The sequence below is a fragment of the Engystomops pustulosus genome, chromosome 6, assembly GCF_040894005.1.
Source record: "Engystomops pustulosus chromosome 6, aEngPut4.maternal, whole genome shotgun sequence".
NCBI classification, from domain to species: Eukaryota; Metazoa; Chordata; class Amphibia; order Anura; family Leptodactylidae; genus Engystomops; species Engystomops pustulosus.
In genome coordinates this window covers 152784607-152850783 of record NC_092416.1, presented here as the reverse complement: position 1 = coordinate 152850783, position 66177 = coordinate 152784607, and the positions used below count along the sequence as shown (strand labels likewise).

At 44.4% G+C, this 66177-nt stretch overlaps 4 protein-coding genes across 4 annotated transcripts; all 4 read left to right on the top strand.

Annotated features, from left to right (window-relative positions):
• The first annotated feature begins 3607 nt into the window (after positions 1–3607).
• On the top strand, positions 3608–4540 carry LOC140065987 (olfactory receptor 11L1-like). Its single transcript, XM_072113550.1, has one exon. It carries the CDS (start codon positions 3608–3610, stop codon positions 4538–4540), a length of 933 nt encoding a protein of 310 aa, XP_071969651.1.
• A 9430-nt stretch (positions 4541–13970) lies between these two features.
• Positions 13971–14894, top strand: LOC140065986 (olfactory receptor 11L1-like). Its single transcript, XM_072113549.1, has one exon. The coding sequence runs from the start codon at positions 13971–13973 to the stop codon at positions 14892–14894; it is 924 nt and encodes a 307-aa protein (XP_071969650.1).
• Positions 14895–36521: 21627 nt separating this feature from the next.
• LOC140065985 (olfactory receptor 1J4-like) lies at positions 36522–37460 on the top strand. Its single transcript, XM_072113548.1, has one exon. It carries the CDS (start codon positions 36522–36524, stop codon positions 37458–37460), a length of 939 nt encoding a protein of 312 aa, XP_071969649.1.
• A 513-nt stretch (positions 37461–37973) lies between these two features.
• Positions 37974–64460, top strand: LOC140065984 (olfactory receptor 5G9-like). The gene is made up of 4 exons (XM_072113547.1): positions 37974–37982; positions 38066–38175; positions 59416–59600; positions 63532–64460. Exons 1-4 carry the CDS (start codon positions 37974–37976, stop codon positions 64458–64460), a joined length of 1233 nt encoding a protein of 410 aa, XP_071969648.1.
• Positions 64461–66177: the final 1717 nt, after the last annotated feature.

Here is a 66177-nt window from a genome sequence, read left to right as displayed (position 1 = left end):
CCGAGTATAAGCCGAGGCCCCTAATTTTACCACAAAATACTGGGAAAACCTATTGACTCGAGTATAAGCCGATGGTGGGAAATGCATTGGTCACAGCCTCCCCAGTATATAGCCAGCCAGCCCCTGCTCCAATGTATATAGCCAGCCAGACCCTGCCCCAGTGTATATAGCCTGCCAGACCCTACCCCAGTGTATATAGCCTACCAGACCCTGCCCCAGTGTATATAGCCTGCCAGCCCCTGCCCCAGTGTATATAGCCTGCCAGCCCCTGCCCCAGTGCATATAGCCTGCCAGACCCTGCCCCAGTGCATATAGCCTGCCAGCCCCTGCCCCAGTGCATATAGCCTGCCAGCCCCTGCCGGACAGATCGCACAGAAGATATACAGGGGTCGCCGGAAAGGTGAGTTTAGATATATTTATTTTTTTGACTCGAGTATAAGCCGAGTTTGGGTTTTTCAGCACATTTTTTGTGCTGAAAAACTAGGCTTATACTCGAGTATATAAGGTATATCAAAGTTTACCTCTCTTTATGTAGAACTGTGTCCCTAGTCCCATTGGAGTGGCCATTGAGGAATGTCCCCCTTTTCCCCCCACCCTTGGAAAACCGCTTCATTATGCATGAATTTCAAATAATAAAGAAACCTCCCATAATTAAGAAACCTCCTCACTGGCCTCTCCTCTGGGACTAGGGACACAGCTCTGCATAAAGAAAAGTAAACTTTTATCTAAATTATCTTTTTATTTTCTAAAAAGTTAGTTTTACTATAAAAACCCTTTAGCAATGTGTACAATATTCTCAATGGGGACATGGGGAGCCAGAAAAAGGGCTCCTGATGACAGGAGCATAACAGAAAAGGGTATCGGCTAAGGCCACATTCAAGAAGATGGTATAAAACTTCAGCTCTTGATTTATTGGCTTTCCTTACCCTTTTGTTTCACTGTTTATTACGAGGCTGTAATAGCCTATTATCCCCAACAAGACTGACTTATAATGTTCCCCCTGTGAGGGGTCTCTGTTTAGCCTGTTTGACTGTAAGGCACTTTCTTGTTTTTCATTGAATAAAGCTTTGTTGAAACTAAAATTTCTAAGCAGGCAAAGGGACAAATTTGTTATTAAAGAGGATCTTACTACAGTTTTTCGGAATGTCCTCAAAAATGTATTTTTGTGGCTTGATAAATGTGGTTTCATTTTAGGGCAGGAGGAGTTAATATTTGGAGTGCATTGCAACCAATAGATAATGTTTCCTGCACCACCGGGCAGGGGTGTAACTATGAGAGGCAGAACCCCTAAGCAGACTTCTGAATGGGAACCCACTAACACCTCTGAAAATGTACATATTTGTCACACATTTATACACTTATGCACATTTATTTATGCACTGGTATATACATTTATACACTTACACAGATCTGTCACAGTAGCTGCTGACTATATGGGGGAAGTACATGGCAGGAATTAGAGATGAGAGATCCCTAATCCTGTAACTCTTCTGTACTCTCCCTCTCCCCAAAATTTCTTATATGAGCTGCCGATTCATGCTGTGTACTGTTATACACATATGTACAATGTGCAGCCCTCCATTCATAAGTGTGTCAGGTTGGATGCCTGGGCCCCCGAACACTGTGGGCCCTATTGCAGCTGCTATGACTGCTACCGATGCAGTCAGGTCCCTGCCACTTGTCAATTGTAGTAGGTTTTTTATCAGTTTTGTATTTTTTGAAAGATAACTCTACCACACATGAATTTACATGATAAATCTGTTGAAAGTTATGAGTGAAAAGTCCAGTGTGTTGGATCAGTCCAAAAGAAACGTACAAATTAGGTGCAAACAATTGTGAGACATCTTAAAGATAGAAAACTGATATAAGCCCCGTGATGCAACCCTCAATGTCTACAACATTATTTAATAAACAAAAATAGTATAGATTACATTTTAGATTGGTAAAACATTGTAACATTGGTAATAAGCGCTCTACTGCACAGTTGTTCCGTGACTTGTACAGATTCACAATGTTAGATTACAATGTGATACATTAAGATTTCATATGGTTTCAAGCAAAATAGATGAAGCAGAAATTGATTTGTTTTTGTCCTCCCCAGTCAACACAATAGGAAACAAACCTGATAAACACCGTGACCCCTGGTGAATGGTGACCCCATAAGGAAGTATGTGATTGTGTGAGTGTTTATTTTTTGTGAAAACCCCTGTATATTTTATTTGTATACATTTGGTGTCCATAAAGTTCTTTGATCGCGAATAATATAATTTTTTGTGCGATGGGTGATTAAAAAAATGTAAATTTTGGCATATATTTTACTTTATTTTCTTTAATTTTGTTGTCATACGGCCTAAAAACGAGGACAGTAATGTAGTCTAAATTTGTACATTTATGGAGGTGCAAAATTTGTGTGCTTTTACTTTTTTGAGTAAGGGTGTAGTGTATGCCCGAAACGCGCAGTGTCAAGGAAATATTAATCTGGAATGTGTAAGATTTGTTTAACTGCGGCAATTAATAACTTTGTTGAACTATATGACAATTGCCATTTATTGAAGTGTCCAGGCATCTTTTACAAAATCCTAGAGATCTTTACAGCTTGATAAACTATGACCTGAAGAATGTTCTGTGATGACTTCAAAAGACATATGGTCATCTCTTCTTCACAACCCCCCTTCCTGCAGCAGGACTTGGAAACAAAGAACTGTTAGCACTTTGTCCAATCCTGAATGACCCTGTGGACTAATTAACCAATGGGAGATTTTAAACCTGAACTAAACAGAGATCTTATAAAACAATATGAGATACAGGAAATAGTGTTCACTCTTTGGGGGCTGCTAAGACAAGCTGAGTGTGTTCCATATTTCTCCCATCTCCAGGGAGTCAGGCATTTATTTAATTTGTAAGTTTCTGTTATTTTTCTCGCACTATTATTTTTTACGCACTGATCACCTTTTTTAACTAAAGCGTTAATTTTAATTTTGGTCCCTGAATGCTCTGCGACCTCATAGCCTTGTAAAGTGTGATTAGCTGTGTGACTGCTGGAGTGCTGAGTGTGCATGTCTAGTGGTGTACCAAGGTGACTGCTTGAGTAGCAAAAGTGGATGTAGAGTGGAATACTTATTGGTCCCAGTATAAATGCAATAAGTGGTGGCAGCAGATTAATAATTGGGGTGCTGGAGCTGTAGAAGTGTGATTTATTTATCTTCAATTTGTGTCCTGAGTGAAAGGTTAGCGCAAGTTTGAGTAGGCTAAATTAACCTATACAGTTGTACCCCAAGTCACGTGACGAGGCAGCGGTGTCATCGCCATGACACGTAATCCACTTTTTCACCTGTAGTGGTCATCATGTGTTGCTGTAATTTTATGAAGTTGGATGAATATTAAAGCTAAAGGATTTTAAGCTACATCTTGTGCGGAACGCCAAATTCTTTTTCCATATTGTGTTGCACTTCTCCAGTCCGAATAAGGCGACCTGCACATTTGTTATCAGTATGATCAGTGAGCTGAAAAATTATTTTTTCTTTTTATAAATAATATAATCTGTTGTTCTTTAGAATGAACTCCACTTCTATATTCCAGATTAAAAATCGGTTTCAGTTTATGTACAATGAACCACACAAGGTTTACAGAATTGGTTCTTTTGGGTTTCGGAAACCTCCAAAACTTCAGAATTCTACTCTTTATTCTTTTCTTGCTGATCTTTCTTTTCACAGTTATAGGAAACCTTCTGATCATCATAATAGTTTCCACCAATGTCCGGCTCCAGACCCCCATGTATTACTTCCTCTGTCATCTTTCTATTTCTGATCTTATGATTTCCGCAACCATTGTTCCTAACATGCTCGCTGCCATCATACTAGGAGGACAAATAATAACCTTGGTTGGCTGCTTAACCCAATTATACTTCTATAGTGGCACAACTATTACTGAATGTTTTCTTCTGTCGGTGATGTCCTATGATCGATACTTGGCCATCTGCAACCCCCTAAGATACTCTAGTATAATGAACCTTAAGTGCCAAATCTGTCTTTCAGTATGGCCATGGGTTCTGGGTCTTACTCTTAATATTACAGGAGTCTTACCTATATCAAACTTTGACTTTTGTCTTGACAATAAAATTGATAGCTTTTACTGTGACCTCTTTCCTCTACAGAAGCTTTCATGCTCAGATACTTCTCTTGTAGAACTAGAAGTGTTTTTATTTTCTATGCCTATATTTATTTTACCCTGTGTTTTTATCATTGTAACCTATGTGTATATCTTCCACACTGTAGCAAGGATTCCATCTACAACCAGCAAACACAAAGCCTTTTCTACCTGCAGTTCTCATCTTATTGTTGTATGTACATTTTATGGGACACTATTAGCTAAATACATGATCCCATCTAAAGGAAATTCATTGCTCCTAAATAAGATTATTTCTTTACTACACACTGTATTTACTCCTCTTTTTAACCCTATAATATATAGTCTTAGAAACCAGGACATAAAGACAGCATTGCAATTTTCTTCAGTTCATAGTAATTCTAATATGTTTTAGATACTCTCAATAAAATTATGAATCCGTGTGGTTTTATTCTTGATATGTAAAGTTCTGAAACAGTACTTGTAATTGAAAGCAATGTATGTTGTACTGTAAAAGGGCTCATGCACTAATGTATTGGCACACATCATGCTCACTGTACCAAGCTCAGGCGCCATAGACAACCATGAGTGATGTATACTCTATGTGGTAGTATATGTGGCTGTAAATTTGTGGCCATATATACGTCCCCCATATGTTAGTGTGCATGAACCCTAAGGCTTATTAGTAGCTGTTAGCACTATTTTGAGAAATACTCATAATAAATTATTCTCTTGTTGAAATTACTCTGTTAGGCTACATTCACACTACTGTATAAAAACAGCCGTATCCGTAACGTTTTTTTACGTGTTACATACGGCCACATTCATTTCTAGTATACGTCCGTTCATTTATATTGCACGTATATTGCCCGTACCGTGCCATGACGTATTCTGCCTGTAAAAAAATATAGAACATGTCCTATTTTCACCTGTATATCGGTCCCGTACGCTCCATAGAAATGAATGGGAACGCATAAATACGGGCTAAATACGTGCTGCACTGTATGGCTGCCGTATATACGGGCCGTATCCATTGTGACCTGAACCAGGGGGCAGGGTGACAGAAGAACATTTGCAGGCCTGCAAATCTTGATCTTGATTCTGCAAACTTGATTCTGCAAGAATGTCCTTCCTTTCCATGGAGAAGTTGATTTCATTGGTGCATGCGAATCCGGTGTTATGGGATAAGCGCCATGAGGAGTACTCAAATCATACTGTTAAACATCGTGCATGGGAAGAGGTCACGGCTGAACTAAAACACTCTTGGTGAGTGTGATTTGCTTGTGTTATTATCATGTTCCATAATACATGTGTCCCCCTGCAGCATTGTGCTTTATATACGTCACCCCCTGCAGCACTTTGCATCATACATGTCACCCCCTGCAGCATTGTGCTTTATATACGTCACCCCCTGCAGCACTTTGCATCATACATGTCACCCCCTGCAGCATTGTCCTTTATACATGTCACCCCCTGCAGCATTATGCATTATACACGTCACCCCCTGCAGCATTGTGCATTATACATGTCACCCCCTGCAGCATTGTGCATTATACATGTCACCCCCTGCAGCATTGTGCTTTATATACATCACCCCCTGCAGCACTTTGCATCATACATGTCACCCCCTGCATCATTGGGCTTTATACATGTCACCCCCTGCAGCATTGTGCATTATACACGTCACCCCCTGCAGCATTGTGCATTATACACGTCACCCCCTGCAGCATTGTGCATTATACACGTCACCCCCTGCAGCATTGTGCATTATACACGTCACCCCCTGCAGCATTGTGCATTATACATGTCACCCCCTGCAGCATTGTGCATTATACATGTCACCCCCTGCAGCATTGTGCATTATACACATCACCCCCTGCAGCATTGTGCATTATACACGTCACCCCCTGCAGCATTGTGCATTATACATGTCACCCCCTGCAGCATTGTGCTTTATATACGTCACCCCCTGCAGCACTTTGCATCATACATGTCACCCCCTGCATCATTGGGCTTTATACATGTCACCCCCTGCAGCATTGTGCATTATACAAGTCATCCCCTGCAGCATTGTGCATTATACACGTCACCCCCTGCAGCATTGTGCATTATACATGTCACCCCCTGCAGCATTGTGCATTATACATGTCACCCCCTGCAGCATTGTGCATTATACAAGTCACCCCCTGCAGCATTGTGCATTATACATGTCACCCCCTGCAGCATTGTGCATTATGCATGTCACCCCCTGCAGCATTGTGCATTATGCCTCTGAACCCCTTTTTTTTTCTTTTTTCCATGCAGTTCATAAGATATCCACACGTTGGGTCTCAGCAAGAGACCAATATAAACGTGAAAAAAACCTAAAACAAAAAAGTGCAGTGGGAGGCTGCAGAAGAGGCCGTACATTTATACAAAATGCCTCCGTTTTTTGGATAGCTCAATGGATGTGGGAGAGTAAGTATTTATTAATGTTGCCACATGTTAAACATGTACTTTATGTCTAGAGGTGTAATCTCTCCAACATGCAGAATGGTATCCCTCTTCCAGTAACATTCATTCTGCATGGTGGATGGGAATCCTTTGAATATGAACGTCAATTTATAATTTAAAATTGTCTCCCCACAGAACTTCAGATAACTTCACATCAAGAGTGCAGGTGTCCTCCCAAGAAGAGGGAGAGCATAGTGTGGAGCACAGTGAATTGGATTCAGAGCCTGCTCCACCTGCAACGCCTGCTCCACCTGCAACACCTGCAACACCTGCTCCACCTGCAACACCAGCACCAAATTCTCCAATACGGAGACGCCGCAGGCCAGAGGAAGCCACTGTTGTTGCCACACGTGTTGCAACAGAGGCTCTAGTGGAGGTGTTGCATCAACTCAGACAACGCAGGGAGGACACCCCTGAAGATGTGTACATGCGGGCATTGGTGCCCGAATTGCAAAGTCTCCCCTTAGAAGAAAGGGGCAGCTGTAAAGCAGCACTTTTTGCTGTTTTGCAAATATGGAAACATGGCACCATCAGCCAAAAAAATTGGCTTGGCGTGCTTCTAGATCAAAATCGGGAGCAGGCTGTAGGCCAAATTCCCCCTACTCCTCCTCCTCCACCTGCACCTGCACCTGGCAGATTTCAGCCCTATGAGGGACCTAGCCAGTCCTTTGTGAGGGAATTTTATGACCTGTAACATTTATTTTTTTTGGTTCTATTGTTACATTAAAAAAGTTTTTGTTACCAAAAAAATTTGCTTACTGTGTTCATTGCATTGCATTACATTACATGACAAATACATACATACATTAAAATATAATCCCGCATTTTATACCCCCATAATCAACAAAGTACACAAGATACAAGCGTTAATGTAAAAAAAATGATTTTATATTACAACATCAAATGATGAGGTCTTGGTTAACTCCTTTGACTTCTTTTTATTTTGTTGAGCAGAATCAACAAATTAAAAAGGGTTCAAAGAAGTATTAAGCTCACAACCCGCGTCAAGGGGCCCCATCTCTTGCGAGTCCCTACACTAAACTACCAAAACAATAAATTTTAAAGATAATAAAAAACTAATCTAATAGTACAGAGCCTTAACATCTACTTATAGCATCCATCTGCCAGGGAACTGCACCCTCTGAAGAAACGAAGTAGGAGGCAAACTGCTCACGAACAAACAGTCCAGCCGCTCCGGGTATTCCTTGGAGAGTGTTTTCCAGGGGGATAGACGCTGTTGGATGTTGTCCCTCCAGTTCACCATCTGAAGCACCATCGTGGATCCGAACAAAATTGTGAAGAATAACGCAGGCTTGCACTACCTTCTTAACATTGTCCGGGTCCATCTGAATTGAGCTGTGTAGAACCCGCCACTTGCTGCTTAGAATCCCAAAAGCACACTCCACATACCGTCTTGCTCGGGTGAGCCGATAATTGAAAATGCGCTTTCGTTCATCCAAATCACGCCGAGGGAATGGTCGCAACACATGACGGGAAAGTCCAAAGCCTTCATCAGCGACGATCACAAATGGTGCAGGAGGTCCAGTAGATCCAGGTAGACATCTTGGCTCTGGAAGGGCGAGCTGGTTGGAGCGAAGCCGGTCACCCATTCTGGAAGCCCTGAAGACCGCTGCATCCGCAGAACTTCCATAGGCCCCAATGTCCACAATTATAAACTTGTAGTCACTGTCAGCCAAAGCCAACAAGACCACAGAAAAATATTGCTCATAATTGAAGAATTGGGACCCTGAGTGAGCCGGCTTCTTCACACGTATGTGTTTCCCATCCAGCGCCCCAATACAATTTGGAAACTGTGCTGATTCCTGGAAACCATCAGATATACGGATCCAGTCTTCAACAGTCGGCTCAGGCATCACCGCAGCTCTCAGTCGCTCCCATATCACTTCGCAGGTCGTTCTCACGATCATCGAAATGGTGGAAACACCCAGCAGGAACTCATAATGCAGCGAAGCAAACGAGTTCCCAGTGGCAAGAAACCTAAAAAAAAGAAAAATAATTAAATATTTAAACAGACAGCCCAACTTGAAATAATGACATGTATATACTTGCAAAAACTTACCGCAGTGTCACGATGAGCCGTTCCTCTGGTGTCACAGACCGCCTCATATTGGTATCCTGAAACTGGAGCCCCGATCGCAGGTCCGCCAAAAGACGATCAAAGGAAGTCACAGTTATCCGAACGTAGTTGTGAAACTTGTCCGGATGCTGCCGCAGGTCAGCGTACAAGTTCCTGAAGTGACCCCTCCTAGGCCGCTGAGCGACAATGGGATGAACCCAAAACCGCCTAGTCCTCCTCGGCTCCTCCGCCAGCATTGCAGAACACGTTTGGAGAAGCGTCACAAGGGCCCAGTCTAGGAGAAGATCATCAGTATGATTGTACGACATCACAAGAGCTAAAAACGCCAAAAACCACAGCCAGAAGCAGCAATGGAGTCTAACCTCGCTCTCAGAAAACACAAAATGGAGTCTGGGCCGGCCAGGTGACCAAATTTGGGGTTGGGCAAGCTATTGTCATCATTTTGTCATCATTTTCATAATTTGGCAGCCCACCGTATTTTATACGGACACAGTACGGATACGGGTGACATACGTGCACATACGGATGAAAAACGGCCGTATTTATACGGGCATACAGCCTGTAGATACGGGACTGGAGAAATCATACGGTCGTGTGAATGTAGCCTTAGGCTGCATTCACACTACAGTATGGGGGACGTATATACGGCCGACGTATATACGGCCGATATACGTCCCCCATACACTCCTATGGGCTCACGGCCCTGTACGGGAGCGGTACGGTGCAGCACACGTGCGGCACCGTACCGCTCCGTAGCCCGGGGAAAGATAGGACATGTCCTATCTTTCCCCGTACTACGGCGCCGTGCGCCATTAGTTTCTATGGAGAGGGGCGGGGGTGAGCTGCGCTCACCTCCTCCTCCTCTCCCCGCGCTGCCGTGTGCCCGCCGTACTACGGTGCGGCGGGCTCACGGCAGTGTGAATTTAGCCTTACTTTGTATTGATATTATTCTATTATTATCTTCTTTGAACTTAAAGGGGTATTCCCAATGAAGACAAGTTTCTTTAATGTACTCAGGATAACAAAATAACACATTCTCTAATTCACTGTTATAATTTCACAGATATAATTCCACCCTGTCTCTATCAGTCCTGCCGTACACAATTTCAGTTGCCCCTAGACACAACCCTGTAACTTCTGACTTAGGGTCAGGGAAGCCATCTTGGATTTCTGTGTGAGGCCGTGCAGGTGAGATTTCGGTCTCTCTGCTCCCTGCACTCTAGCACCCCTCCCCCCTGCAGTCCAGGATGGTGCTCACAGACACTCACTTACTTCCTGCCAGGAAACAGCACTGTCAAGACAACTGTGACGTTTCGGACCCCTGAAGGATATGCACGGGTTCTGAGAGGTGCAGGAAGTGATTTAAAGTTGTCCACACAATAACAATAAATCACAGCCCTGAAAGGCTATAAGACCTCTTTCACTAGCCTCAGTGAAACAGAATGTTATCAACCCTGAGCTGCCATCAGTTCTTTTTTAATATAAGCCCGATCCGTAACAGGATTATATAGGGTGAGGAACCCACCCGTTAGACGTTTGTGTTTGGTATTGAGATAAAAGAGCAACGCAGGTAAAATGTTATATTTAATTCCCTTAAGGGCACACTAGACAGTACAGTACATACAATAGATATATACAGTAAACAGCGGTACAGTGAGTTAGTTACCTTGTGCCCTCCCTCTGCCCACCCAACATGAGGGGTCATGGGTCCCTCCTACCTGGTATTACACCCCGAATCCTGGAGAAGCCATAGCTTCTCAAGGGGAAGTCGTAGGGTCACGGTTCTGGTATCATTGCATTCATGTGAATCCGTGGATCGCATACATACCAAACCTGACCCATTTGCTATGGTCCTAGCCAGAGATATTTATATCTCTGTACCCAAGGGTGCTAGAGCCTAAATCAACATATCAAAATGATACTAGCACCAGTTCCAAAAATGTATTTGCCCTTGGGTTGAGATGGACCATAACCTCATAACTGTCCCTATTCAACCTATTGGTTTAAGAGTTTTTATGGCTCTTTGTCTACTGTTTGAAAACTGGGGGGGGGAATCAGCTGAAGCCTGTAGAGACAGTGTGACTGGGGAAATTCTTTGAAGCTCGGCACCCTCCCGTGCCAGCTAACACTCTGCTAGCTCGATTGGGCCAATTAAGTGGAGGCTGGGGGAAAGTGGGAAATTTGAGTAGGATAAGGCCCCTTCCACACTAGCGAGTGTGATGCGATGAACTCGCATCACACTCGCAACGCAAGCTGCCGGGAACGCACGGCCCGAACGCTGCACCGCGGGAGTGAACTCAGCATGTCAGTTCACTCCCGCGGTGCAGCGTTCGGGCCGTGCGTTCCCGGCAGCTTGCGTTGCGAGTGTGATGCGAGTTCATCGCATCACACTCGCTAGTGTGGAAGGGGCCTAAGGCCCCTCTTTCTCATGCATATTGTGAGGAGAGAGAAGCAGCACGCTGCAGGCAGATAAATTATCCGGGAGAAAGGGGAGGCAGGCACATATCTGTGAGAACAGATATGTAGCAGGGCTGACAGTGTATAATAGGCATCTCATGGATCTCATCATCTCTGATCTGTCTCATCTCTCTCTTTCTATGTGTCAGATAATAGTACAATGTTCATAAGGTAAATAAAAGTGTATATAAACCTTGTACCCTGATAATCTAAGCACAGTGTCAGCTCACAAACCTAGAGGAATTATTTATGGTCTTCTCAGAGAGTTCCTACCCACACTCTGGAATATTACACTCACCATCACTGATTGATAGGAGCTTTTTTAGTGTAATATTCCAGTGCATTAAAACTGAGTAAAATTGTAAAGTAAAGGGTTAAAAATTATCTGTATTGTGTAAGCATCACTAGGGGGTTGAAATCGGAAAATTTTCTTTTGTTGGAAAACTCCTTTAATTGTATACAATGAAGTTGGAATACTACAAGGACAATACCAATAACGTGGACTTGAATAAAGCTCTAAAAAGTGACATATTTTATGAAAACAATAAAGAAGGGCTCTATCCCACTGGCAGTGTTTTTTACGCCCGTGGTTCAGTGATTTCCACTGTTCAGTGATTTTCAGTTTATTTATATACTTGTGTCGAGGTGGGGGTTTTCAGCACATTTTTTTGTCTTGAAAAACTCGGCTTATACACAAGTATATAGAGTATTACAGAGTGCTGTTCACTGACAACAGCACCTTTATGATCTACATATTACTGGACGCTATTTATTGACAACAGAGTGCCTTTACAATTAAGGTATTACCGTATGTTATTCACTGACATCAACATCTTTATAATCTATGTATTACAGGGAGCCATTGATTTATATGGCTGCTCTCAGATTGCCTTGTATTTTCACTGATCCATTTTCCATGGAAAACTTTATGAAAAATGTCCTATTTTATTTTACTGATGCGGAGCATGAAAGGCAATAGAAGTCTATGGGTCTGCAAAACACAGATGTAACATCTGTTTTTTTCAATGATGAGGCTGAAAAACCAGGTGTGATGTTTTCAAAGCATTGTTAAACCTTCAGTTTTTTGAGGACACTAAGACAAAACGGAAGAAAAATGGAGACGCCTTCCGGCGCTCATTATGATGCCAGCAGCGCCAAAACTGCAGCACCATAGTGGGCACTGGCTTGCAGAGCGCTTGGTTGCATCTCTGCCCACTTAGTTACAGATGAAAAGCTGAAGGAAGAGTTTATTTTTGTATACACTTGTATATGAGCCGAGGTGGGGTTTTCAAAACATTTTTTGTGCTGAAAAACTTTGCTAATACACAAGTATATAGAGTATTACAGAGCGCTGTTCACTGACCACAGCACCTTTATGCTCTACATATTACTGGACGCTATTTATTGACAACAGAGTGCCTTTACAATTAAGGTATTACCGTACGCTATTCACTGACAACAGCATCTTTATAATCTATGTATTACATGGCGCTATTCACTGACAACGGCATCTTTAGATAGATGATCAAGCAGCTTACTGCTTTTTCCCAAACATGAACCCTGATCCCAAACAGCAGTGCTTGTTCAGTCGCCAAATTCAGTACAGATCCAAACTTTGCAGAACAGATCTGCTCATCCCTATTTACTAGGGACTTTTCTAATTTCCATAATACTTTATAATTCTATGTAGTGAAATCAAAGGCTTCAGTCAGCTGTATAACAATTATGTCTCAAAAGTTAAGTTTAAACTTCCTCTGTGTAATGCGAATAATCACTCCCTAGGTAATAAACCACACGCAAGGCAACGAAGAAAGAAGATAAAAGCTGTTACAGTCCGAGTATCGTTAATAATCCTTTATAGAACAGCGATTTCTTAGCAGGATTTGTGTATGTAATGTTTTATTAGGAAATGGGACACTTTTTAACTTTTTCAAAGAGTAGCTTTCAATCATAGTTTTACTATTTTATATAGCGATGAACTATTCATTTATATACTGTAACACTTTAATTGAGCATTGCTAAGTAGAGCCTGTACTCAGTGTGAATAGTGTAACACTTACTTATTACAAATCTCTTGGAAAGGAAGATTAGTTACCCAGCTTCTGTTTTCATTGTCAGTCTTCTATACTGGTCATATTATCTATAATCTAACTTTTCTAGAACTTTATCTGCCTAACACTGTCACTGATCAGGACCATTCCACTATGTAGCCAGTGGGCACTGAGAAAAGATGGAGCCATGGAAACTTTTAAGCCTAGTTTTTTATTTTATCTCCTGTGTTATAAGAAATATATTTACACTTTGTTTTTCTTTGTATTTTTAGGTTGGATGGTTTCCTATAGATAGTTCGGTCAATAATATAAAATTAGTCAGTATCATCTATCTCTACAACATTGCAGCTTGGGCTACAGTTGAAGAAGGTCATCATTGGGTTCCACCTCTGTCTTGTAAGTACATAGGGATCTGTCTCCATAACTTTTGTCAGTTATTACTTAAAGAAAATTTACCTTCAAAATCCATCATGATAAACCAGGGGCACTGACTCACAGACCAGGCCCTGTGACTGTGGGAATCTTATATTTGTTATCCATGGCCTCCTTCCTAAATTCAGAATTCTAAAATCAACTTTTAGAATTATGCTTATGAGCCAGAAGTGCTGCCCAAGCCTCTCGGTGGTGCAGATTCACAGTCTGTTACAATGAGCAAAGCCTCTTAGGTGCCTATAATAACTGTTTTCACTGTATCTAGAGTTATTATGACTTTTTTGTTTCCTAGTCCAAAGATCTACTATTTCGATATGTTTACAATGAATCATACAAGATTTAGAGAATTCATTCTATTGGGTTTCGGAAACCTCCACAGCTTCAGTATTCTATTCTTCATTCTTTTCTTGCTCATATTTCTAATTACAGTTATTGGAAACCTTCTGATCATTATCCTGGTTTCCACCAATGTCCGTCTCCAGACCCCCATGTATTACTTCCTCTGTCATCTTTCTGTTTCCGATCTTGTGATTTCTATGAACATTGTACCTAACATGCTCGGTGCCTTTCTTCCAGGAGATAAAATAATGACTTATCTGGGCTGCATGACTCAATTTTACTTCTTTAGTGGTACAACTATTACAGAATGTTTTCTTCTGTCAGTGATGTCCTATGATCGATACCTGGCCATCTGTAACCCATTGAGATACTCTAGTATCATGAACTTTAGGCACCAGATCTGTCTATCCACATGTCCATGGTTATTTGGTCTAACTCTTAATCTTATAGCAGTTTTACCTGTATCACATTTTAATTTTTGTCATTATAATATCATTGACCACTTTTACTGTGACCTTTATCCTCTTCAGAAGATTTCCTGTTCAGACACTTTTCTTGTAGAACTGGAAGTCTTTATGTTTTCCATGCCAATATTTGTTCTTCCCTGTGTTTTTATCATTACAACCTATGTGTATATCTTCCATACTATAGTTAAGATACCGTCTTCTGCCATTAAACACAAAACCTTTTCTACCTGCAGTTCTCATCTCACTGTTGTGGGAATATTCTACGGGACACTGATAACTAAATATATGATCCCATCTAAAGGAGCTTCATTGCTCTTGAATAAGATTGTTTCCTTACTACACACTGTATTTACTCCTCTACTTAACCCCATTATATATAGTCTCAGGAACCAGGACATAAAGAGGGCACTTACAAAAGTGCTTGGCTTATAATGGTTACATTCTGCTAAAATTATAACCCTATTCCTTTTTGCTATGGAAAGAAAATGTATTATAGGGTGTAATGTATAATGTACAGTATAATGCTTCTGAATAGATTTAGAAATAGGTTAGAAGACAACCTATAAATTATTTTTTAGAATATGTGATACACATTTAATAAATGTCAACTTCACAACAGCATGCTCAGCCACAATCCCAAGCCTGAAAATGAAACAAAAATGTACAGCATAGCTATAAAAATAGTCTTATAAAGTCAACATAAGAAAATTTCATAAAAATCGGATACTTAATGGTCATTGCTTTATTTAGTGTTGATGCTGCCTAAGCACTCTCGCTGCTTATGCCCTCTACTGGTGCCGTCAAGTTAATGTCTCTGCCCATAACCCCCAGCCCATAAGTAGAAGAGAGGAGCTGCATTCACATGAAGCGTTTGCATTGTGTTTTGAAATGCATTGGGCCAAATACTTCATCACATGTAAAATACATTTTCTTAGGTCAGCATGCGTATGGTGTGTGCAGGGGCGTGACTACAGCGGTAACAGCCATAGCAACCACTATGGGGCCCACAGTGTCAGGGGGCCCCGGCATCCGACATAACACACTGGATGTGCAGAAAATTTATCACTGCATAAATGTGTTTATATGTGTAGGAGTGTATAAATTTATAAATGTGTGTATGGCTGCATTCACACGAACGTATGAAACCAGCCATCTCATGTTCCTGTGAATTCAGCCTAACTGTGTATACATGTGCAGTATACACATGTGTATAAAATTATAGAAAAATATGTACATTTTTTGAGAGTGTAGGGGGGCCCCATAGGGAAGCCTGCTATGGGGCCCGGTCTCTCCAAGTTCCACCCCTGGATGTGTGACATTGTTAGTCATCACTACTAGCCCCTTATCTTCGCACCTGTTTTCCATATTTATGCCATTTAGGCCATTTTTCTTTTTTTTTTTCCGTCAATTTCTTCTCAAAGCTTTAACTTTTCTATTTTTCTGTCACTATTTCTGTATTGCGTCTTGTATTTTGGGGGCTAAATGTAGTTTTGAATAGAAATATTTTAGGTTTCATATGCCCTACTGGTAAACATTTACTAACTCTTCTGTGCAATATATTTTAAAAAGAACACCAATCTGATTTGTTTCTTCCAATAAAAAATTTCTGCTAATATCGTCGATCCTAAATAACATAATAACCTTTTTCTCTGGGCCAATATGCTTACAGCAACTCTAAGTTTATAAATATTTTTAAATCAACTTCCTTTTCATAATGAAATAATTTTTGGGAAAAAAAAAGCACCACTCGGCTTGTGCTCGAGAATATGCAAAAAAATAATTGTAGTCCTCACCCCCCTGAGCTGACTCCCAGCGTCCTCTTTTCGTCGCTGGTTCTTGCCGCCTGCTAACATCATAGTTTGTGTGCTGGCACATCTCATAGATGTGCGTCTGTCTGGGCCTGACTGGGAACTCAAATACTTGCTGTGGTGAAAGTCCTAAGGGGGCACCCTGATGGACACTCTAACAACGGGGCATTCTGCTGGAAATTCTATTAACAAGGACATTTTGCTGGACACTTTATTAACGGGACATTCTGCTTGACACTTTATTAACGTGGACACTCTGCTGAACACTTTATTATTGGCGACACTCCGCTGGACACTTTATTAATGGGGACACTCTGCTGGACACTTTATTATTGGTTGCACTCTACTGGACACTTTATTAACGTGCACACTCTGCTGGACATTCTGTTAATGGGGGCACTCTGCTGGACACTTTATTAACGGGGGGTACTCTGCTGGATACTTTATTAATGGGGTTACTCAGCTGGACATTTTATTTATTGGAGGGGCAGCTGTAGACATTTCATTCATGAGGGGGGACTGCTGGACATTTTATTGATGGGGGAGACTACTAGACATTTTATTGGAGAGTAGCAGCTGCATTTCTACCCTGGGCCTATACATCAATACGTTTTCACAGTTTTTTGTGGTAAAATTAGGTACCTCTGCTTATACTCGGGTCGGCTTATATTTGAGTACATACGGTAGGTTAGAAGGCAGCCTATACATTATTTCTAGAATGGAAGAAACATATTTAATAAATGTCAACTTCACAAAAGCATGCTCAGCCACCAATCCCAAGCCTGCAAATGAAACAAAAATGTACAGCAGAGCTATAAAAATAGTTAAAATTACCACCTCTTATAAAGGCAAAAGAAGATCTCATAAAAATCATATGGCAGGCCGTATTTAGTGTTTATGCTACCCTAGGCACTCTCATTGCTTATGCCCCCTAATGGTGCTGTCAAGCTACGGCCTCTGCCCAGCACAGCTATAAAAATAGTTTAAACCCCCCCCACTTCTTATTATTATTTGTGTTTTTGGTTTTGTATATATCCTGCCACCATTTTCATACTGGGTCTTGAGACAATTGCTCAGATTTATGGAAGGTGTTGATGCATGTCTAACTCTCTGCCTGTCTCTCACTCTCCCTGCCTGTCTTTCTGTCTCTCACTTACTCAATCTCCCTGCTTGTCATTGTCACTCATTCACTCTCCCTACCTGTCTGTCACTCACTCTCACTGCCTCTCTCTCTGTCGGGCTCCATCAGGAGCAGCACCATGGCCATGCCCATGTCCATAAATTCCTCCTTTCCTCATTTTAAAAGACATTCAGTACCAAACTGTACTGTGAGAGAACCTTTATGATTTATTTATTCCTGGAAGCTATTCATTGACAACAGCACATTTATTAGCTACATGTTACTGGCACTATTCACTGAGAGCACCTTTATAAACAAGGTATCACTGGACATGATTAACAGACAAAAGCCTCTTTATGAATCAGGTATTAGTGCATGCTTTTCACTGGCAATAGCACTTTTATGATCTATATATTGTGCACTATTCACAGGAGCAACTTTACAATAAAGGTATCATTGATGATAATTTGTGATTTTTCTGGAGCTACAACAGAACAGACAGGACATTCAAGATATTGCTGTATAATTCTCAATAAGCAGTAAGAATATCCCAGCTCCCAAGCACCCTATGAGTGGCCTAACACCATTCTTCAGAGTGCACTAAAAAGGGAAATTAGTTCAGATTTACACCTATACCTAATAACAACAGTCTCCTCTATACATGTAAGTGCCCTGAAAAGGGCAATTGCTTGTTTTTGAGAAACTTCTGTATGAAGAATGACTCTATGGTGAGCAGTAACCTCTGGCTCTCATGTGTAATGGTGTCTGTACCCTCCCCTTATACTGAAGATTTACATGTCCAGCCCGGCCAATTACAGAAATGCCTACAGAAGCCAGGCCTGTGGTTGTTAAGAAGCTTTAATCTACTTGATTGGCTGCTTCAGTAGTCAATCAAGCATTTTGGTGCTTTTTCCCGAACAAGGACCTGGATCCTGAACACAACGTTGTTCAGTTTCCAGGTCTGTGGGTGCTGCACCATTTGGTACAGATTGAACTTTTCTGTTCGAGTCCTCTCATCCCTATTTACTAAAGATTTTTCTATTTCCATAATACTTTATACTTCAGTCAGCTGCATAACAATTATGTTTCAAAAGTTAACTTTAAACTTTCTCTGTGTAATAAGAATAAATACTCCCTAGGTAATAAGCCCCATGCAAGGCAATGAAGAAAGAAGATAAAAGGTGATCACACTGATGTGTTATGGCACACACAGTCTGAGTACCGTTGATAATCCTTTATAGAACAGCGATTTCTCAGCAGGATTTGTGTATGTAATGTTTTATTGGGAAATGGGACACTTTTTCCCTTTTTCAAAGAGTAGCTGTCAATCATTTTTTACTATTTTGTATAGTGATGACCTATACATTTATATCGTTTAATGCTTTAATTGAGCATTGCTAAGAAGAGCCTGTATTCAGTGTGAATAGTGTAACACTTATTACAAATTTCGTGGAAAGGAAGACTAGTTACCCAGCTTCTGTTTTCACTGTCAGTCTTCTATGGTGGTAATATTATCTATAATCTAACTTTTCTAGAACTTTACCTGCCTCACACTGGCTGTTAGCACTTTCTTTCTTATAAATGTTTCCTTCTTTTTTTTGGTTTGATGGTTTCCTATAGATAGTTCGCTCTATAGCAGTGATGGCGAACCTTTTAGAGGCCGAGTGCCCAAACTGCAACCCAAAACCCCCCTTATTTATCGCGAGGTGCCAACCAAAAATTAAAGCAGTAACTTATTGCTCCCTGTTCATCAACTTTCAAGCTTATTGGACAGCAGCACAGTAGAAAGATGGACAATTTTGCATCATTTTAGCTTCTTTTCAGTTTTCCTCCGTACACAGAGAATCGTGGGGCCAGCAGGAGGTCCTCCAAAGATAATTTGGCCCTTTCTATACATTCTCCCTCTTCCTACAGTCCCAAGCAGCCAAGTATGTATTAAAATATGACTGAAAGCAGCATCTTTTAAGTTGCTTGGAACTGCAGGAAGATTCTTTGAGTCCTGTCTGGTGTGCTTGGGTGATGGCCCGGGTGCCCACAGAAAGGGCTCTGAGTGCCGCCTCTGGCACCCGTGCCATAGGTTCGCCACCACTGCTCTATAGTATAAAATTAGTCAGTATCATCTATTTTTGCACTTTTGCACTTTCTTTCTTATAAATGTTTCCTTGTTTTTTTTGGTTTGATGGTCTCCTATAGATAGTTCGCTCTATAGTATAAAATTAGTCAGTATCATCTATCTCAACAACATTGCAGTACATTGGGATCTATGCAAAACTATGAGGCAAAGAATGGGAAAATTATTGCTTCATCAGGATTTGTTATAAATAGAGATGAGCGAACATTAGGGTACTCGAAACTGCTCGTTGCTCGGACGAATACTTCGCCCGCTCGAGAAAATGGCAGCTCCCGCCGTTTTGCTTTTTGGCGGCCAGAAACAGAGCCAATCACAAGCCAGGAGACTCTGCACTCCACCCAGCATGACGTGGTACCCTTACACGTCGATAGCAGTGGTTGGCTGGCCAGATCAGGTGACCCTGGGATAGACTAGCCGCTGCCCGCGCTGCTCGGATCATTCTGTGTCTGGATGCCGCTAGGGAGAGAGCTGCTGCTGGTCAGGGAAAGCGTTAGGGTGTTCTATTAGCTTACTGTTAGGCAGAAGTGATTCTCCAAGAACCCAACAGCCCTTCTTAGGGCTACAATAACGTTATACTTTTTTTTTTTTATTTGCAGCTAGTACCATATTGTGAGGAATTTGCAGGGGGACTTGCTACCGTTGTGTTTAGCTCTTAGTGACACACATATCCACCTTTTTTAATAACTCAGTGTCATCTCATCTTGCATAGTAGTGTGCTTTCATACTTGGCTAGAAAATAGCCATAGGAGAATCCAAACGGCTTACTTACGCCTACAGTAGCGTTATATATATTTGATTTCTGGTTGATCTGCTGGTGGCTGTACTTGCTGCAGTGCATCTACTAGCAAATTGTGAGCAATTTGTAGTGAGACTTGCGACCGCTGTGTTTTGCGCTTAGTGACGCACATATCCATTGCAAAGACCGAAGTGGGAAAATTTATTAGGGGTTGGATTTCAATTAGGCACAGTCTGCCATTTCCTTTTTATTTTACGTTTATTTTGTTTAATAACTCAGCGTCATCTCATCTGGCATAGTAGTGTGCTTTCATACTTGGCTAGAAAATAGCCATAGGAGAATCCAAACGGCTTACTTACGCCTACAGTAGCGTTATATATATTTGATTTCTGGTTGATCTGCTGGTGGCTGTACTTGCTGCAGCGCATCTACTAGCAAATTGTGAGCAATTTGTAGTGAGACTTGCGACCGCTGTGTTTTGCGCTTAGTGACGCACATATCCATTGCAAAGACCGAAGTGGGAAAATTTATTAGGGGTTGGATTTCAATTAGGCACAGTCTGCCATTTCCTTTTTTATTTTACGTTTATTTTGTTTAATAACTCAGCGTCATCTCATCTGGCATAGTAGTGTGCTTTCATACTTGGCTAGAAAATAGCCATAGCAATAGGATAGCATCGTTTGGTTTTAAAAACTAAAAAACACAAAAAAAAAACAAAAAAACACAAAAAAAAGTAAAAAAAAAATTAAAGTTATAACTCTCATTTTCAAAATGTTTAACCCGAGGGCTAGGGGTAGAGGACGAGGGCGGGGACGTGGGCGTCCAACTACTGCAGGGGTCAGAGGCCGTGGTCCTGGGCGGGGTGAGACACCACCTGCTTATGAGGGAGCAGGGGAACGCCGCAGAGCTACACTCCCTAGGTTCATGTCTGAAGTTACTGGGACTCGTGGTAGAGCACTGTTGAGGCCAGAACAGTGCGAACAGGTGATGTCGTGGATTGCCGACAATGCTTCGAGCAATTTGTCCACCAGTCAGTCTTCCACGCAGTCCACCCATGTCACCGAAATCGGCACTCCTCCAGCTCCTGCACCTCAGCCTCCTCCCCCCCAGTCTGCCCCCTCCGAGGAAAATTTGCCATTTGAACCGGCATACTCTGAGGAACTGTTTTCTGGACCATTCCCACACTCACAAACCACTTGTCCGGTTGCTGCTGAGCAATTTTCCGATGCCCAGGTTTTCCACCAGTCGCAGTCTGTGGGTGATGATGACCTTCTTGACGTAGTGGAAGAAGTGTCTAAAGAGGTGTCCGACGATGAGGAGACACGGTTGTCAGACAGTGGGGAAGTTGTTGTCAGGGCAGGAAGTCTGAGGGGGGAGCAGACTGAGGGATCGGAGGATGATGAGGTGACAGACCCAAGCTGGGTTGATAGGCCGGGTGAACACAGTGCTTCTGAGACAGAGGAGAGTCCTCGACCAGAACAGGTTGGAAGAGGCAGTGGTGGGGCCAGACGGAGAGGCAGGGCCAGAGCTGGTGCATCAGCGCCAAATGTGTCAACTAGTGAAGCTCCCGTGGCGAGGGCTCTTGCGGCGAGGGCTAGATTTTCAGAAGTCTGGAGGTTCTTTAAGGAAACACCGGATGACCGACGGACTGTGGTGTGCAACATTTGCCAAACCAGGCTCAGCAGGGGTTCCACCACTACTAGCTTAACTACCACCAGTATGCGCAGGCATATGAATGCTAAACACCCCACTCAGTGGCAACAAGCCCGTTCACCTCCGGCCGTGCACACCACTGCTCCTTCCCCTGTGTCAGCTGATAGTCAGCCCCCTGCCCAGGACCCTGCCACAAAAACCCCATCGTCGCCTCCACGATCCTCCACAGCATCCACCAGCGTTCAGCTCTCCATACCCCAGACGCTGGAGCGGAAACGCAAATATAGTGCAACCCACCCGCACGCCCAAGCCCTTAATGTCCACATCTCCAGATTGCTTAGCCTGGAGATGCTGCCCTATAGGCTAGTAGAGACCGAGGCCTTTCGCAACCTCATGGCGGCGGCCGCCCCTCGGTATTCGGTCCCCAGCCGCCACTACTTTTCCCGATGTGCCGTCCCAGCCCTGCACCAGCACGTGTCAGAGAACATCATCCGTGCCCTGACCAACGCCGTTTCTGACAAGGTCCACCTGACCACGGACACGTGGACGAGTGCTGCCGGGCAGGGCCACTATATATTGCTGACGGCACATTGGATTAACTTGGTGGAGACTGGGACCGAGTCTGACCCTGCGGCTGGTCATATACTGCCGACGCCGAGGATTGCGGGGCCTACCTCGCTCCAGGTGTTTCAGGCCTACTATGCCTCCTCCTCCTCCCACCCCTCCTCCACCTCCTCCTCCTCCGAATTACCATCCGTGGGCATGGCGCCATCAGTCGGTAGCTCTAGGCACAGCAGCAGTGCCGTCGCTAAGCGACAGCAGGCGGTGCTCAAACTGCTGAGCCTAGGCGATAAAAGGCACACCGCCCAAGAGCTATTACAGGGCATTCCACATCAAACTTCTTAACTTTGTTGCCACCCTGCTGTGTAATCCACAAAATATACTTGCAAACTTTTATCATTTACCGATATTATTTCAGCGCTTCTTGCGCATCTGTTTACATTCCCCTCACCCGCCATATCCTAAACTTATAAGAACGCTACTACACTTGATCTTATACAAAAGGTTCTTAGAAGTGCTGTTTGGGGAGTAGCCTAGAGACAGGGGCTTGGATTGGCAAAAGCTCACCTGGCAGCGGAGCGCCAGCTCCATGCGCATCATGCGCTTCTTGCGCATCTGTTTACATTCCCCTCACCCGCCATATCCCAAACTTATAAGAACGCTACTACACTTGATCTTATACAAAAGGTTCTTAGAAGTGCTGTTTGGGGAGTAGCCTAGAGACAGGGGCTTGGATTGGCGAAAGCTCGCCTGGCAGCGGAGCGCCAGCTCCATGCCAAGATCCAACTAACATAGTTTTAACTGCAGCACCTTTAAGCTACTACTAGTTCACTGCCTCCATACATGGTCCCCTTATCAAACGAGCTGTGTCAGGCAGAATTTTGGGTTGTTTTCATGGCTTCCATGTTAACTTTGTCGCCACCCTGCTGTGTAATCCACAAAATATACTGGCAAACTTTTATCATGTACCGATATTATTTGAGCGCTTCTTGCTCACCTCCTTTGGTTCCTCTCTGCCACCCATTGGTTTGAAGCCTGAGTCCATTTAGAGTATGTCGCCATGCCACTCTCTAGCCTGCCGCTGCTGCCGCTGCCTCTGCATGCCGTCCCCTATAGTGTCAGGGTCAATTATTGGATGTTTTACATGCTATCTAGCTTCATTCTGTCACTCCGTCATGGCCATGCTGTTGCCCATAGTTTTGGCATAATGGTGCGATTAAGCAGCCTCAGAGGCATCCATGCATGCTGCCCCTGCTTTTTCCTGTCCATTTCCGTGGTGTTTCCATCCTTTTCTGAGGTTCCCAAGTGTTTGGCCAAGCTTCCCTGTGCAGAGCCTTGGTCCCCTTGAAAAATGCTCGAGTCTCCCATTGACTTCAATGGGGCTCGTTATTCGAGACGAGCACTCGAGCATCGGGAAAAGTTCCTCTCGAATAACGAGTACCCGAGCATTTTAGTGCTCGCTCATCTCTAGTTATAAACCATCTGAATCTTTGAATCCATCTGCCTTGTGCCAAAAAATAAGCTTGTTGTCAGTGTTGTAGTAGTTAAGTAGAGAATATTTTTTTTTGCTCACTTATTGCATGATGGTAGATGCAAGAAAATCAACCATCTACATTGACCCACAGATTAAGGCACTGTGACTGTGGTAATCGTCTTATATTTGTTATCCATGGTCTCCTTCCTTCTAAAAGCAACTTTTAGAATTATGAGAAAAAATATAAATATGAAAATAGCTCACCTAATGTGGTATATTTTTGTCAGCGTCTCCCCACTGCACGGGCATAAGGTGAGTCGGGATCAGTCCATATAATAGAAAAAGAAAAAGATACCAGAAGTAGTGTTAAATAAAAAAACTTCTTAATTTACTCATTTTTACAACATCAACGTGCCATGGCGGTAAAAAGGGCGACTTTCTAATGCATTTTGAATCTCAAATAATTCTAAATCGTAAACACAGAATTGTTTGACACATGATTAGAAAAAGGAAACTTACTGGATGTTTCGGAATACAGGAGTCCGAAGTCATCATCACATGATCGTGTACAAGTATACTGTACAGAGAAAAAATAGTAAAGATGCACCAGATAATAATGTCAATGTACTGTATGTACATTAAATCATTGCAATAGTTCATACCTTTTGGATTTGGGGTTTCTAGAGTCAGAATCCAGAAGGCTTCTCTGGCTCTGACTTTCTGGAACAAATTTCCACCTCTTTTGGGTTTTAGTTCTTTTTCAATTGGGATTAAGTGCATGGTACTGAGATCCCCGAAGTGATGTACCTGGAAATGTTTAGATGCTCCAGAAATGCTTTGTGTGCTGAAGGTGGTTATTTGATTCCAAGATGAACGTGTTGTTCCAGATATGTGTTCAGCTATACGCTTTTTTAGTTTCATGATGGTGCAGCGCACACTGTAGCCCATCTAAATATACAGTATAATAAGGCTTCAGAACATACAATACAGCATTAACAATCAAGAGGTTATAACTAGAGATGAGCGAGCACTAAAATGCTCGGGTACTCGTTATTCGAGATGAACTTTTCCCGATGCTCGAGTGCTCGTTTCGAGTAACGAGCCCCATTGAAGTCAATGGGAGACTCGAGCATTTTTCAAGGGGACCAAGGCTCTGCACAGGGAAGCTTGGCCAAACACCTGGGAACCTCAGAAAAGGATGGAAACACCACAGAAATGGACAGGAAACAGCAGGGGCAGCATGCATGGATGCCTCTGAGGCTGCTTAATCGCACCATTATGCCAAAATTATGGGCAACAGCATGGCCATGACAGAGTGACCGAATGAGGCTAGATAGCATCTAAAACATCCAATAATTGACCCTGACACTATAGGGGACGGCATGCAGAGGCAGCGGCAGCAGCGGCAGGCTAGAGAGTGGCATGGCAACATACCCTAAATGGACTCAGGCTTAAAACCAATGGGTGGCAGAGAGGAACCAAAGGAGGTGAGCAAGAAGCGCTCAAATAATATCGGTACATGATAAAAGTTTGCCAGTATATTTTGTGGATTACACAGCAGGGTGGCGACAAAGTTAACATGGAAGCCATGAAAACAATCCAAAATTCTGCCTGACTTAGCTCGTTTGATAAGGGGACCATGTATGGAGGCAGTGAACTAGTAGTAGATTAAAGGTGCTGCAGTTAAAACTATGTTAGTTGGATCTTGGCATGGAGCTGGTGCTCCGCTGCCAGGCGAGCTTTTGCCAATCCAAGCCCCTGTCTCTAGGCTACTCCCCAAACAGCACTTCTAAGAACCTTTTGTATAAGATCAAGTGTAGTAGCGTTCTTATAAGTTTGGGATATGGCGGGTGAGGGGAATGTAAACATCTGCGCAAGAAGCGCTGAAATAATATCCGTAAATGAAAAAAGTTTTCCAGTATATTTTGTGGCTTACACAGCACGGTGGCGACAAAGTTAACAAGTTTGATGCGGAATGCCCTGTAATAGCTCTTGGGCGGTGTGCCTTTTATCACCTAGGCTCAGCAGTTTGAGCACCGCCTGCTGTCGCTTAGCGACGGCACTGCTGCTGTGCCTAGAGCTACCGACTGATGGCGCCATGCCCACGGATGGTAATTCGGAGGAGGAGGAGGAGGTGGAGGAGGGGTGGGAGGAGGAGGAGGCATAGTAGGCCTGAAACACCTGGACCGAGGTAGGCCCCGCAATCCTCTGCGTCGGCAGTATATGACCAGCCCCAGGGTCAGACTCAGTCCCAGCCTGCACCAAGTTAAGTGTAGTAGCGTTCTTATAAGTTTTGAATAAGGCCGGTGAGGGGTATGTAAACAGATGCGCAAGAAGCGCTGAAATAATATCCGTAAATGGTAAAAGTTTGCCAGTATATTTTGAGGATTACACAGCAGGGTGGCGACAAAGTTAACAAGTTTGTTGTGGAAGCCATGAAAACAACCCAAAATTCTGCCTGACACAGCACGTTTGATAAGGCGGCCATGTATGGAGGCAGTGAACTAGTAGTAGATTAAAGGTGCTGCAGTTAAAACTATGTTAGTTGGTTCTTGGCATGGAGCTGGCGCTCCGATGCCAGGCGAGCTTTCGCCAATCCAAGCCCCTGTCTCTAGGCTACTCCCCAAACAGCACTTCTAAGAACCTTTTGTATAAGATCAAGTGTAGTAGCGTTCTTATAAGTTTAGGATATGGCGGGTGAGGGGAATGTAAACAGATGCGCAAGAAGCGCTGAAATAATATCCGTAAATGGTAAAAGTTTGCCAGTGTATTTTGTGGATAACACAGCAGGGTGGCGACAAAGTTAACAACTTTGATGTGGAATCCATGAAAACAACCCAAATTTCGGCCTGACACACCTCGTTTGATAAAGGGACGATGTATGGAGGCAGCTATATGGACGACTTTTGGAGGTAGCAATGGAGACAACGTGTGGAGGCTGCTATGGAGACAATTCAATTTGGATAGTGCCTGTATGTGGCAGTCCAAAAAAGTTTTCAAACCAGAGGAGCAGGTAGGTGGCCCTCCAGAAAAATGGAATAGATTGAGTGCCTGTATGTGGCAGTCCAAAAAAGTTTTCAAACCAGAGGAGCAGGTAGGTGGCCCTCCATAAAAATGGAATAGATTGAGTGCCTGTATGTGGCAGTCCAAAAAAGTTTTCAAACCAGAGGAGCAGGTAGGTGGCCCTCCATAAAAATGGAATAGATTGAGTGCCTGTATGTGGCAGTCCAAAAAAGTTTTCAAACCAGGGGAGCAGGTAGGTGGCCCTCCAGAAAAATGGAATAGATTGAGTGCCTGTATGTGGCAGTCCAAAAAAGTTTTCAAACCAGAGGAGCAGGTAGGTGGCCCTCCAGAAAAATGGAATAGATTGAGTGCCTGTATGTGGCAGTCCCAAAAAGTTTTCAAACCAGAGGAGCAGGTAGGTGGCCCTCCAGAAAAATGGAATAGATTGAGTGCCTGTATGTGGCAGTCCAAAAAAGTTTTCAAACCAGAGGAGCAGGTAGGTGGCCCTCCATAAAAATGGAATAGATTGAGTGCCTGTATGTGGCAGTCCAAAAAAGTTTTCAAACCAGAGGAGCAGGTAGGTGGCCCTCCAGAAAAATGGAATAGATTGAGTGCCTGTATGTGGCAGTCCAAAAAAGTTTTCAAACCAGAGGAGCAGGTAGGTGGCCCTCCAGAAAAATGGAATAGATTGAGTGCCTGTATGTGGCAGTCCAAAAAAGTTTTCAAACCAGAGGAGCAGGTAGGTGGCCCTCCATAAAAATGGAATAGATTGAGTGCCTGTATGTGGCAGTCCAAAAAAGTTTTCAAACCAGAGGAGCAGGTAGGTGGCCCTCCAGAAAAATGGAATAGATTGAGTGCCTGTATGTGGCAGTCCAAAAAAGTTTTCAAACCAGAGGAGCAGGTAGGTGGCCCTCCAGAAAAATGGAATAGATTGAGTGCCTGTATGTGGCAGTCCAAAAAAGTTTTCAAACCAGAGGAGCAGGTAGGTGGCCCTCCATAAAAATGGAATAGATTGAGTGCCTGTATGTGGCAGTCCAAAAAAGTTTTCAAACCAGAGGAGCAGGTAGGTGGCCCTCCATAAAAATGGAATAGATTGAGTGCCTGTATGTGGCAGTCCAAAAAAGTTTTCAAACCAGAGGAGCAGGTAGGTGGCCCTCCAGAAAAATGGAATAGATTGAGTGCCTGTATGTGGCAGTCCAAAATAGTTTTCAAACCAGAGGAGCAGGTAGGTGGCCCTCCATAAAAATGGAATAGATTGAGTGCCTGTATGTGGCAGTCCAAAAAAGTTTTCAAACCAGAGGAGCAGGTAGGTGGCCCTCCATAAAAATGGAATAGATTGAGTGCCTGTATGTGGCAGTCCAAAAAAGTTTTCAAACCAGAGGAGCAGGTAGATGGCCCTCCAGAAAAATTGAATAGATTGAGTACCTGTATGTGGCAGTCCCAAAAATTGTTTAAAACAGAGGACCGGGTCGGTGGCCCTCCATAAAAATTAAATGCATAAAGTACTATAGCTAGAGCCAGTGGGCCCTGTAAAAAAATAGCCAGTTTCCTCTGCTTTACTGTACAAAGAGGAGGAGAAGGAGGAAAATGAGGAGGAGGAGGAGTGGATAAATTATTCAGGTTGAGCTTCCTTCACCTGGTGGAGATTGGAAATTAGGAGAAATCCAGGCTTTATTCATCTTGATAAGCGTCAGCCTGTCAGCGCTGTCAGTCGACAGGCGTGTACGCTTATCGGTGATGATGCCACCAGCTGCACTGAAAACCCGCTCGGACAAGACGCTAGCGGCAGGGCAGGCAAGAACCTCCAAGGCGTACAGCGCCAGTTCGTGCCACATGTCCAGCTTTGAAACCCAGTAGTTGTAGGGAGCTGTGTGATCATTTAGGACGATGGTATGGTCAGCTACGTACTCCCTCACCATCTTTCTGTAAAGATCAGCCCTACTCTGCCGAGACTGGGGACAGGTGACAGTGTCTTGCTGGGGTGACATAAAGCTGGCAAAAGCCTTGTAAAGCGTACCCTTGCCAGTGCTGGACAAGCTGCCTGCTCACCTACTCTCCCTCGCTACTTGTCCCGCAGAACTACGCACTCTGCCGCTAGCGCTGTCAGAAGGGAAATACTGTTTCAGCTTGTGCACCAGGGCCTGCTGGTATTCATGCATTCTCACACTCCTTTCCTCTCCAGGGATGAGAGTGGAAAGATTTTGCTTGTACCGTGGGTCCAGGAGAGTGAACACCCAGTAATCGGTGCTGGAATAAATTCTTTGAACGCGAGGGTCACGGGATAGGCAGCCTAGCATGAAATCTGCCATATGCGCCAGAGTACCAACGCGTAAGAATTCACTCCCCTCACTGGCCTGACTGTCCATTTCCTCCTCCTCCAACTCCTCCAACTCCTCTTCTTCTGCCCATACACGTTCAACAGTGAAGGACTCAACAATGGTCCCCTCTTGTGTCTCGCCAACATTCTCCTCCTCTTCCTCCTCATCCTCCTCCACCTCCTCCGATATGCGCTGAGAAACAGACCTAAGGGTGCTTTGGCTATCAACAAGGGAATCTTCTTCCCCCGTCTCTTGTGAGGAGCGCAAAGCTTCCGACTTCATGCTGACCAGAGAGTTTTTCAACAGGCCAAGCAGCGGGATGGTGAGGCTGATGATGGCGGCATCGCCACTGACCATCTGTGTTGACTCCTCAAAGTTACTCAGCACCTGACAGATATCAGACATCCACGTCCACTCCTCATTGTAGACTTGAGGAAGCTGACTGACCTGACTACCAGTTCTGGTGGAAGTTGACATCTGGCAGTCTACAATCGCTCGGCGCTGCTGGTAAACTCTGGATAACATGGTCAGTGTTGAATTCCACCTCGTGGGCACGTCGCACAACAGTCGGTGAGCGGGCAGTTGGAGGCGGCGCTGCGCTGCCCTGAGAGTGGCAGCATCTGTGCTGGACTTCCTGAAATGCGCACAGATGCGGCGCACCTTCGTGAGCAAATCAGACAGATTGGGGTATGTCTTGAGGAAACGCTGAACTATCAGATTTAACACATGGGCCAGGCATGGCACATGTGTCAGTCTGCCGAGTTGCAGAGCCGCCACCAGGTTACGGCCGTTGTCACACAACCATGCCTGGCTTCAGGTTCAGCGGTGCCAGCCACAGATCAGTCTGCGCCGTGATGCCCTGTAATAGTTCTTGGGCGGTGTGCCTTTTATCGCCTAGGCTCAGCAGTTTGAGCACCGCCTGCTGTCGCTTAGCGACGGCACTGCTGCTGTGCCTAGAGCTACCGACTGATGGCGCCATGCCCACGGATGGTCGTTCGGAGGAGGAGGTGGAGGAGGGGTGGGAGGAGGAGGAGGCATAGTAGGCCTGAAACACCTGGACCGAGGTAGGCCCCGCAATTCTCGGCGTCGGCAGTATATGACCAGCCGCAGGGTCAGACTCGGTCCCAGCCTCCACCAAGTTAACCCAATGTGCCGTCAGCGATACATAGTGGCCCTGCCCGGCAGCACTCGTCCACGTGTCCGTGGTCAGGTGGACCTTGTCAGAAACGGCGTTGGTCAGGGCACGGATTATGTTGTCTGACACGTGCTGGTGCAGGGCTGGGACGGCACATCGGGAAAAGTAGTGGCGGCTGGGGACCGAATACCGAGGGGCGGCCGCCGCCATGAGGCTGCGAAAGGCCTCGGTCTCTACTAGCCTATAGGGCAGCATCTCCAGGCTTAGCAATCTGGAGATGTGCACATTAAGGGCTTGGGCGTGCGGGTGGGTTGCACTATATTTGCGTTTCCGCTCCAGCGTCTGGGGTATGGAGAGCTGAACGCTGGTGGATGCTGTGGAGGATCGTGGAGGCGACGATGGGGTTTTTGTGGCAGGGTCCTGGGCAGGGGGCTGACTATCAGCTGACACAGGGGAAGGAGCAGTGGTGTGCACGGCCGGAGGTGAACGCGCTTGTTGCCACTGAGTGGGGTGTTTAGCATTCATATGCCTGCGCATACTGGTGGTAGTTAAGCTATTAGTGGTGGAACCCCTGCTGATCCTGGTTTGGCAAATGTGGCACACCACAGTCCGTCGGTCATCCGGTGTTTCCTTAAAGAACCTCCAGACTTCTGAAAATCTAGCCCTCGCCGCAGGAGCCCTTGCCACGGGAGCTTCACTAGTTGACACATTTGGCGCTGATGCACCAGCTCTGGCCCTGCCTCTCCGTCTGGCCCCACCACTGCCTCTTCCAACCTGTTCTGGTCGAGGACTCTCCTCCGTCTCAGAAGCACTGTGTTCACCCGGCCTCTCAACCCAGCTTGGGTCTGTCACCTCATCATCCTCCGATCCCTCAGTCTGCTCCCCCCTCGGACTTCCTGCCCTGACAACAACTTCCCCACTGTCTGACAACCGTGTCTCCTCATCGTCGGACACCTCTTTACACACTTCTTCCACTACGTCAAGAAGGTCATCATCACCCACAGACTGCGACTGGTGGAAAACCTGGGCATCGGAAAATTGCTCATCAGCAACCGGACAAGTGGTTTGTGACTGTGGGAAGGGTCCAGAAAACAGTTCCTCAGAGTATGCCGGTTCAAATGGCAAATTTTGCTGGGAGGGGGCAGACTGGGGGGGAGGAGGCTGAGGTGCAGGAGCTGGAGGAGTGCCGATTTCGGTGACATGGGTGGACTGCGTGGAAGACTGACTGGTGGACAAATTGCTCGAAGCATTGTCGGCAATCCACGACATCACCTGTTCGCACTGTTCTGGCCTCAACAGTGCTCTACCACGAGTCCCAGTAACTTCAGACATGAACCTAGGGAGTGTAGCTCTGCGGCGTTCCCCTGCTCCCTCATCAGCAGGTGGTGTCTCACCCCGCCCAGGACCACGGCCTCTGACCCCTGCAGTAGTTGGACGCCCACGTCCCCGCCCTCATCCTCTACCCCTAGCCCTCGGGTTAAACATTTTGAAAATGAGAGTTATAACTTTAATTTTTTTTTTACCTTTTTTTTTTTTTTTTTTTTTTTTTGTGTGTGTTTTTTAGTTTTTAAAACCAAACGATGCTATCCTATTGCTATGGCTATTTTCTAGCCAAGTATGAAAGCACACTGCTATGCCAGATGAGATGACGCTGAGTTATGAAAAAAATAAACGTAAAATAAAAAAGTAAATGGCAGACTGTGCCTAATTGAAATCCAACCCCGGGCCCTAATAAATTTTCCCACTTCGGTCTTTGCGATGGATATGTGCGTCACTAAGCGCAAAACACAGTGGTCGCAAGTCTCACTCCAAATTGCTCACAATTTGCTAGTAGATGCACTGCAACAACTACAGCCACCAGCAGATCAACCAGAAATCAAATATATATAACGCTACTGTAGGCGTAAGTAAGCCGTTTGGATTCTCCTATGGCTATTTTCTAGCCAAGTATTAAAGCACACTACTATGCCAGATGAGATGACGCTGAGTTATGAAAAAAATAAACGTAAAATAAAAAAGGAAATGGCAGACTGTGCCTAATTGAAATCCAACCCCGGGCCCTAATAAATTTTCCCACTTCGGTCTTTGCGATGGATATGTGCGTCACTAAGCGCAAAACACAGTGGTCGCAAGTCTCACTCCAAATTGCTCACAATTTGCTAGTAGATGCACTGCAACAACTACAGCCACCAGCAGATCAACCAGAAATCAAATATATATAACGCTACTGTAGGCGTAAGTAAGCCGTTTGGATTCTCCTATGGCTATTTTCTAGCCAAGTATTAAAGCACACTACTATGCCAGATGAGATGACGCTGAGTTATGAAAAAAATAAACGTAAAATAAAAAAGGAAATGGCAGACTGTGCCTAATTGAAATCCAACCCCGGGCCCTAATAAATTTTCCCACTTCGGTCTTTGCGATGGATATGTGCGTCACTAAGCGCAAAACACAGTGGTCGCAAGTCTCACTCCAAATTGCTCACAATTTGCTAGTAGATGCACTGCAACAACTACAGCCACCAGCAGATCAACCAGAAATCAAATATATATAACGCTACTGTAGGCGTAAGTAAGCCGTTTGGATTCTCCTATGGCTATTTTCTAGCCAAGTATTAAAGCACACTACTATGCCAGATGAGATGACGCTGAGTTATGAAAAAAATAAACGTAAAATAAAAAAGGAAATGGCAGACTGTGCCTAATTGAAATCCATCCCCGGGCCCTAATAAATTTTCCCACTTCGGTCTTTGCGATGGATATGTGCGTCACTAAGCGCAAAACACAGTGGTCGCAAGTCTCACTGCAAATTGCTCACAATTTGCTAGTAGATGCACTGCAACAACTACAGCCACCAGCAGATCAACCAGAAATGAAATATATATAACGCTACTGTAGGCGTAAGTAAGCCGTTTGGATTCTCCTATGGCTATTTTCTAGCCAAGTATTAAAGCACACTACTATGCCAGATGAGATGACGCTGAGTTATGAAAAAAATAAACGTAAAATAAAAAAGGAAATGGCAGACTGTGCCTAATTGAAATCCAACCCCGGGCCCTAATAAATTTTCCCACTTCGGTCTTTGCGATGGATATGTGCGTCACTAAGCGCAAAACACAGTGGTCGCAAGTCTCACTCCAAATTGCTCACAATTTGCTAGTAGATGCACTGCAACAACTACAGCCACCAGCAGATCAACCAGAAATCAAATATATATAACGCTACTGTAGGCGTAAGTAAGCCATTTGGATTCTCCTATGGCTATTTTCTAGCCAAGTATTAAAGCACACTACTATGCCAGATGAGATGACGCTGAGTTATGAAAAAAATAAACGTAAAATAAAAAGAAACTGGCAGACTATGCCTAATTGAAATCAAACCCCTAATAAATTTTCCCACTTTGGTGTTTGAGGTGGATATGTGTGTCACTAAGAGCTAAACACAACGGTAGCAAGTCCCCCTGCTAATTCCTCACAATATGGTACTAGCTGCACTACTAGTGCCAGCAAGCCCAGCCACAAGCAAATAAAAAAAAAAGGATAACGTTATTGTAGCCCTAAGAAGGGCTGTTGTAGAATCACTCCTGCCTAACAGTAAGCTAATAGAGCACCCTAACGCTTTCCCTGACCAGCAGCAGCTCTCTCCCTAGCGGCATCCAGACAGAGAATGATCCGAGCAGCGCGGGCAGCGGCTAGTCTATCCCAGGGTCACCTGATCTGGCCAGCCAACCACTGCTATCGACGTGTAAGGGTACCACGTCATGCTGGGTGGAGTGCAGAGTCTCCTGGCTTGTGATTGGCTCTGTTTCTGGCCGCCAAAAAGCAAAACGGCGGGAGCTGCCATTTTCTCGAGCGGGCGAAATACTTGTCCGAGCAACGAGCAGTTACGAGTACGCTAATGCTCGATCGAGCATCAAGCTCGGACGAGTATGTTCGCTCATCTCTAGTTATAACAAACACCAGTTACAGAGAACAGCGAAAATAATCTCTAAACAAAATAGAGAACACTTACTGTACAACAATTTCAATTAAAAAAAAGAAATGATATGTTGAGTAATAAATCACCAGTTAATTTTGTAACTACATACAACAAACAATTTAACATTGTTTTGATTATAAAACAAAATGTACCTGTTCCTTTTCAAGACAGAATATTAGCCCAGATTTTAAAAGATGGCTGTCACTATGTTTCCACAAGGTCTTAAACTTTTGGCAATGTATTAGCCCCTAACCAGTTCCATGAATATTCCCCTCAGTCTAATTGCTTATGTCTATTGGGCAGTTATAAGTGTAATGAAACCAGATGTAACATCTGCCTATATGTGTCGCAAACCCAGACTCACACATCCGAAACCACATCCAAGATGTATAAAATTAGAAGTTTCATCAATTGTGATTACCATCATTTTATATATAACATAAATTGCACACAATGGGGCTTATTTACCAAGGGTCCATGGATTTTCAAAATTTTTAGGGTATTGCGCCGGTGTGACAGGTATTTAACTGGGAATTGTGTCGCAGCTGCATTGGTTTTCAAGCAACATAGATCGGGGGATGGGCCCTTGGACGATCCGACTGATTCGGACTGAGCGCAGGATTTAAGATTCAATTTGTGTTGCAAGACAATGCAATTACATAAACCAGAAAGAAGATGGTGAACTCCGGCGGACCTGAGCGGGGAAAGGACACATGCAGGATATTGGGTGCACGATCATAGTTGCGGCAGATGTGCATTCCGGTCAGACAATGCACTTTCAGGGATCGCGCAGGATGGGTAAGTAAATGTAAACACAACAACCAACTTTGCCCCCATACAAAATGTCCTGTCAACTCTCAAAATTATAGAAACCAGCAATACCAAAACAAAGAGCTGAAAAATGTTTAGAAAAAGTATATATTCTTTAATAACATTCCAAATAATGCACATATACAACTCCCAGAAAGATTGGGGAATTACAAAATATGGGTGAAACAGGATGTCCCAGGTGGAAAATGGGACCACAAAAGAGTACCTGCGACCCGAGTTGTATATGTGCATTATTTGGAATGTTAATAAAGAATATATACTTTTTCTAAACATTTTTCAGCTCTTTGTTTTGGTATTGCGGGTAAGTAAATGTACCCCAATGTCATCTACACTATGTGGGCTGAACCATAAGGAAACTAAAAAAGCGTAAAGCTGAACACATATCTGGAACAACAAGTTCATCTCAGAATTAAATAACCACCTTCAGCACATAAAGTCTTTCTGGAGCCTCTAAACATTTCCAGGAATATCACTTAGGGGGTCTCAGTACCATGCACTTAATCCCAAATGAAAAAGAACTAAAACCTAACAGATATGAACTATTGCAATAATTTAATGTACATACCTTGACATCATCTGGTAATAATTGACATTATCTGGTGCATCTTTATTATTTTTTCTCATATATTTGGTATACTTGTATCCAATCATGTGATGAATACAGAGGTGTGTCCTCCTGGACTCCAGAACTTCCGATATATTTCGATTAAGAATCATTTCAGATTCAAAATGGATCAGAAAGTCGAACTTTTTACCGCCATGGGGCATTGATGTTTTTAAGAATGAGAAAATAAAAAAGTGTTTTTATTTATCTCTACTACGGAATCCCGTACTGCTGCAATCTTTTTCTTTAAGAATTATACTGATGAGCCAGAAGGGCTCTGAGGATGTAACCAGAGCATCTCAATGCTGCAGATTCGCAGACTGTTACAATGAGAAAAAAAATTCACCCAACCCCCTGCTTTCTCCCTCCACCAGCAGAAAGGGCAGGGGAGGGGAAACCTGCTGTACTCATTGTAACACTCTCTAAAGCTACAGCACTGAAGGGCTCTGAAAACACCCTCCAGAGCCCTTCTGGTTCATTAGAATAATTTTAAAAGTTGATTATAGAAGGAAGGAGACAGCGAATAACAAATATAAGAAGATTACCACTGTCACAGTGTCCCTGGTTTATCAAGCTGGATTTTGATGGTAAACTTCCTTTGGAGATAGAAGTCCTGTAAAGTGTCTAAAAGAGTTAAATACAATACAAAATACTACTGTCTTTCTGTATTTAGAATTATTTTCACTTTTTTTTTTTTCTAGTCCAAAGATGTACTATTTCTACATGTTTACAATGAACCATTCGGTAGTGACAGAATTCATTTTATTGGGTTTCGGAAACCTCCACAGCTTTGGTATTGTATTTTTTATTCTTTTCTTGGTTATCTTTATTTTTACAATTATAGGAAACCTTCTGATCATCATCCTGGTTTTCACTAATGTCCATCTCCAGACCCCCATGTATTACTTCCTCTGTCATCTTTCTGTTTCCGATCTTGTGATTTCTATGAACATTGTACCTAATATGCTTGGTGCCTTTCTACCAGGAGATAAAATAATGACTTATCTGGGCTGCATTACCCAATTTTACTTCTTTAGTGGTACAACTATTACAGAATGTTTTCTTCTGTCAGTGATGTCCTATGAACGATACCTGGCCATCTGTAACCCATTGAGATACTCTAGTATCATGGACTTTAGGCACCAGATCTGTCTATCCACATGGCCATGGTTATTTGGTCTAACTCTTAATCTTATAGCAGTTTTACCTGTATCACATTTTAATTTCTGTCATTATAATATCATTGACCACTTTTACTGTGACCTTTATCCTCTCCAGAAGCTTTCCTGCTCAGACACTTTTCTTGTAGAACTGGAAGTCTTTATGTTTTCTATGCCAATACTTGTCCTTCCTTGTGTTTTTATCATTACAACCTATGTGTATATCTTCCACACTATAGTTAAGTTACTGTCTTCTTCCGGCAAACACAAAATCTTTTCTACCTGCAGTTCTCATCTCACTGTTGTGGTAATATTCTATGGGACACTAATAGTTAAATACATGATCCCATCTAAAGGAGCTTCATTGCTCTTGAATAAGATTGTTTCCTTACTACACACTGTATTTACTCCTCTTCTTAACCCCATTATATATAGTCTCAGGAACCAGGACATAAAGATGGCACTTAAAAAAGTTTTTGGCTTATAATGGTTACTTTCAGCTAAAATTATTATCTTATTCCAGTTTTATGTAAAGAAAATGTATTGTATGGTGCAATGTATAATGTGCAGTATAATGCTTATGAATAGATTTAGAAAATATACAGTACAGCTAGAAAAATGTGAAAAATATAAGATAAATAAGTTAAAAATAGCACCTCTTAGAAAGTCAAAATAAGAAAATTTCATAAAATGGTATACATAATGGCGCGTTCGTATTAAGTGTTGATGCTGTCCTAGGCACTCTCAATGCTTACGCCCCCTTTTGGTATCATCAAGCTACCGCCGCTGCCCATATACCCCAGCAGGTTATTAGAAGAGAAAAGTGCGGGATACAGGAGGAGCCTCTCCAATGATCCCCTGTAACCATTAGATTCAAAACTGCTTCAGGCTTCTACAATCTTCTAGGGACACAGCTCTCAGCCCAGGTGGTCTTACATAGAAGTTTTATAAATAGTATGCCAAAGTTTTGGTACCATTTCTGGCTGGGGTGATAAGCAAAATGGAGGAAGTAGGTTACATAACAAAATCAGTGGAAGAGGCAGTTATTATTGTCATTCCAAAGAAAGACAAAGACCCATGGATATCTTATAGAACTACTTACTACAAGTGTTGGATATTCAATTGGGTGAAGGTTCCGACCTCTCCATCGTGGCACTGGACGCTGTTAAAGCCTTTGACAGGAAGGAGTGGAGATTCTCATGGTCAGTAATGCTAAGATTTGGCCTTGGAGATAAGTTTGTTCGATTAGTTAAGGCAATGTATCAATATCCTATTGCTTGGGTGCAGAAATTGGCACAGTCACAGGTATTCCCACTTTCAAGAGGGACATGATAGTGGTGCACCTTTTCGTTGCTGCTCTTCGTCATCTTCATTGAGCCACTGGAAATTTTTGCAAGGGTTTTGGTGGGGATTGGTGGTGGTGGGAGCGACGGGAAAGGAGATAACATATCCTGTTTTTTTATAAGGGATTCCCCTCTCTCTGTGCCCAGAGTTATGGAATTGGCAATGGAGTTCAGAGCTAATTCAGGTTTAGCTATAAACAGAGATAAATCAATCTGTTTGCTTCTATATGAGAAAGTGGCACAGGTAGGGGGCACCCTTAAAATTTTAATAAGGGGAGAATATTTTAGATATCTTGGAATCCAATTGGCATCAGATGTCGATTTGTGGAGCTGAACAATCTTCCTTTATTGGGAAAAAAATACAAAGAGTGAGGGACTCGACTAATATGCCCTTATTGACTTATTAATATGATTGACTCAGTTACTGTACCCACTTAGTGTGTGCCCTGTTTGGCCAAAATATTTAAGAGCATAGAAGGGATATTGAGATCTGATTTAGGGGGGTAAGATTACTAGATAAAAATAGTCTTTCATGTATAATTCTGTCAAAAAAGGTGGATTAGGGATCCTAGATATTTCTTATATTTTATATCTGCGCAATTGTCTTATTTTGCTATGAGGGGGAAGTGTTTAGCTTATAAGAAACTGCTGTGTCTTACATATAGGAACTTTAAATCAATATGGGAGCTATTAGAAAGTGGTTTGTTAGTTAGGGGGCATCATGCACGTTTTCACAGTTGTATATCGATGAATAGAACCTGGATCACTTAAAAAATTGCTTCAAAATAGAAGGCATACATTATTTTATTCCAAATTGGAACAACAGAAATGATGTAGACTTTAACACAATAACTGATAGATGCTCTTGGGAAAAATTAGGGATTAGATATATTTATCAGATAATTGACAGTGAGGGTAACGCTTCCCAAGAGTTTCTGAATCACATCCCACAGTTACAGGGTATAGGGGTTTTTAGGATTTATCAGCTATATAATTTTATACAAAAGGTGGGTAAAGAAAGACTTGGTTTAGAGATCCACAAATGTGTAGAAAGGTTAAGATTGTGGGGAAGGTAAAAAAAGCAATTTCTAATATATGTAAAAGACTCCTGATAATAAAGGAATATCATAACTTTCCTGCAAAAACAAAAGTGGGAAGGTGATCTGGGAGTCGTAAATGAGGAAACTTGGAAGATAACTTACAAAAATGGATTACTCACAAATAAAGGGATAACACAGAATGTACAAGATGCTTTAGGACAGATTCAGATTATTTGCACTCACTGGCACAAAATTAACAGGGAGGAAAGGGACCTACGAAATAGGTTACTATTTTTAGGATGGTTACCATATATACTCGAGTATAAGCCGACCCAAGTATAAGCCGAGACCCCTAATTTTACCACCAAAAACTGGGAAAACCTATTGACTCGAGTATAAGCCGAGGGTGGAAAATGCATTGGTCACAGACCCAGTCAAGTATATAGCCAGCCAACCCCCTATAATATACATCTTGCCCCCAGTAGTATACAGCCTGCCCCCAGTAGTATACAGCCACCCCAGCCTGCCCTTAGTAGTATACAGCCACCCCAGCCTGCCCCCAGTAGTATACAGCCACCCCAGCCTGCCCCCAGTAGTATACAGCCACCCCAGCCTGCCCCCAGTAGTATACAGCCACCCCAGCCTGCCCCCTAGTAGTATAAAGCATACCCCCAGTATTATACAGCACTGCCCCCAGTAGTATACAGCACTGCCCCCAGTAGTATACAGCACTGCCCCCAGTAGTATACAGTCAGCCCAGAATTAAAAAAAAAAAAAAACTTACTTACTCACCCTCCGGTGGCCCCGATGCGCAGCGCTGCTCCCCCGATGTCATCGCGGCTCCTCTTCTGTCTTCTTCAACATCGTGTTGGGCGCCGCCACTGTTCTCTCCCGTGCGGCGCCTAGTATGACGCGCCGCTGCTGACGTCATACTAGGCGCCGCACGATGTTAAAAAGGACAGAAGACCGTGCGGAAGCAAGAAGAGGAGCCGGGAAGCCAGAAGAGGAGCGCGATGACATCGGGGGAGCAGCTCTGCGCATCAGGGCCACCGGAGGGTGAGTAAATAAGTTTATTTTTTTTTAGTCCATTTTTTATTATTTTTTACATCATTTTTTAAAATTTATCTAATTTTACTTTTTACCTCTTTTAGATTGGTATCTGACAGTCAGCTCTTCTTAAGGGGTGGGGTGTGGATTATATAATATGGAATGTTTTTGTATTGATGTACTTTTTACAATAACAACATTGTAAAACATTTGCTGTTCGATGGTATTGCTTCTATACCTGTTTGTAATATATGAACGTTTAATAAATATTTATTTAATTAAGAAAAGAAGAAAATATCATATAAATCTTATATCTAAAGGCGGGGCTGTATTTAGTGTTGAAATACAAAATACTTTATTATACGTAAATACATTTTCTTAAGAGCAGAATATTTGTGGTGTGTGACATTGTTAGTCATTACTACTAGATCCTTATCTCCGCACCTGTTTCCATGTTAATGCCCAGGCAATTTTTCTTTTTTTTCCCATCATTTCCTCCTAGAAGTTTTAACTTTTAATTTTTTCTGTCACTATAGGTGTATGTGGTCTTGTCTTTTTGGGGAGTGAAATGTAGTTTTTAATAGCACGATTTTAGGTTTCTGCTTATATTGTCGAACCTTAACAACATAATAACCTTTTTTACTTGGTCAATATGCATACAGGAACGTCAAGTGTATTAATGCGCACCATTAACTGAGTAGAGCACTTTTATGATTCATGTTTTACTGTGCGCGCTATTCATTGACTGGAGCAACTTTACAATCAAGCACCTCTCCCTAGCTGTCTTGTGTGTAATGGCATCTGGAGATGTGACACTGCTTTTATACTGCAGTCACGTGCCCAGCCTGATAAATCACAGGTATGCCTACAGTAGACATGATTATGGTTGGTAAGGGACTGCAAGATGCTTGATTGGCTGCTTCAGCTGAACTTGCCCAAATTTTGTATGGATAGGAAATGTGTAAATCAGGTTCACTCATCACTAGAGAAGTAATATGTTGTATGCTAGGTTGGTACTAATTTGGGTGTTAGGACCATCTCTATAAATACAGATAATAATGCACCTATTTTTAATAATCACCTTTTTTCAATTGAAAACAATAAATACAAAAGTTATAAACCAATTTTTGTTACTGAAATAAAAAAGCCCTAAAATAACTTGAGAAATCATTTTCATTCAGTCAATTAATAAAGTGCTTAAACCAAGGACAGTTAATAGTTGAGTATCACCGGGTTCGGAAAATACCGTATTTTTCGGACTATAAGGCGCACAAAAAATCCTTTGATTTTCTCAGAAATCAAAGGTGCGCCTTATAGTCCAGTGCGCCTTATATATGAACAATACTTACACACAACAGCTGCCTTGAACTGTGCACAGGTCTGCCACCTGCTGGTCATTCATCCTTATAATCAGGTGCGCCTTATATATGAACCTAGATGTTTTAGCAAGCATTTATTCATGGTGTGCCTTATACTCCGGTGCGCCTTATAGTCCAAAAAATATTGAAGACTTCTTAGAACAGATACAATTAATCTAGACACACAAATAAAACAACAATAATGTCCGCCCCCAGAGCGGTTGAGGATAATGGGGCTCATTTACTAAGGGTCCGCGGTCCACATTTTTGTCGGTTTTCCAGATGATTTCCGATTAGCGCCGCATTTAACAGGGTTTTTTGGTGCACACGATCGGATTTTGGCGCATTGGCGCTGGCTTTCACGCGACACAAATCAGGCAGCAAGCCGCCTGACTATCCGACAGATTCGAACAACGCCCAGGATTTAATAACGAAAATTGTGTCGCAAGACACGCACTTATAAGCACCGGGAAGAAGAAGGTGAACTCCGGCGGACCTCGGCGGGAAAGCGACAGATGTAGGAAATCAGGCGCACAATGTTGGTGAATCGCGCCGGACTTTATCTTCGTCGGACCGCCCGGATCGGGTAAGTAAATGTGCCTCAATATGTACAATACAACTTTATGGAACAAAATTTTTTTTCATCTTTTTTAGCTAAATGGGTGCGGGCATAATGTGTTGCATAGGACAGAGAAAGGGAAGGACAAAAGGAACACCCTCGATGACATATGCAGACCTGTAAGCCAATGAGCGACCGGCAGGCTTATGTGATGTCACGAAGCCTTATAAAAACAGGTAGCCATTGCCAATCGCGCCATTTCACACTTCATGTGCTGTCTGTAGCGTCTAGCTGGTTGTACTGTACTGTGCTGTAGTGATTTCTGCTCCAATCTCAGGATGTGCGTTTTGGGGAATCTGTGTACCCCAAATAGCAGTTCTTTTTTGTTACTGAAGAGAATAGGAAGAAATCTGTGTCAGATCCACATTGCTTCTGTAGTGATTTCTGCACCTCACCCAGGGTGTGCGTTTTGGGGGATCTGTATACCCAAAATAGCAGTTCTTTTTTGTCACTGAAGCAAACAGGAAGAAATCTGTGTCAGATCCACAAAGTTTCTGTAGTGATTTCTGCTCCTATCCCAGGGTGTGCGTTTAGGGGGATCTGTATATTCCAAATAGCAGTTCTATTTTGTTACTGAAGTGAATAGGAAGAAATCTGTGTCAAATCCACACAGCTTCTGTAGTGATTTCTGCTCCTATATTAGGGTGTTCGTTTTGGGGCATCTGTATAACGCAAATTTCAATAGTTTTTTGTTGCTAATGGTGAGAGCAAGGAATACGTGTCAAATCCACATAGTTAATTAACCACTATGTCAGACAGAAAGGTGGCAGGTGGAGCAGGCAGAGGTGGCAGCACAGTAACGGGATGTCGCAGCAGGGGTGACTCTGTGAGGCCAGAACTGCCGTTGTTATATTGCGGCAGTGTGTTGATTGGTTGACTAGGTCATCCAATTCCTCACACATAACATCTAACAACCCCAGCCAAAAGTCTATGGGTTTGTCAGATACAACATTTAGTTGGCATGGCCCAGGACCAGGTCAGCGGCCCTCAGCTGTCCTCAACCAGCCTCTCTCCTGTTCATTTCCCTCAGCCAGAGATCTACTAGCTGGTCTGGGCTCAGCGCCGCGAGGACAAACTGTTTGGGGACAGTCAGCAGCTGCTTGGCAGTGAAGAGGAGGGGCAGACATCCGCTGCCTTGTGCAGTAGGAGGGAAAGTAGAGATGTGGAGAGTGGCATGGGAGGTTATGTTGCACTTGCAAGTAGGCAGACTGTGCTTATTGAGACCGTTGAGGAGAATAGCAGTGACAGGGAAACACAAATTGATGATGATGTAGCCAATCGCACTTGGGAGCCGGATATAGCAAGGGATTCATCATCGTCAGGCGAAGAGATTGTCAGCTTGCACGTCAGGCAGCGGAGCAGGCAGCAAGTAGCTACTGTGGCCGTGAGTCAGCAGGGTGGCAGCAGTGCGAGGATGGGAGCCAAACGGCCCGGGGTACAAATACTGAGTCGCACATCCAAGTAAGCAGGGGCTCAGCGAGGCAGCGGCGGTAGTAGTCACTCAGTGCAGAGTGTTGGCGGTAAAATCACCTTCTCGGCGGTGTGGCACTTTTTTGTTAAGACACCAGAGGAGCCGAGCGTGTGTAAATCTGCAAGCAAAAAGTGAAGCGTGGCAAAGGAGCTAACGTTGGCAACACGGCCCAGCGTCAACACATGCACCATCACCATCCAATGGCCTGGGAGAAACCGGTCTCAGATGTGGTCCATCCTGCCGCCACAGCAACAGCAGCAGCACCTAGTGGCACACATGCCATTTCAGCCAGTCAAGGCTCCAGCACCTCGGCTGAAGGGAGCTGTTTGTCTTTGACATCATCTCCCGAACCAGATGCTCCTGCTCCTCGCTACTCATGGCGCCAGAAGTCGTTGAGCGAGGTGATTACAAAGAGACAACTGTTTGCATCTAGCCATCCTAAGGTGCAGAAGCTGATCATGCTCCTGTCAAAGTTATTGGTACTGCAGTCCCTCGCTTTCCAAGTTGTGGACTCTGCACCCTTCAGAGAACTAATGGCTTGTGCCAAACTAAGGTGGAGAATTCCAAGCCGAATATTTCTTTTCCAAAAAGGCAGTACCAGCCCTTCACAAATATGTAGAACAGAAGGTGGGCCAGTTTCTTCCAACGTGCATGGCAGCGTGGACTTGTGCAGCTGTAACTACGGTCACGCTGTTCTACACCTCGTTTGCCGGGGCGAATAAAGTCACACTCGGGAGGAACTGCTCTGCGTCATGCAAGAAGAAATCAATGTGTGGCTTTCTCCCCGACAACTGCAAATCGGAACCATGGTGACAGACATGGGAGGAACATGGTGTCCGCGCTGCACCGAGGAGGGATGGTCCATGCACACTGCATGGCGCACGTGTTCAATCTAGTTGTCAACTAAAGATGAGCGAGCACTAAAATGCTTGAGTGCTCGTTACTCGAGTCGAACTTTTTCCAATGCTCGAGTGTTCGTTTCGAATAACGAACCCCATTGAAGTCAATGGGAGACTCGAGCATTTTTCAAGGGGACCAAGGCCCTGCACAGGTAAGCTTGGACAAACACCTGGAAACCTCAGAAAATGATGGAAACAACACGGAAATGGACAGGAAACAGCAGGGGCAGCATGCATGGATGCATCTGACGCTACCTAATCGCACCATTATGCCAAAATTATGGGCAACAGCATGGTGATGACAGAGTGATCGAGTGAGGCGAGATAGCATCTAAAACACACAATAATTGACCCTGACACTATAGGGGACGGCATGCGGAGGCAGCGCCAGCAGCGGCAGGCTAGAGAGTGGCATGGCGACATACCCCAAATGGACTCAGGCTTCAAACCAATTAAAAAAATTCCTTTTGGCGAGGATAACGTGTAGCACTGTACGTATCAGTATTTGGCCTGGTTATGGCGGCAAAGAGGATCCAAAGGAGGTGAGCAAGAAGCGCTGAAATGATTTCCTATATGAACAAAAGGTTGACGGTATATTTAGTCGATAACACAGCATGGGGGCGACAGAGTGACCGAGTTCCATAACGTATCTGGTGAAACACCCGAAAAATGAGCCTGACACAGCTTGTTTGCTAAGGGGACGACATGTGGAGGCAGCTATGGAGACGATTTTTGGAGGCAGCTATGGAGACAACATGTGGAGGGTGCTATGGAGACAACGTGTGGTGGCAGCTATGGAGACAAGGGGGGAAGCCGCTGTGGAGACGAAGTGTGGAGGCTGCTATGAAGACAACGTGTGGAGGCAGCTATGGAGACGGCGTGTGGAGGATGCTATGGAGACGACGTGTGGGAGCATGTGGGGGGGGGCATGGACTCAGTCATACAGCTTTGCATCCATTTTCAAAATGAGGGACCCATAAAAAACACCAGAACATCACAGCCGGTAAAACACCCGAAAATGTAGCCTGACACAGCTCTTTGCTAAGGGGACGATGTGCTGTATTTCCTCTTGCGCTCCAGCATCTGGGGTATAGACAGTTGAACGCTGCACATGGAGACATTGGTGGACACTGTGGAGGATCGTGGAGGTGAAATGGACAGGAAACAGCAGGGGCAGCATGCATGGATGCCTCTGAGGCTGCCTAATCGCACCATTATGCCAAAATTATGGACAACAGCATGGCGATGACAGAGTGACCGAGTGGCCTGGTTATGGCGGCAGAGAGGAACCAAAAGAGGTGAGCAAGAAGCGCTGAAATGACTTCCTATGTGAACAAAAGGTTGACGGTATATTTAGTCGATAACACAGCATGGTGGCGACATAGTGACCAAGTTCCATAACGTATCTGGTGAGACACCCGAAAAATGAGCCTGACACAGCTCGTTTGCTAAGGGGACAGCTATGGAGACGACTTTTGGAGGCAGCTATGGAGACAACGTGTGGAGGCAGCTATGGAGACGATGTGTGGAGGCTGTTATGGAGACAACGTGTGGAGGCAGCTATGGAGACGGCATGTGGAGACAATGGGGATGATTATGGCACCCTAGGTGAACGTAAGGAGGTGAGAAAAGAGGAGTGAACAGATAGATCTTAGAAGTAAAAGGTTATAGGTTGTGGGTTGAAGGTTGCTGCAGTTCAAACTATGTTAGTTGGATCTTGTGATGAAGCTGGTGGTCCGCTGCCAGGCGAGCTTTCGCCTGTCCAAGCCCCTGCCTCTCGGCTCCTCCCCACCCAAAATGGGCCTGGGGGCCAGAAGCGTTTACTTTGAAAAAATTATAATTTTCAAAGCAGGCGGGGTCGTTTGAATATTTCATCTAGGAATAATGGAATAGCATAGCGGTTCAATTTTTTTAATTTTTTCGGAAATGGTTCCATGATTAAGAGCGACAGTATGGGGCATCCATATTGCGCTGCTATGATTGAAACTTCAGGTCTCCAGCATGGCGACGACAGGTGGGCCGATTTCCATTATGTATCTGGTGAAACACCCGAAAATTCTGCCTGACATAGCTTGTTTGCTAAGGGGACGATGTATGGAGGCAGTAAGGTAGTAGTAGATTAAAGGTGCTGCAGTTAAAACGATGTTAGTTGGATCTTGTGATGGAGCTGGCGGTCCGCTGACAGGCGAGCTTTCGCCTGTCCAAGCCCCTGCCTCTCGGCTCCTCCCCACCCAAAATGGGCCTGGGGGCCAGAAGCGTTTACTTTGAAAAAATTATCATTTTCAAAGCAGGCGGGGGCTACAAACAGCATTTCTAAAAACCTTTTGTATAAGATCAAGTGTAGTACTGTTCTTATAAGTAATTGGCCTGGTTATGGCGGGGGAGGGGAACGTAAACAGATGCGCAAGTAGCGCTGAAATAATATCGGTCATTGATAAAAGTTTGTCAGTATATTTTGTGGATAACAAATTGGCGACAAAGTTAACAAGTTTGATGTGGAAGCCGTTAAAACAACCCAAAATTTTGCCGGACACAGCTCGTTTGCTAAGGGGACGATGTATGAAGGTAGCTATGTGGACGACTTTTGGAGGCAGCTTGGAGACGACGTGTGGAGATAGCAATGGAGACGATGTGTGTAGGTAGCAGTGGAGACAACGTGTGGAGGCAGCAATAGAGACAACGTGTGGAGGCAGCTATAAAGAAGAAGTGTGAAGGCTGCTATAAATACGATGTGTGGAGGCTGCTATGGAGACAATTACATTTGGATAGTGCCTGTATGTGGCAGTCCAAAAAAGTTTTCAAATCAGAGGAGCAGGTAGGTGGCCCTCCAGAAAAATTAAATAGATAGAGTACCTGTATGTGGCAGTCCAAAACAGTTTTCAAAACAGAGGAGCGAGTAGGTGGCCCTCCAGAAAAATTAAATAGATAGAGTGCCTGTATGTGGAAGTCCAAAAAAGTTTTCAAAACAGAGGAGCCCTCCAGAAAAATTAAATACATAGAGTGCCTGCATGTGGCACTCCCAAAAATTGTTTAAAAAAGAGGACCGGGTATGTGGCAGTCCAAAAAAGTTTTCAAAACAGAGGTGGCCCTCCAGAAAAATTAAATACATAGATTGCCTGCATGTGGTACTCCCAAAAATTGTTTAAAACAGAGGACCGGGTAGGTGGCCCTCCAGAAAAATTAAATAGATAGAGTACTATAGCTAGAGCCAGTTGGCCCTGGCAAAAAATAGCCAGTTGTCTCTGCTTCAGTATACAAAGAGGAGGAGAAGGAGGAGAATGAGGAGGAGTGCATACATGAGAATTATTCAGGTTGAGCTGCTTTCACCTGGTGGAGAATGGAAATCATGAGAAATCCAGAAATTCATCTTGATAAGCGTCAGCCTGTCAGCGCTGTCAGTCGACAGGCGTGTACGCTTATCAGTGATGATGCCACCAGCTGCACTGAAAATCCGCTGTGACAACACGCTGGCGGCAGGGCAGGCAAGAACCTCCAAGGCGTACAGCGCCAGTTCGGGCTACATTTCCAGCTTTGAAACCCAGTAGTTGTAGGGAGCTGTGTGATCATTTAGGACAATGGTATGGTCAGCTACATACTCCCTTACCATCTTTCTGTAAAGATCACCCCTACTCTGCGGAGACTGGGGACAGGTGACAGTGTCTTGCTGGGGTGACATAAAACTTACAAAGGCCTTGCAAAGCCCCTACCCCTGCCAGAGCTGGACAAGCTGCCTGCTCGCCTACTCTCCCTCGCTACTTGTTTCGCAGAAGTACGCCCTCTGCCGCTCGCGCTGTCAGAAGGGAAATACTGTTTGAGCTTGTGCACCAGGGCCTGCTGGTATTCATGCACTCTCACACTCCTTTCCTCTACAGGGATGAGAGTGGAAAGATTTTGCTTGTACCGTGGGTCCAGGAGAGTGAATACCCAGCAGTCGTTGCTGGAATAAATTCTTTGAACACTTGGGTCACGGGATAGGCAGCCTAGCATGAAATCTGCCATATGCGCCAGAGTCCCAACGCGCAAGAATTCACTCCTCTCACTGGCCTGACTCTCCATTTCCTCCTCCTCCAACTCCTCTTCTTCTGCCCATACACGCTGAACAGTTAACGACTGAGCAATGGTCCCCTCTTCTGTCTCGCCAACATTCTCCTGCTCTTCCTCCTCGTCCTCCTCCACCTCCTCTGATACGCGCTGAGAAACAGACCGGAGGGTGCTTTGGCTATCAACAAGGGAATCTTCTTCCCCTGTCTCTTGTGACGAGCGCAATGCTTCCGACTTCATGCTGACCAGAGAGTTTTTCAACAGGCCAAGCAGCGGGATGGTGAGGCTGATGATGGCGGCATCACCACTGACCATCTGTGTTGACTCCTCAAAGTTACTCAGCACCTGACAGATATCAGACATCCACGTCCATTCCTCATTGTAGACTTGAGGAAGCTGACTGACCTGACTAGCAGTTCTGGTGGAAGTTGAGATCTGGCAGTCTACAATCGCTCTGCACTGCTGGTAAACTCTGGATAACATGGTTAATGTTGAATTCCACCTCGTGGGCACGTCGCTCAACAGTCGGTGAGCGGGCAGTTGGAAACCACCCTGAGAGTCTTTAGGAACCGCTGAACTATGAGATTTAACACATGGGCCAGGCATGGCACATGTGTCAGTCTGCCAAGTTGCAGAGCCGCCACCAGGTTACGGCCGTTGTCACACACAACCATGCCTAGCTTCAGGTTCAGCGGTGCCAGCCACAGATCGGTCTGCGCCATGATGCCTGTAATAGCTCTTGGGCGGTGTGCCTTTTATCGCCTAGGCTCAGCAGTTTGAGCACCACCTGCTGTCGCTTAGCGACGGCACTGCTGCTGTGCCTAGAGCTACTGACTGATGGCGCCATGCCCGCGGATGGTAATTCGGAGGAGGAGGTGGAGGAGGGGTGGGAGGAGGAGGAGGCATAGTAGGCCTGAGAGACCCTGACCGAGGTAGGCCCCGCAATCCTCGGCGTCGGCAGTATATGAGCAGCCCCAGGGTCAGACTCGGTCCCTGCCTCCACCAAGTTAACCCAATGTGCCGTCAGCGATATATAGTGGCCCTTCCCGGCAGCACTCGTCCTCGTGTCCGTGGTTAGGTGGACCTTGTCAGAAGCGGCGTTGGTCAGGGCACGGATGATGTTGTCTGACACGTGCTGGTGCAGGGCTGGGATGGCACATCAGGAAAAGTGGTGGCGGCTGGGGACCGAATACCGAGGGGCGGCCACCACCATGAGGTTGTGAAAGGCCTTGGTCTCTACTAGCCTATAGGGCAGCATCTCCAGGCTGAGTAATTTGGAGATGTGGATGTTGAGGGCTTGGGATTGTGTGGGTGGGTGGAACTGTATTTCCTCTTGCGCTCCAGTGTCTGTGGTATAGACACCTGCACATGGAGACATTGGTGGACACTGTGGAGGATCGTGGAGGCAAAGGTGTGGTTTTCGTGCGGGAGGTGTTTGTGCCGGGGTCCTGGGCAGGGGGCTGACTAGCAGAGGCAGCAAATGACACAGGGGAAGGAGCAGTGGTGGGCCTGGCCGGAGGTGAACGGCCTTGGTTCCATTGAGTGGGGTTTTTTAGCAATCATATGCCTGCGCATACTGGTGGTGGTTAAGCTAGTAGTGGTGGAACCCCTGCTGATCCTGGTGTGGCACAGGTTTCACACCACAGTCCGTCGGTCATCCCTCTGCACGGGAGCTTCACTACGTGAAATATTTGGCGCCGATGCACCAGCTCTGGCCCCACCACTGCCTCTTCCAACCTGTTCTGGTATAGGACTCGCCTCCATCTCACAAGCACTGTCTTCACCCGGCCTATCAACCCAGCTTGGGTCTGTCACCTCATCATCCTCCAATCCCTCAGTCTGCTCCCCCCTCAAACTTCCTGCCCTGACAACTTAACCACTGTCTGACAACCGTGTCTCCTCATCGTCCGACACCTCTTTACACACTTCTTCCACTACGTCAAGAAGGTCATCATGACCCACAGACTGCGACCGGGGGAAAACCTGGGCAACGGGAAAGAGCTCAGCAGCAACCTGACAAGTGGTTTGTGACTCTGGGAAGGGTCCAGAAAACAGTTCCTCAGAGTATGCCGTCTCAAATGCCAAATTTTCCTGGGAGGTGGCAGACTGGGGGGAAGGAGGTTGAGGTGGAGGAGCTGGAGGAGTGCTCACTTGGGTAACATGGGTGGACTGCGTGGAAGACTGACTGGTGGACAAATGGCTAGAAGCATTGTCCGCAATCCACGACATCACCTGTTTGCACTGTTCTGGCCTCAACAGTGCTCTACCACAAGTCCCAGTAACTTGAGACATGAAGCTAGGGAATGTAGCTCTTCGGCGTTCCCCTGCTCCCTCATCAGCAGGTGGTGTCTCACCCCGCCCAGGTCCACGGCCTTTGATCCCTGCAGTAATTGGACACCAACGCCCTCCTCCTCTACCCCTAGCCCTCGGGTTCAACATTTTCAAAATTAAAGTCTATTAAATAGACAAAACAGAAAAATATAAACTGTAATTTTTTTTAAACTTTTTTTTGTGTTTTTTTGTTTTTTTTGTGTTTTTTTTTATAGAACAAAACGTGCAGAAGAAATCAGACAGCAACCACAGAAGATGATTGCTATGGCTAGTTTCTAACCTTCACTGACAGCACACAAAAGGATTTTGTGCTGTGACTTTAACTTTTGAAAAACGCTAATGTAGCCCTAACAAGGGCTGTTGGGTTCTTGGAGAATCACTCCTGCCTAACAGTAAGGTTCTTGGAGAATCACTCCTGCCTAACAGTAAGGTTCTTGTAGAATCACTCCTGCCTAATAGTCTACACCCTAACGCTATCCCTGACCAGCAGCAGCTCTCTCCCTAACGGCATCCAGACAGAGAATGATCCGAGCAGTGCGGGCAGGGGCCAGTCTTGTCACCTGATCAGGCCAGCCAACCACTACTATCGACATGTAAGTGTACCACGTGATGCTGGGTGTACTGCAGAGTCTCCTGGCTTGTGATTGGCTCTGTTTCTGGCCTGCAAAAATCTAAACTCAGCGAGATGACATTTTATCGAGCGGGCGAAATACTCGTCCGAGCTAATGCTCGTTCGAGCATTAGCATACCCGAAACTGCTCAGTGCTCAGTATTTCGCCCGCTCAAGAGAATGTCATCTCGCTGCGTTTAGATTTTTGCTGGCCAGAAACAGAGTATGTTCGCTCATCTCTATTGTCAACAGGTTCCTGACATTCTAAGACATTCTAAAAATGGCCAGAACACTGTGCACACACTTCAGCCATTCTTACAAAACCAAGCACACCCTCCTCAAGTTGCAGCGGCAGAACGGCTACCCCCAGCACAGGCTGATATGCAATGTTTCTACCCGTTGGAATTCCAGCCTCCAAATATTAGACTGTCTGTATGAACAGAGAAAAGCCATTAATTATTTTTTGATGATGCAAGCCGACAGGAGTACTCCCCTGTGTAACACTGGCAGCTCATGCGTGACACCTGCCGTTTGCTCAGACTCTTTGAAGAGGCCACATTATTTGTCAGTCGCCAGGACTGCGGGATGAATAACGTCATTCCACTGCTTCATGTCCTGGAACAGATGCTGCAAAATCTGTCTGGTCAGGGCACTGGAGAAGTGGCGACTACATCTCATGGCCACATGAGTCCGGTGGGGGCTGAACTGGAGGAGGAGGAGCAGGACATTGGAGCATAAGCATAGTCTGGTGAAATTAGTGGCTTTGCTACTCAGGTGACAGGAGAGGAGGAGCAGGAGCATCTGGAGGAGGTAGAAGACGAGGCAGATGACCCAGAAGCACCGTGGCAGTATACAGTGGAGATGGAGTCCGGGAGTCCCTCAGAGTCACTTGTGCAGATGTCCCACAGCCTGCTTCTTTGCCTAACTAGTGACAGCCTAATAGTCAACATCCGGCATAGGGATGACTTTTGGCTCTCCACCCTCTTGGACCCTCGCTGCCAGTCAAAAATGGGTGCCTTTTTTCCATCTGCCAAGCAGGAGGAATGACTGGCATACTATAGAGATATATTGTATAGACTTTTGGCCGATGCCTATGTGCGCCATTGTCCATCTTCTGTCAGGTCTGACTAGGGGATTCCTGGCAGTCATCGCTCATGTACTACTGCCACGGCTGCTGTGGGAAGATTGAGGGGGGTAGGAGCAATAGCAGCTCCATCAGCAGCAGCTTACGTCTGGAGTCCTTAATGAGCAGCTTCCTTCACCCATCTAGTGAGGAAGGTAGCCGCCATCAGCAGCAGCAGCAGGACATGGAGCAGATCCGGTGCCAGTAGGTGGTGGCCTACTTGGACAGCACTCTACCACCCCAGGTAGAGTATCCCCTGGACTACTGGGCAGCCAAACTTGAAGTGTGGCTGCAACTTGCAGAGTTTGCATTAGAGAAGCTGTCCTGCCTGGCCAGTAGTGTGGCATCAGAGCTGGTGTTCAGTGCGGCGGGGACCATCGTTACCCCAAGGAGAACCCGTAATATGGACAGACTGTCCTTTGTCAAGATGAATCAGGTGTGGATCGGCCAGGATTTCAACACATCAATGCCTTATTCATCAGATTGGATCAGCCATGACGCCTCCCCCAAATATTGAGAAATGAGTCTGGATTCTAACTACTTGCCTCAGCCACTATTATGATGCTGCCACTAGCCTAATGCTACACATCTGCTGCCAGTTAATCCATCGGCCTCCCACCATCTTTACCAGGGACTGAAATTGTCACCCACCTGCAAACTCTGTCATTGTACCATTTTCTGACCTCCTGCTGCTGCTGGTACCTCCTTGCTCTATCATTGTGCCACACTGTGGCCTACCATGTTGCTGCCACCTCCAGAATATGTCATTGTGCCACTCTCTGACCTCCTGCTGCTGCCACTGCCGCCTCCACGCTCTAACATTTTGCCACACTGTGGCCTACCATGTTGCTGCCACTTCCAGAATTTGTCATTGTGCCACTCTCTGACCTCCTGCTGCTGCTGCTGTCACTGCCTCCTCCGCGCTCTAACATTGTGCCACACTGTGGCCTACCATGTTGCTGCCACTTCCAGAATTTGTCATTGTGCCACTCTCTGACCTCCTGCTGCTGCTGCCACTGCCGCCTCCACGCTCTAACATTGTGCCACACTGTGGCTTACCATGTTGCTACCACCTCCAGAATTTGTTATTGTGCCACTCTCTGACCTCCTGCTGCTGCTGCCACTGCCGCCTCCACGCTCTAACATTGTGCCACACTGTGGCTTACTATGTTGCTGCCACCTAAAGAATTTGTCATCGTGCCACTCTCTAACATCATGCTGGTGCTGCTGCTACTTGCCACTGCCACCTTTGAAATTCTTTTTTGGCAAAGACATAATATTTTCAGGGAAATTGTAATGGATGATGCATGTGGCGTCTTTAATCTTCAAATTTAAATTAACAATTTCAACTTCACATTCATTTCAAACTTTCATGCTGCTGCCAACTGACCACTGTCTCCCTGGAACACTATGGGGGTCATTTACTAAGGGCCTGAATCACTATTTTTCGTCGGGTTACCCGAATATTACCAATTTGCGCCGTCTTTCCCTGAATTGCCCCAGGTTTTTGGTGCATCGGCATGCATGCGACAGAAATCGGGGGGCGTGGCCGTCGGGAAACCCGAAAAAAAAAATGTGTCGCTTGACACACTCTTACCTGCACCCAGGATAGGATTGTGAACTCCGACGAACTCCAGTGGACTTCAGCGCAGCAGAGACACCTGGTGGACATCGGGCGCACTACCTTAGTGAATCCCGTCCGGACCCGAATCAGCGTCGGAGAACCCGCCGCTGGATCGCGACTGAACCGGGTAAGTAAATGTGTCCCTTTGTGATTTCCATAAAGCTGTTTTCACCCTCCACCACTCTATGACGTTGCCACTATGTTTGGTTTTCTCCTTCATTTTATCCTTCAGAAGTAATGAAAAGCTTCAGGATTGAAAGCCAAAAGCAGGAGTGGATACAGAACACAGAGGACATGCAAATATCCCATTTATTGGTCATCTCTGTTCTGGATCAACTCCTGTTTGTTTTTTGGCTTTAGCAATACAGATGGATTATTGACCGATTGAAAGCGGACACTGACGGATGTAAAGAAGGGCAAAATGATCAGTGACGTTAGTGCAAAATTACTACTGACATCCTCTGCACTCTTTTGGGGGGTTTCTACATGTATCTGCATTTAACAGAACAGGTTCTGTCGTAATCTACGGAATCATCTAATGTCAGTGTAAAAAGATTGCACTCCTTGATGTTACAGTGGGATCTTGGTCCTCAGCTCAGTCCTTTCAAGCTGGCACAGACGTTACCTTGTCAGGCTGCGTTCCAGCTTCACTTATTTGGTGAAGTTGGCCGCTGTAAGTGCCCATGGAATTGAAGAGTGAAGCGATTCTAAGAGTGGCGGCTGTCATGTGCGTGTCATACTAAAACACAACTTTGGGGCAGATTTACTTACCCGGTCCTGTCGCGATCCCGCGGTGGGTTGTCCGACGAGGATTCCGGTCCGGCGCGATTCACTAAGCTTGTGCTCCCAAGTTCCTGCATCCGTCGCTTCCACGCCGAGGTCCGCCGGGGTTCACCTTCTTCTTCCCGGTGCATGTAAGTGCGTGTCTTGCGACACATTTTTATTTGTTAAATCTCGCGTGTTGTCCGAATCCGTCAGGTTGTCGATTTCTGTTGCATGCAAGCCGGCGCCGATGCACCAAAATCCGATCGCATGCGCCAAAATCCCTGGGCAATTCACTGCAAAATGGAAATCGTTGGAAAACCCGACAAAAATGCGTCCTACGGACCTTTAGTAAATGAGCCCCATTTGAAGACCAACCACACTCCCTATGCATATTTGAGCAAGGCACAACATTCTACAACACCCTACAGGCTCTCTGCAGCCAGGAAATACCTGTTTTTTAACGTGATTCGTCATGATTTGATTCGGGTCGAAACAAACATTTTTGAAAAAATTTGGCGAATCGGGTCAAATCGAATGTCAACAAATTCGCCCATCTCTAGTTGTATTTTTCCATAATTCAATAAATATTTTAATATTTTAACTATAGTGTCAATCTGATCTAATTGGGATTGGGTTTGTGTAGTAAAAAGAGCACGGCGTCATCCACACCTAATTTGTCACTGTAAATCCCTATCCTGTGGCTTCCATTCTTATAGGCACAACATACATTATTGTGCTACACATTACATTCAGAGGGGCAACATATTCACAGGCAAAGGCTCAACAGGTCAAAGTACGCTATGGGGCTTATTTACTAAGGATCCACAGCTGCAATCTCGGCGGATTTTCCAACGTTTTCGGGTTTTGTGCGTCTGTGACAGATATTTAACAGGGGATTGTGTCGCACATGATCGGTTTTTTGTCGGTTTTTGTTACCGAAATTGGGGGGGGGGGCGGCCGTCGGACGCTCCAACTGATTCGGAGTGCAGGATCTAGCATTCAAATTGTGTCGCAAGACAATGCACTTACATGCACCAGGAAGAAGAAGGTGAACTCTGTCGGACCTGAGTGGGCAAGCGACACATCTTAGTGAATCGCGGCAGAGTGCATGATCGTCGGACAATGTGCTTTTTTGTGAACTGCTCCAGACGGGTAAGTAAATGTGCCCCTATAAGTCTGGTGGAAATGACATTTTCCATTTCATGTGATGTTTTAAATGTCCACAAAAGTTTCTTGCATTATTTAATGTACAGTATTAAATGTCAATATAAACTTCTAAAGTTTGCTTAAAGTTTCCAGGGAAGTTTTAGGTCAATGAGAATAGAAACTCTCCCCTGATACTCCCAGCACAAAGCAAGAACACATAAAAGGTGATACCACTGATAATGTGCTGCTGCTGTGACCTGCAGTCAGAGGGTAAGTACTAGACATCATTCTTTATAGATTTGTAATTTCTTATGTATATTTATTCCTGAGGTTTTGTCAGCAGACCTGCCAGTCTTTCATAATGTTCTCTTTTTTAAAGGATAAGAACACTTTTGTAGCATTTTTAAGCAATGTTTCTTTAATCAATTTGTTGCCCTTTTGTCTTTTTCAGTCAGTTTGCTTATACATTGTAGTATGTACAGAATGACAAAACGGTAATATCACTTTCAGTAGAGGCAGGATTGGGAGCACATTGATCTAGAGTACATTTTACACTTTTAACAAGCAACACTTTTGCAACATGTATAGAAAAATGTATACTTGCAATATTTTTTACATACATTTGTTGCTCTTTTGTCTTATGCAGTCTGCATGGTTTCTCATACAATGTAATATGTAAGTAATGATTCTTTATTTGCTGACATAGTAAAACTACTTTAATTATTTAAGTGGAAAGTGAGACCATGGCATGCCCTTAACAAGAGGCAGTTTTGGGATCTCATTGACCTAGATTATGTTTTCCAACTCTTAAGATGTGTTTGCAGTGCTCTACAATCTTAATAAGCAGCAAAGTCCCCTAATTTGAGAGATTGATGCTTCTTCCCTTTTTTCCTTATTTGCTAATTTAACAAATATAACTTTTTTTTATTCCCTTTACTTTCTTTTACACTGTAGTGTATTATGCAGGAAAGGTCCTACTTAGGGGGTCATTGTTATGCCCCTGACGACTTACTAGAACTCAGAAAGCATACTGTGGGGATGGGTGGTGAATAAGGAACAGGGGCTCAACATTTAATGTGACATCAAAGAGTTTACATGGACAGGATGTTCAGCTCTGGTTATTGGCAGTGTAGCAAATGGGCATCTGCATAGTACTACAGGGTTTTACTGCAGATAAATGCTGGATTCATATGAGGTTATTGAGCTTCATCTGACTGATACATCCCTATATGATCATTAATAGTTTTATAATGTCTGGTCTTTGCACATTACCCTTTTTTCTGTTTTTTTACAAACATTTTGATATTTCAATATTCCATCATATATGTTCATTTACTGCTGTGCACAATGGAAATATTATTTTTCCTGTCTAGAAAAATAAACCATTGATGTGCCCCCTCCTTCCCGGATGGTATATACATGTGTGATTTTACCAAATATCCCATAACCAATAAAGACACTAGTTGGTGCAGGACCCGGATAGATTCACACATACAGATCCTCTCCTGGCACTTTGCTCTGGTTATTCATGTTGGCAAATGCTACCAGCATCAGGCACCAAAACAGAGCAGCATGAGAGTACCCAGGTACAGTAAGTACTTGAAAGTAAGTAAAGTACAGTAAGTACACACCATCCTATGTCCTCTCCTGCTCTGGGTGTCATCCTGCTCAAGTTCCTGAATCCTGCGCATACAATAAGCATTACAATGTAGTGCAGAGTGGCACAAAGATCTGAGAAGAATGTTGAAAGTGGCACAGAGAGGAAAACAGATACCTGAGTGAAGTTGGCCCCCCACCTTGTTCAAATCAAACAAAATTGGTGTAAACGTTTGTGCTATGTCGTTTGTGCTGGTTTGTGCAGCAGAAATCTTCATTTGTGCCGCTATCGTTTTTAAAATTTTTATGAATGTTTCCAGAGGTCATTAGAGGTCAACCAGCCCCCCCCCACATTGCCCAAATCAAACAAATCGTACAATTCTGCTACATTTGTGCTGGGTTGTGCTGCTCAAATGTTTGTTTGTGCTGTTTTTGTTTTGAATATATGAACAAAAAATTAAAGTTCAAAACTTCAACCAGCCCCCCCACATTAACCGAATCAAACAAAACTGGTGCCAAACGTTAGTGCTTCATTTGTGCTGGTTTGTGCAGCAAAAATTTTAATTTATGATGCTATCATTTTTAAGGTATGTTCAGGTGTTTGAGGTGTTTAGGATGAACTGGTAAAAAGCAAACCTAGTGACACTTCCCTGGCTTGATCACCAGGGGGAGCTAGAAAACACATTGTACTTTGGAAGAAATGAACTCTGAAGACCTCTGCAAAAAAGTATTAATATATTAAATATGATAGCGGCACAAATGAAAATTTCTGCTGCACAAACCAGCACAAACGTAGCACAAACGTTTGACACCAATTTTGTTTGATTTGAATAAGGTGGGGGGACCAACTTCACTCAGAACAGAGGGGAATACTTTTTTTGTGCTTCGGGGTCTCCAATGTTATTATCATCTGCTGTTGGGTCTCCAATATTATTATCATCTGCAATGGGTTCTCCAATATTATTATCTGCCCTAGGGTCTCTATTATGAGTGGAAAAAAAGTGTCTCCATTATTATTATCTGCTCTGGGTGGTCTCCATAATTCATGTTGGCTATGTGCTTTATTATTATGCTCTGGGGTCTCCATTATTAGTATCTGCTCTGGGGGTCTCCATTATTATTGTCTGCCCTAGGGTCTATATTATTTCTTGTATGTATTTATGGTCAGTTCTGGGTACTGAATTATTATTTATTGATTAGATTAGGGTCTTTATTAGTTACTGTCTGAATGTAGTAGTTGGTTTCTGTATTGGTAATTTATGATGCACAGTGGTATATACAATTTCAGCGAGACCACCCAAAATGAGACCTTTATAGTGCAATCTCTTCCTGTAACCATAAATTGTGTAGGTTATTTTCCACTTGTACATATGCAACATAACCATCAGTACACAGTTAAAGCCAGGGTTCTCCTTGTTTATAACCACAGCTGCAATCTTGAAGCACTGGCTGTGCTTGCACAACTGCACAGGATTTTTACTTTGTCCAGCTACATACGGTACCAATGTGCTCAGTGGGTGGAATCTGAGCAGCCTTTGGGTCCGTTTCTAGAGACCAAGAATTTCTGTGTGACGGAGGCCTTTGACTGGGTTGTCTGGAACATGTTTTTGAAAGGTATGTGCCAAATCTCCCCACCTAGCCAGCTCTTTGCATCTTGATACCAGTGAATAGAATATATGCAGACATAAATATAGAGGTGTGTTTATTTAGCTGTGAATATGATCTGCTGACCTTTCATTGTCAAGCCTGGACACAATTCCACAAAGTCATCTCACGATGCTTCAAGCTACAAAATTCATATAGGTGTAAGGGGTGTGCACACATCGCTTTCTGGCCCCATAATAAAGGGGCTTGAGACAGATAACAGTGTCCTTAAGTGTATTCAGGGGCGGACTGGGGAGCCTATAAAACCAATGAAATCGATCCTGGGGACCCACCTACCTTTACATGTAAATGCTACATATATAGAATGTGTTTTCATTGCGTTTTGAAAGGCATAGCAAAAGCATGAGGTAAAATGTATCACAAAACACATCCGTATTAATGATAGTAAAAACATGCATGTATTTTGAGATGCGTTTTGCAATTTATTTTAAAACACAAGCAAACACATAATGTGATCAATCATCTCTGCCTCTTATAAGGCCCCTCTCATTACCCCTCATATTGTGGCCTCCTCTCAATCCCCCTCATATTGTGGACCCTGATTTTCCCCTCATATTGTGGGCCCTCATGTTCCCAACATTTTGTGACCTCTCACTTCCCACTCATTTCCTTGCCTTTCATGTTCCCCTCATATTGTGGCCCCTCATCTCCAACTGATATTGTGACCTCTCTCAATTCCCCTCATATTGTGGTCTCCTCTCATTCCCGCCTAACATTGTGACCATCCATCTCCCACTCATATCGCGGCCCCTTATCTCCCCCTCATATTGTGGCCTCATCTCCCCCGTATATTGTGCCTCCTCTCATCTCCTCCTTATATTGTGGATTATCTAATTTAACCTTTATATTGTGGCTTCTCTCATCACCCCCTCATATTGTGGCCCCTCTCATTCCCACCTCATATTGTACCCCCTAATCTCCTCTTCATATTCTGGTCCCTCATCTCCCCCTCATATCTCCCCCTCATATTGTGGCCTCCTCTCATCTCCCCCACATATTATGGCCTCCTCTCATCTCCTCCTTATATTGTGGCCTCCCCTCATCTCCTCCTTATATTGTGGCTTCTCTCATTTCCCCTTTATATTGTGGCTTCTCTCATTTCTTCCTCATTTTGTGGCTTCTTCATTCCCGCCTCATATTGTGACACCTCACCTCCCTCTCATATTGTGACCTCTCTCATTTGCCCCTCATATTTTAACCTCTTAACCCCCTCATATTGTAGTCCCTCATCTCCCTCTCATATTGTGGCCACCTCTCATCCCCCTCCTCATATTGTGGTCTCCTCTCCTGCTTACATTATAGCTTCATATCCTTCTCATATTGTTGCTTCTCTCATGTCCTCCTCATATTGTGGCCCCTCTAATCTCCCCTCATATTGTGGCCCCTCATCTCCCCTCATATTGTGGCCCCTCATCTCCCCCTAATAATATGTACCCTCATCTCCCCCTCATATTGTGGCCCCTCATCTTCCCCTCATGTTGTGACATCTCTCATTCCCCCTTATATTGTGGCCTCTGCCCATTCCTGCCTCATATTTTGATCTCTAATCTCTCCCTCATATTGTAGTTCCTAATCTCCCCCTCATATTGTGGCCCCTCATCTCTCCTTCATATTGTGGCCTCCTCTCATCCCCCTCCTCATATTGTGGCCTCCTCTCCTGCTCACATTGTAGCTTCTCTCATTTCCCCCTCATATTGTGGCTTCTCTCATATCCCCCTCATGTTGTTGCCCCAGTCATTCTCCCCTGATATTGTGACCTCTCTCATTCCCCCCTCATATTGTGGCCTCCTCTCATTCTCCCTTCATATTGTGGCCTTCTCTCATTCTCCCCTCATATTGTCACCTTTCATCTCCCCTCATATTGTAGCTTCTCATCGCCCTCTCATATTGTGACCTCTTACCTCCACCTCATAGTGTGGCCCCTCATCTCTCCCTTATTTTGTGGATCCTCTCATCACCTCCTCATACTGTGGCCTCCTCTCATCTTCTCCTCATATTGTGACTTCTTACTTCCTCCTCAAATTGTGGCCCCTCATCTCCCCCTCATAGTGTATGCCCTCATCTCCTCCTCATATTGTGTATCCTGATCTCCCTTTCATATTGTGGCCCCTCATCTAACCCTGTTATTGTGACTTCTTATCTCCTCCTCATATTATGGCCCCTCTCATCTTCCCCTCATTTTGTGCATTCTCTTAACTCATCCCCCCCATATTGTGGCTTCTCTAATCTCCCCTCATATTGTGGCCACTGTAATTCCCCTCAATATTGTGGCTCTTCTCAGTTCCCCTCATATTGTGGCCTCCTTTCACTGTTCCCTCATATTGTGACCTCTCCTCTCCCACTCATGCCGTGACCTCTCTCATTCCCCCCTCATATTGTGGCCTCCACTCATTCCCCCTCATATTGTGGCCTCCTTTCACTGTTCCCTCATATTGTGACCTCTCCTCTCCCACTCATGCTGTGACCTCTCTCACCCCCCCCCTTCATATTGTGGCCTCTGATCTCCCCCTCATATTGTGGTTCCTCATCTCCCTTTCATTTTGTGCCCCCTCATCTCCGCCTCATATTGTGGCCTCCTCTCATCTCCCGCTCATATTGTGTCCACCTCTTATCTCCACCTTATATTATGGACTCTCATTTCCTCCTCATATTGTTACTTCTCTCATCTCCCCTTGATATTGTGTCCTCTCATTTCCTCCTCATACTGTGGTTCCTCATCTCTACATATTTTGGCCCCTCAACTAATTTTCATATTGTGGCCTCTCATCTGCTCCTAATATTGTGTCCCATCTCATCTCTCCCTTATAATGTAGCCCCCTCTCATTTGACCCATATTTTGGATCTTCTGATACCACCATAATGTGAGCCCCCTCTTATATCCATTGCATAATGTGGGCCCCCTCTCATATCCCCCTATAATGTGGGCCCTCTCTCACATCCCCCCATTATGTAGGCTCCCTCTCATATCCCCGTAAATTATGGGCCCCCTCTCATATCCCACCATATTGTGGGTTCCCTTTTGTACCCTCACATATTGTGGGCCCTCTCTCATATCCCTCCATATTGCCCACCTCCTCTTATGCCTCCCTCCATATTGTGGACCCTCTCTTATACTCCCCATATTGTGGCCCACCTCCTTGTCCTGTTTTTCATGTTTCAAATGAATTTAAAATAAATAAACACGCTTACTCTCCTGTCCCCTTTCCCCAGCAGCTCTCCTCATACTGATGCCGGCAGATGATGGCATCTTCACTCCGCCTCTGCCTCCCTCACACCTACAGGAGAACAGTAATGATGCAGAGAGCTAATAGCAATATGCACCATCCTGTTATTCAACTCTAGCTGTCCGGACACAGATAGAGTTTGAGTCCCACCATAGTCAGCGGGGCGGGGCTAATAGGCGGTCATGATCATGATGATGGTCATCATCAACAACTACATCGGTCCGACCCTGAGTGTAATTGTTAATCATGACCACCTTTACTAGCTACAGTTTATGGACCTGATGAAAACTTCAACAGGATACAAAGTGACCAATTCTCAGACAATGTTTTGTACAGTATAGAAGATATACATCTGTGTTTTGCTTGTATCAAATTGCAAAGTGTACTACGTCTCAGGATGTACCAGAAAAATTTACTCCAGTTAAAAGCTTAGGAAGATTTGAAAGGTTACATAGGCCTGTTTTGTGGTATAATCAGTATTAAATGTATTGGGATGTAACATCCATGATCTTCAGGATGCTCCTCACCCACCCTCTTAAAAACTGTTTTGCAAGTTTTGGGATTGTCAAAAAAACCCTGATAAACAGATAATAAATGTTCCCCTTGTGTCTTTACTCAAACTAGATTGAACTTCCCTTTTATGTTTCAAACTAAAGGTCTTTATAATCAAGTGTCTACAATGAACCAAACAAGAGTGACCGAATTCATTCTATTGGGTTTCGGAAACCTCCACAGCTTCAGTATTCTACTCTTCATTCTTTTCTTGACCATCTTTTTTTTAACAGTTGTGGGAAACCTTCTCATCATCATCCTAATTTCCACCAATGTCCGGCTACAGACCCCCATGTATTACTTCCTCTGTCATCTTTCCTCCTGTGATCTTGTCATTTCTACAACCATTGTCCCCAACATGCTCAATGCCATTCTTCTGGGAGGGAAAATAATTACTTTTTTTGAATGCATCTCTCAATTATACTTCTATAGTGGCACAATCATTACTGAATGTTTTCTTCTGTCAGTGATGTCCTATGATAGATACTTGGCCATCTGCAACCCCCTAAGGTATTCCAGTATCATGGATATGAAGTACCAGATATATCTTTCAGTAGGACCATGGTTGATGGGTTTTACTGTCAATTTGTCAGCAGTTGTCCCTATAGGAAACTTTGATTATTGTCATGACAATATCATTGACCATTTCTACTGTAGCGTTCTTCCTCTGCAGAAGCTTTCCTGCTCAGACACTTCTACTGTAGAACTTGAAGTCTTTCTCTTTGCTTTGCCATTATTTATTATTCCCTGTAGTTTTATCATTGTATCCTATGTGCATATCTTCAGCACTATAATGAAGATACCATCTACCACTGGCAAACACAAAGCCTTTTCTACCTGCAGTTCTCATCTTACTGTTGTGGGGGCATTTTATGGGACATTAACAGCTAAATATATGATCCCATCTAAAGGAGCGTCAATGCTCATGAATAAGATTGTTTCCTTACTACACACTGTTTTTACTCCTCTGTTCAACCCTATAATTTATAGTCTCAGAAACCAGGACATAAAGACATCAATGAAATTGTTTTGAGCCCATAATGAAAAGTTTTATTAACTAAAATATTTTTGTTTATTAAAAATATATTTGTTTTCTTTGTCAATAATGTTCATTTAAATGTGTGTTTTGTTTGCCACAACAACTATGTGTGGATCCTTTACCGTATTAAACTATGCTATTTATTGTGTTAGGCTTAATAGAAGATAAAATCATTGTTTAAAGCATAACCATCATTTGAAAAAAATGTTTATATTGTGTATGGGAGGATGTAGTGAACATTTTTCTAATACACTTTATTAACAAATTCGGCTTTGTTTGTAAAAAAAAATCAAGCTACTCCCTCCCATAGAGATAGATATTCCACCTGTACAGTGTGTGTCTATGGAGGCTGCATGAGCTCATCGAATCTCCCTGTGTTTGGTTAAACAACTCTGGTAGAAATGATCACAAATTATGCTCAAAGCATACTGCATCCAGGAAGAGAGCAGAAAGGGTTAACACCCACAGCTGTGAAGAAAACAGGAGAGAAGAGAGAGATCTGTCTTCAATCCTGAAGACAGATTTGCCCTAGCAACATAGAAGTAACATTGTAACTAGGGGCCACTTTACAGCCTGTTACTTTACAAACTAAGGCTACATGCACACTGCCGTGTGCCCGCCGCACCGTAGCACAGCGGGCACACGGCAGCGCGGGGAGAGGAGGAGGAGGTGAGCGCAGCTCACCCCCGCCCCTCTCCATAGCGATATATGGCCGCGGCGCCGTAATACGGGAAAAGATAGGACAGGTCCTATCTTTTCCCGGGCTACGGAGCGGTACGGTGCCGTACGTGTGCTTCCCCGTACCGCTCCCGTAGGGCGCCGTGAGCCCATAGAAGTGTATAGGGTACGTATATCGGCCGTATATAAGTCCCCCATACTGTAGTGTGAATGTTGCCTAATAATTTGTTAATGAAGTATATTAGAAAAATGTTCACAACTGACCCTCTCCAAAATATCAAAAATCATCTGAAATGAAGGTTACTCATTTCATATACCGTATATTCCGGCGTATAAGACAACTTTTGAAGACAGAAAAATCTTCTGTCTTCTCTGGGGTCGTCTTATACGCCGGTAATCCCGACCGCCCGCCGTGTATTCACGGCGGTGGTCGGGTCGCGCTGCATGGAGAGGGCTCACGGGCTGAGCCCTCTCCATAGCCGGTAAGTCTTTGCTGCAAATAGCAAAGGCTTACCGGTAACACCCGCGATCGGTGCTAGCACCGTCTTCTTTCTTCTGCTGGGCGCCGCCATGCTTTTCCCCGGGGCGGCGCCTAGTATGACGTCAGCAGCGGCGCGTCATACTAGGCACTTGCCGGGGAAGATCAATGGCGGCGCCCAGCAGAAGAAAGAAGACAGCGTGGAACACTGAAGACGAGCCGTGCGGACATGGGGGGAGCAGCGCAGCACATCGGGGCCACCGGAGGGTGAGTATATAAGTTTATTTTTTTTTTTAATGCTGGGCTGGGCTGTGCTGTATACTACTGGGGGCTGTGCTGTATACTACTGGGGGCTGTGCTGTATACTACTGCGGGCTGTGCTGTAATGGTAATGTTGTTGTTGTATGCCTTATGTTTATGAGCGACAGTTTTCCTGCTATATACCTGCATGTCATAAGAATTTACATTAAAAAAGGACCATGTTAAATTCTAATCTGTTTTTTTTTTAAATTTTTACCGGTGTTTTGTATGCGTTGGAAAAGGGGTAGTCTTATA

Bases quoted from the DNA above. Each gene is read 5' to 3' on its own strand.
- LOC140065987 (XM_072113550.1), top strand. From the start codon at position 3,608: ATGAACCACACAAGGTTTACAGAATTGGTTCTTTTGGGTTTCGGAAAC.
- LOC140065986 (XM_072113549.1), top strand. From the start codon at position 13,971: ATGTTTACAATGAATCATACAAGATTTAGAGAATTCATTCTATTGGGT.
- LOC140065985 (XM_072113548.1), top strand. From the start codon at position 36,522: ATGTACTATTTCTACATGTTTACAATGAACCATTCGGTAGTGACAGAA.
- LOC140065984 (XM_072113547.1), top strand. The intron at 38,176-59,415 runs GTCAGTAATGCT...TTATAACCACAG, and splicing joins AAGGAGTGGAGATTCTCATG to CTGCAATCTTGAAGCACTGG. The intron at 59,601-63,531 runs GTATGTGCCAAA...TTCAAACTAAAG, and splicing joins CTGGAACATGTTTTTGAAAG to GTCTTTATAATCAAGTGTCT.